We start from the raw sequence: 66295 nt of genomic DNA on the forward strand, positions 1-66295 counted from the left end.
CTACTTCCACCAGCTGGGCCATATCCCTGCCCTTTCCTGCCACCCCGCCAGCCCCAAGGCCACATCCATCAGCAGGACTCTGACACCCCCGCTGGGTACCAACACCCCCCCCCCCAGAGTATCAACTTCCCGCCCAGTCCCTACCCGGGTACCGTCAGCTTTAAAAAAATGCATACTCTGAGAGGGGTGAGTTAAGCTTTATTGGGGCAAATTGAGGACGAAAGCCCACAGGGCAGCCTTGTAGAGAAGTCTGAGCCACCGCTCCCAGGAGGCAGGGGAGGGCGGTGCAGATGCGATTTTGGTGAAGGGGGAGGTGCGGGCAGCCAAGCACACGTTTCTACAGAAGGTCGCTGCTGGTCATGCGGAGCAGATGTGGCCAGGGAGGATTTTAGTGCTCTTCCAGATATGAGGAGAAGCAAGGGGCGGCCTCACAGCGTCTTCTCCTGACGGTATCTCAGGATCTGGAGACCTGTTCGGCCAGTTTTCCCAGAGCACAGCGCGCCTCATCCTGATCTCCCCTCCTGCAGGGGGTGTTGAAGGTCGGCAGCTGCAGTGGCTCAGGATTCAGTCCACGTAGAAGCAGGTGGCAGGTACCACTCTCCAGCTCACAGGACCAGCTTCCTACTCGAGTACCAGTCTCCCACCCAGGTATGAAATTCCCACGCAAATACCAAACCTTACCTGGGTACCAACCTCCTACCCCAACCTCCTACCAGCTTCCTACCTAGGTACCAATCTCTGACCTGGTACCAACCTCCCACCCAGCCTCTTACCTGGCTATCAGCTTCCTACCCAGGTACCAATTTCCCATCCAAGTACCAGCTTCCACACAGTGCCAGTCTCCTACCTGGTATCAACCTCCCACCAGGTATCAGCATTCCAACAACGTACCAAGCCCCACTGAGTGCCAGCCCACCACCCAGGTACCGTTCTCCCATCCAAGTATCAGCCTCCTACCTGAGTGTCAATCTCCCACCCAAATACCAACCTCCCGCCCAGTACCAGGCTCCTACTCAAGCATTAATCTCTCACCCGAGCGCCAACCTCCACCTGGCTACTAACCCCTCACCTCGTACCAGCCTCCTTCCTGAGTATCAGTCTGGGCACCAGCCTCCATCCCAGGTACCAACTTGCCACTTGGGTGCCAACATCTGACTGAGACCAACCTTTCACTAGGGTAGCAAACTCTCACCCAGGTATTAGTCTCCCACCTGGGTACCAACCCCCCCACCAGGATACCAACTTCTCCCTTGGGTACCAACCTCTTTCTGGGTATCAACCCCCTACCAGGGTACCAACCACCACCTGGGTATCAACCTCCCACCCAATATTATCCTCCTATCTTGGTATCAGCCTCTCACATGGGTACCAATTTCCCGCCCAAGTACTGACCTCCCGCCAGGGTGCCAACCTTCCACCCAAGTACCAGCTTACCACCCAGGATCCGTCTCCTATCTGAGTATCCATCTGGGTACCAATCTCCATCCCGGGTACCAACTTCCCACCTGGGCCCCAACCTCCGACCAGGCGCCAGCCTTTCACTCAGGTACCCATGAGGTACCAACCCCAAGACCCACAGGCCTTGGCGGCCAGTGACAGCATCTCAACTCCAACTGGCTCCAGCAGGATCCCAGAACTGCAACACCAGAGGCGCCATTGCAGCTCTTGGCCCTGATGCTCATTTGTCCTTCTTGGAAGGCCAGCCTCCTCCAGGCCATGGTGTCTGCTGCCTCCAGGCTGACAATCCCCCAGGGCAGCGTGTGTAGGGAGCCGAGAGTGGCCCCGCAACCATATGCCCACCCCCTCCTCCCCTCAACCTGTGAATGTGACTTTACAGGAAAAAGCAGCCCCACAGCTGTGGGTAATGACGTCGGGTGAGGTCCTCCTGGATTATACAGGTGGCCCTAAATCCGGTGACCAGTGTCCTCAGAAGAGATGGGCAGAGGAGGACACACAGGGAGAGGAGGAGCCACGCGGACACGGAGGCAGAGACTGGGGTGATGCCGTCTGGAGCCCCCAGAAGCTAGGAGAGGCAGGAGGCGTCCTCCTCTAAGACTCTGGAGGGGGCGCAGCCCTACAGACCCCTGGATGGGACTGCCAGCCCGCAGGACTGGGGGGAATGGAAGCTGTTGTTCACGCAGCCGAGCGTGCGCCCACCCCTGGGCCCGCCCCGGGAGATGGGTGCAGACCTCACGGTGGAGAGAAGCTCCTTTCCAAATGGTCCTGGCGAAGGTCCTTGGCGGCAGAGGGGCTGCGACAGCCCTTGCCCGACACCCATGCCTTCACGACGCCCCCCACATAAGGGGGTGGAGTCTACCGTCCCTGGGAATCTGGGGGTGCTTTGACCAAGAACGTGTACCCTGGTGCCGCCTCCAGACTCAAGGCTGAGCTTTGCGAAGGCCCCAGGTTTTGTCTCCAGGAAAAGCCGCCACCACCAGGCAAGAAGCCCCACTGTCCTGAGGCCACCGCACTGAGAAGCCAAGCGAGGCCTGTGGCCAAGCCCAGCTGCCGGGGCGGGGTCTCCCAGCCCCTCACGCGGGAGCAGAACGGTCCAGCGGCCCTGCCCTGACTGGATCCTGAGTGAGGAGCAGTGGGCTCTAGGTTGTCGTTGCCTGAGACTGTCACGCAGCAGGGGGTCACCAACGCGCCCAGGGCCCCCTCCGTCCATCTCCCAGCCACCGTGTCCTGCTTCTCAGAATCTCCCTTGGGTTCTGTGGGGAGCAGCACGTGTCCGGCCTTAACCACGTGCACGCTGAGGGCTGGGGCTCCCGTCCGGGGGAGACGCAAGAGGGCCAGTCCTGCCTTTGGCTGTTGGGTGTAAGGGCTCTGCCTTGGGCACCAGGCAGCCAGTGGGAGAGGGCCGTGGGGCCGTGGGGCCATGGAGTGCCCGGCGCGGTTTGCTGGCCTGGGAGCACTTACCTGCTCAGCACTTGGGGGTTTGAGCTTGGGCGGGGCTTGGCAGAGTGGCCAGGCACAAGCAGCACCCACGGGGCTCCCTGAGAGGCCGGCTGGCACCTGGCTTCCGGCTTCCAGGCCCCCGAGCCCCAGCCCCGCCCAAGGCCCCAGATCACGGGGTCCATCCTCGCAGCATCCACCTTGAGCACGGCTGTGCCCTGGTCCACCTCACCGGCGCCCCCCCGTCTCCGCCCCACAAGCCCTCTGCGCACCCCTGATCCCCCAGGCCTCACCTGGGCATGTCCCGCGTCAGCGTCTCTGAGCAGCGCAGACGTCCCATCCTGTGGCCTCAGCACTGTTTCTGGACCACGGACAACGTCCCCCATGCCCCTGGATCCTCTCGCAGCACCAAGCGGGACCCCTGGTTTGTGGGGTTCCCCGTGTCCTGCGTGCCAGTTGGGAAGCCAGGGAGGCTGGGCCCTTGCCTCTCCCGGCCCCATTTCTGGCCTTTTCCTCAAATGCTTCTGGAACTCGGGACTCACAGTTCTGAGACCCCAAGGTGCAGCCACTTCCCTGCGCTCTGGAGCCTCCATCGCCCCGCTCCTCAAGGGGCACCTTGGCTGCCCCATTTCAGGCTCCCTCAGCCTTGCATCCGGACTCCGGCCTGCGCACCCCACAAATGAACACGGTCCACCCCAGCAGAGCCCCCCAAAGGCCATCTGTTCTCTGGGCCTCTTCCCCCCTCGCAGGCTGGACCGCCCCTGCCCCCCGCTGGTCCACGGGCATCCTCTTGACCCCGTCGGCCACCCACGGGACCTCGAATCTCAGCAAGTGCCCACAAGCACCGTGGCCGGACCACGGGGGCCGGAGGCCTCAGCACAGCAGCCTCACACAGGAGAGGCGCCCCCTCCTCCCCTTCTCCCGGACCCCAGGGCGATGGGAGGGCGTGGGCAGCAGGGAGCGCGACCCAGCCCCGCGTGGGGCTGACTCTTCTGCAGAGGCAGGGATCGGGGTGCGTGGGGTGCACAGGGTGTGGGAGGGGAGGCAGGGGGAGGGGCGCGTGAGCGCCAGGGCTCTTCTTGCCGAGGAAGGGGCTTGACCTGGTGGGGTCCTGAGCCCCTGGCCGCAGGTCTGGGTCACAGCGGAGATGCTGGCTGAGGGAAGAAGTGAGTGGATGGGCTGATGCAGCAAGAAAAAGAGAATGGCGCCTCATTTTCTCAAGGTACAGAGGGGTTTTCTGGTCCAGATTCCAGGGGGTTGGGGGGCCTTCCTGCTCTAGCCAGGGCGATTGTTCCTGGCCCCTTGCAGAATCATCTGGAAGTTAATCCCTTAGAAAACAAATATTTCAGACATCTCAACACGGCCCTCCAAGTGGGAGCCTAAGCAGACGGCCGGAGGTCTGGACACACTCCCACACCCCCAGATGCATGAGCGCTCCACGGCCTCACAGCAGCGTCCACGGGGGACGCGGGCTGCGGCCAGGAAAGTGTCAGAGCCGCCAGCCACCTGCCTGGGCCCCCGCCCCTGGGCCCCGTCCATTTTCCTTGGCAGCTCCCGCCACGGACAGGACATTCCTGGAGACTAGGCCGCACGTTGGGGGCCGGGGGCTGGAGAGGTCAGGCAGGCCTGAGGCTGCTTCAAGGCCCGGCCGGGCCTCCCTTCCGCCTCCCCTTCCCCAGCCTCTGCCCCTCGGGCTGACCTGGGAGAAGGGGAGCTTGGCCTGCCTGCTCTGGGCTTCACCCCGCTGAGGTCCTCTGTGCCCAAGGCCCGCGACGCCCAGGGTGCCGTCAGGCAGTCTTCGGGCCATCACAGGGGCCTCCTGCAGGCCACTCTCTCCTGCTCAGGGCCTGGGGGCCGCCTGCCCTTGGCACCTGAACGTCCCTGTGTGAGGTCTTTCTCCCACCTGGAAGGCCAGCTCTCTGAGGACAGATCAGGCCAGGAAGCCCTCGGCCGACAGGAGTGGGCAGTGGGCACGGGGCAGTCACAAGCCCTGGGGGGTCCACCAGCCGCAAAGACCAGCAGCAGAGGGATGAGGACAGAGGGCGCACAGCCCAGGGCCCGGGAGGACCTGTCTCGGGGACGCGCCTTCCAGCCCCACGTGGGGCGGATGCCGCCACGGGAAGAAGCGGGCCCGGGACACGGACATGTGGGCAGAGAGGCTGTGTCTTTTCCAGGCCGGCCCTGGAAACCTCTGCCGAAGGACCCTCCCTTGTTGCTGCCTCACCCCCCAGGCCAACAGCGGGTCGGAGAGGAGGCCCTGCGTTCCCAGGACCGTGGAGCCCCAAGGTGGCAGGAGCCTGGGCCCTGCAGGCAGCCTCCCCCGAGAAGAGCCTCCCCGGGATGAACGGGCTGCCCTCGCTGAGCGGCCACCTCGCTGAGCAGGGACCTGCTGCTCCCACCCTCTCGGGGGGATGCAGGGATGGTGGTGGGTGGCACGGCCGCGGGAGAGGCAGCTGTGGGGCCGGGCGTGGAGGTCGCTGGTCCCCGTGGCCCTGTTGGGCTGGGCGGCCGCGCCAGGACCACCGGGCCAGGACCCTCCCGCCCAGGGCACCCGCAGGAGGGCGGCCGGGAGCGGGGCGAGGAGGAAGGTGTGAAGCAAGAGTCGGAGGAGGAAGGGCTGCGGTGCGTGGAGGCCCCAGTCCCCGTCGCAGGGACCGTCCAGGGCTGTCCTTTGTCTCACCCCCACACCACATATTTCCAGAAAGAAATCATTCCTGATTCCAAAGGCTCCACGGAGGCGGATTTTTCCATCTGGGCTTCGCTGATGAGCTCTTTTGGTGGAGACTCCTGGTTAACTCGCTCCAAGCTCCTGCGGGGACAATGGGGGGCGGGGGCAGGAGGCCAGGGAGGCTGGGAGCCGAGCTGGGGAGAGGCTCGGGCTGGGCACGGACGGGGTCCCCACCTCTGCCTCCGGCGTCCCAAGGCGTTGGGGTCCGGAGTCCCCTTGGCGGCACTGCAGCCCCTCGGGCTCCTCCCCAGGGTCCCGCGTGCACATCCGGCTCTGCGGAGCCGGTTCCCACACTGTGCTTCCAGGCCCTCGGCCCCCACTCCATCCATCACCGGCTGTCATCCCGCCCAGGCCCGGGGCCTCACTCCCGGCCGCGCCCCTGGACCTCGCTCTTGGGGCGATGGCCCCACTCGAGCCTCACCCACTGCTCCCCTCTCCTCGGGGCTGCACACCTGGGCTGCGGGACAGAGGGCCCGGCCCCTCCTCGGGGTCTGCTCCCGGATCGCTCGACCTTCTCCGGGCTCCCCTCCTCCCAACCCTGTGCACGCGCGACCCTCCCCACCCGCCCCCCACGGCCCTGTGGCAGCCTCTCCCGTCTTTTTCGGTGACACTTCTTGGAATGGTGACTGTCATGGCTGAACAGTGTCCCCCAAATTTCTAGGTTGGAGCCCTGACCCCCAGCACCCCAGATGGGGCTGTATTTGGAGAGGAAAATCAGAAGGAATCGATTAAAGTGAGGTCACCGGGGTGGGGCCCTGACCCCACAGGACTGGGGACCTAGAGGCAGAGGAGGTCAGGACACAGACACACACAGAGGGACGGCCCTGCAAGGACACAGGGGGCAGATGGCCGTCCACATGCCCAGGAGAGAGGCCTCGGGAGGGACCCGCCCTGCCCGCCCCTGGGGCTCGGACGCCAGCCTCCAGGACTGGGGGACAGGGACTGCTGTTGGAGCCGCCTCGGCTGCGGGACCTTGTTCGGACAGCCCGGCGGACCTGGACAGCGCCATCCCCGCCGTCTCCTGGCCAGCCGCCTCTGCTTTCCCAGGGCACCGGCCCCTTCCCAGCAAGTGGAAAGGCCCCCTGGCAGGGGTCCCCGGTCGTAGGCGTCCCTTCCCTCGTGGGGGGAGGTACCCTGGTGAGCCCTGCCTGCGGGTGACCAAGCACGCCCTTGGCCTCCCAGCCCTGGCTGGCCCCCTAGGCACCACCTACAAGCTGCCCTCCAGGCTTTCCCCGCCCTGGGTGCAGGACAGCTCGGGGACTGCCCGGTCCTGGTGGGCCACCTGGCCCTGGTCCTGCTGCCTGGACCACCCACCTGGCCCCCGTCCAGCCTGGCACCCCTGTGGGACCCCTTCCCATAGGGTTTAGGTTGGTGGTTGGCCAACACGCAGCCTAAGTTTTACCCTTGCCTGCTCCTGCCCCTGCCCCTCCCAGGGCATCCTTCTCCCGGCCAGGCCCCAGGCCCAGGGGGGTGGGCATCTGGGCAGGGCCAGGTCCTTGGTGCCCAGGGGAATAAGGGTCTTAAAAAAATGAGAAGGAAAAATAACCAAACACTCTCTCCCCGTTTCACTCTGCGGCCCCCTCCCTCCCCTCTCATCATAAAACAAGGAATTTATTTTTCTCTGCGCCTGGGGTTGCAAACAGCCACTCCAGCCGGCAGCCCTGCTGTGCTGGGCTGGGTTTATTTGGGGTGGGGGCCAGGGAGGGGGGACTGTTTGTTTTCTTTTGCTTTTGCAAGGAAAGGGCGGGCAGGGGTTGGAGAGGCCCGGGGGACCCTCGCCGTCCCCCCACCCACAGGGAGGCCTTTACTCCCACCCCCCCACTTCCCTTTTCACTTTGGGGGGCTGAGGTTAAACAGAGGGCGCCCGGGGCCCTGTGACCTTTACCCTCTGACATCTTTGAACTCCACGAAGCTTTCATGTTTTAACCTGAAACCGCCTGCTTCGTGCCGCGGTCACCTCTCCCGAGCGGGCAGCCGGCGGGCTCTGCGAAGATGACCCCCCAGGAGCAGGGCCCTCTAACCTTTGCCCTATCTGGACACGGCAGGGCCCCGGAAATTGGCCTCACAAATCATGCCAGCCAGGGACTGTCTTGCCCAGTCGGCCTGGAGAGCTCAACCACCCACCCTGCCTCCCTCTGTGCCCCCAGCCCCCTGCCCACTCTCCCTCCTGCCCACGCCCAGCCCCAAGTGCCCCTCTGCACACCAGGCCTGTCCAGTCTTCCTCTGCCCGTGGACCTTCTCAAGGGGACAAGCAGCCGAGGCAGCCTCTGCCCTCCAGCCAATGGCCAGCTTGCCAGGGGCCCTGTTCTGCCCCCCAGACTCCCTCCAGGTTCAGGAGCCCATGGGGGCCAGGTGGCGCCCACAGGGGAGCAGACTGGAGCCAAGTTACTGATGTGACCAGTCTGAACCCCGTGGCATGAGAGGGGACACCCGGGCCTTCTTGCCTCTGGCTCCAGGGAGCAAGGCTGGCCACCAGGCCACCAGGCCTGGCTTGGGCTGGATCCGGGTCTTGCCTGCTCCTGGGGCTCCTCTGTGGCAGTTCCTGGGTGCCATTCTGGGCTCGGGTGCAGGATTCTGGGCATGGCACCAAGCTCCCCTCCGCCCTGTGCTGCCACTCCCCAAAGTCAGAGCCCCTGCGTCAGCCTGGCCACCCCGAGGTGTCCGAGGCCCAGGCACGGAGGCCCCATATCCACTTCCAGAGGGAGGGCTTGGGGGCCTTGGCAGACACTGTGGGGCAGCCCTTCTGAGTCCCCCAGCCTGCCCATCCGACCCAAGCCCAGAAGCAGAGCTGTATTCCCCGCTAACCAGGGGGTGGGCAGTATGGGTATCCCGGGCAGTATGTGGTGTCCCGACTCCTATGGAAAAAGCTCCTCTCCCTTGGCTGGCAGTGGGGGCCAGGACCGGGCACGGCTGGGTCCAGGGAAGCGAGGGGTTGGGTGGGAACCCAGTCCCAGTTTTCTCTGGCCCTATCCCACCCTCCCAGGTGACCCCCCCACCCCCACTTCTGCGCTCCCCAAGGCCTCAGCCCCCACCCTGCCTGCTGCTTCCTGGCCCTTTTGGTCCCTCTGGTCAGGGTATCTGTGGGGGTCTCCCAGGCTGCCCTCCACACGCCCCCCCATCATGTGCGCTGCCCTGGGGAGGGGGCTGGATGGAAGCCCCCCCACTGCCCAGTGGCCCTGGGTGGCCACCAGGCTTGGTGGGTGGGCAGAGGCTGGGGGCAGGGCCTTTCAGGCCCAGGGACGCCAGCGCGGCCCCCTAGCCCCGCCCCACCCACAGTCCAGCCACTGCCAGGTTTCTAAGGGGCATTGTTATTAATATTATTATTGCAGCCGCTGCAAAAACACTGCGCTAAGCCCCTCGAGTGATTTATTTAGCGTGCGGCCTTATTGATTAGGCCAACTTTCCACGGTGGTGGGGGAGGCGCCTTGGCTCCCGGGATCTCTGGTCTGGGGGGCCCGCCCGACAGGCGCCTCCGGGCAGACGCCGAGGTCCCGGCCCCTCTTGCCCCACCAGAGGCGCCCTTGTGGGGAAAGGGGCAGCCCAAGCCCCAGGGAGACCCTGGTCTGAGGACAGAGGCCAGCCCTGCTGTGGAGAGGGCCCAGTCTGAGGGAGGAGGCCACCCCTGCTCCAGGGAGACCCGGGGCCAAGAGGCTGCTCAGCCCTGGGGAGCCGGTGTACCTGGGAAGACATACCTGGAGCCGAGGAGGCGGCCGGGCTTGGGCAGGCCTGGGCCCTTCACCCTGCTCTACGCTCTCTGGGCCTGGGGGCGCCTGTGAGGACCCCGAGGGCAGCCCCAGAGCCCTAGAGACATAGTGTTCACCACTTATGGGGGCGTCGGCCCCATCCTCTCTGCACCAGCCCTGCTTCCCCCACTGCACCTGCTGCGGGTGGCGAGGCCCATGGCTCACCTGGGAGCCCGCCCGCTGTCCCGCGGGAGCAGACCCTCCCGCCCTCCTCCACTGAAGGTGCGCTGGATCCGGCGATCACAGACCCCAGGAGGCTGCCGGCCTGCCCTCAGGTCCCCAGGCGTCCCTACCAGGCCACCAACCACCCCTGGGATGTCAAGGCCTCAGCCAGCTGCCAGGATGGAGCCCCCGTCTCCCCTGCCCCCGAGAGGTTGCCGGATATCCCCCAGCCTCTAGCCCCCGGGGACCACCGGCAGCCTCCTGAGTCCAGAGAAGTCAGGCTGGGCGGTGTGCGTCGGGGCTCAGGGCTGGGATCCGGCAGAGAAGTAGCTGCGGAAGGTAGGTGCTGGGCCTGGACAGCCGTGGACCACAGGGCCCAGCCCCTCGCAGGGAAGGCCTGGGGGGTTTGTCCAGCCCCGGCCTCCAGCCAGGCCGGCCTGCAGGAGTCGGGAGGCTGAGGCCCTTTTAAGATGCGGAGGGAAGTCAGGTGGTGCCTCCTGCCCTGGGTGGAGGCTGCCAGGGGTCTGGCCCCAGCCCTGATCTCTGAGTCAGCCCCTCCAGAGGCAGCAGGGCTGGGAGAAGTGGTGGGGGGCAGGCCTCTGGGCCCCGCTTCGATCTAGGGTACAGGATGGGGCAAAGGAGAGCTGCAGGGAGAGGGACCCGGGCTGGGCCTGCACCCCTCTTTCAGATGTGGGTCCTAGGATTCTCCTGTGGGCGGGGGGTGGCAGACGGGGGGTCTCCAGCAAGGGGAGATACCGGGAGGTGAGACACAGTGCCCTGGGGGGAGGCTCGGGGCAGCGGCTCCCCTCGGGATAAAGCCCAGACTTGGTCCCAGACAGCCCAGCACAACGTGCTCTCCCAGGGCCTGTCCCCCTCTACCAGGTCGAGCCAAGGGGCCGGGGGCCCTGTCCTGCAGCTGGACTGCCTCCCGCCCCGGCCCCCGGGAGCGGGCCCGAGGTGAGCGGCCAGTTGCCCGCGGGCGCCCGCCTTGCCCGTGGGTGGAGGAGGCCGCTGCAGCTCCATCGCGGCTGGAGCCTTCTCCCCCTGCCCTTTTTATGACTAATAAAAGGGGTCGTAAACCCTGTATGTGTACAAAGTTACCCTATAAATGGCTCCCGGTAATAATGACATTTGCAGCAGTGTGGCCGGGAGGGGAGATTATGCCGGCGCTGGCTCGGCCCACCCAGGAACGGGGCGGGCGCGGCCCTCTCCGGGGCTGGCGTGCTGGACCGAAGGCCCTCCAGGCTGGTGCTGCAGGGAGCTTGGGGCCCGGAGGGTCAAGGGTCAGGGCCGGGGGCTCCTGCACCCAGCCGCCGGGGACGTGAGGCGGGCTGTGGGCTTGCGGTCCCTCCCTCCACGTGGCCTGCCCCCAACCCCGAGATTCGGTGTCTTCTTCTGCCCCTAGGGCATCGGGCTGTGGGCAGGGGTCAGACAGGCAGGTGCCTTGCTCCAGCCAGGTGCCACCCCCATCATCCCCCCGTCCGGGGCAGGTTGCTGTGGCCCTGACCCCTAGAAGTTGACAAGCCAGGGCAGCGGAGGGCTGCCGGGCTCGGGCTGGGTCAAGAGCCGTGCTGTCTCCTGGGCAAAGCCCCGCAGGGAAGGTCTGGGGATTAAGCCTCGTCGTCCCCTGGCTCCAACCTGCTCCATCTCGCCAAGGGTGCCCTGAGACGTGAGGGATGTCACCTTTAAAGACGACTCTCCTGCTAAGATCCCTCCGCTGACCGTGTGCCAATGGAACGTGGTGGCACTGAATCCTCGGGGGCCCGGGCGTGGCCGTGACCGAGTGACAGGTAGAAGGGACCCCCTGGGCGGGGGCCTAGAGTGTTCCGGCCCCAGCTGCCCCCTGAGGGCAGACCGCTCGGGCCCGTGTGTCAGATGTCCTGTCCTCATTTAACCCACAGCAAATATTTTCCCCGTCATAAAATTCTTGGGAGAATTGCCAGCCTCTGGTTTTTGGGACATCTCTTCCTGCAGGATGGCGTGGCCCTGGGCCCCTGGGTAGAAGCAGGAACTCTGGCTTCCCGGGGCAGCGGCCTGGGAGGCCTGAAGCCTGCCGAGCGGTGGCGTTTGCCCATCACTGGGGTATAACTAGCCCCTGACGCCTGTTTCCATAAACCCAGGCTGTGTCCCTCGGCCCCCTCCTCTGCTCCCCTCCCCACGTCCGGAGGGCCCCCGGGGTTCGTCCCCAGCCTCCTCCCCCTCACCTAGTACGCTGTCTTGAGTGGGCCTGCTCCAAGCACCCCACGCCCCTCGGAGACAGAGAGGACTTCGGCCGAGTGAGTCCCCGCAAAGAAGGGCCATCGCCATGGGACTGCGACCTCGGCTGCTCAGGAAGCCCACGGGGCAGACGCCCGTGTCTGGAGACAAGAGGTGGCCGGCTGCAGAGGCCACGGGCAGCTGGTGGCCTGGGGCTCCCGAGACGGAGCAGCAGGGTGGGCCCTGTACCCTCTTCCATCACAGGAGACCGCATGTCCCACCAGCAACCAGGGCAGTCCCTCTGTCTGTCTGTCGAGGCAGCCCTGACCCCTGCCGTCCTTTCTTCCGGCCATTGCTAGGTGTCTGAGCCTGGCCTCGCGGGCTCCAGGGGGACGGGCCAGGCTTGGGAGAGGGTGCGCAGCCCACGGTCCCGCAGAACTTTCCGCGGCGGGAGGGTCCTGCTCTGCGTGGGCAGCCCCCCACCCCACGTGGCGCGTTTCCTTTCCATTCACGGCAACGCAGACTGGCAGTCCTCCTGGATGCTGCAGACCTGGCCCGAGAGGCACCCCGTCAGGGCCGCTGTTGTGCCCATCGCTGAGTCGCCAGAGAAATGCCGGTGCCCAGGTCCATCTGAATTTCAGGTAAAGGACGAATGTTCCTTGGCACCAGGACGTGCCGTGCCGTATTCGGGACACGGCTGGGGACATTCGTATGTGCTAAGCAACTATTTGTGCTTTATCTGAAGTTCAGATTTCACCGGATGTTCCGCGTTTTTATTGGCTTATCTGGCCGCGCTGCCAGTTACAAGTGGGTCCTTCAGCTGCAGGACAGCCCGAGTCCAGACCGGTCACACGACGGCTGTCCCCTGTCCCAGGGGCACGGAAGGCAGCAGACGGGCCAGCTTGGGCCGCCTCTGGCCATGCCCAGGCTCCCCAAGGGTTCTGGGGCTCTGCCGTCCCCACGAGCCCTGTCTTCGTCCTGTTTCCCACCCGCCCTTGGACACTGATCCTGCGGGTCCACAGGTGGACAGCTGGCTCAAGACAGGGGGGCGCCCCTCGCCTCTCCCCCGAGCAGCCTCGGGGCTGGCCTGCTCAGGGGTCCAGGGCCCTGTCCAGCGGGAACCTCCTTCCCGGGGCCGGCTGGCAGGCAGAGGGCCCGCTCCCCACCCCACGGCCTCCCAAGGCGCGGGGGCTGGGCTGCGGGCCCTGGGGAGTGGGGGCTGGGCTCTGACTGCCCCCCTCTCTCCTCCCTGAGGCGCCCCCACCCCTTCCTCCAGCTTGTCCCAGGATCCCGCAGAGTGTGTGGAGCAGGGCTGGGAGGGGGCTGGGGGGCCGCCAGCTCCAAAGACCCTTCTGTCCTGACTCTGCTTCCTGGTCCTCACGTCTGGAATGGCGGCAGGATGGGTGGGGGCGCTGTGTGTGTGCCCATCTGTGCACGTGTGTGTGTGCGCGCGTACGCAGCACATGTGGATACCTGTGTGTGTGCAGGCGTGTCTGTGGTCCAGGGCCTGGCCTTGGTCCCCTGGCTGAGATGTGGCCCTTCTCCCCCCAACTCCTGGGAGGCAGGGAGGTCGCAGGACCAGGGCAGTGGCGGAAGGCGGCCTGCACCTGGTAGGCCTGGGCTGAGGCCGGGACACCGCCGGGGCTCCCGGCCTGGCCTGGAGACAAGGGGACGGTGTGAAGGCCCCCCGCGCCCGCTTCCCCATCCCGGCTTCTCAGCTCTCCCACGCCGATGGGCAGCCCAAGTGTCCAAGGAGCCAAGGGCCCCTGAGAGGCTGCCTACGTGCCACCCCACCCCCGGGCTCCTGCTGCTAGCCATGGGACCTCCCAGTGTGGGCCCTGGGGCACCCGCTGCCCTGGCCAGGGGTCAGAGGCCTGGCCGTTGGGAGCCGTGGGTCCCTGGGCTCGGCAGACGTGGGTTGTGTTGGTTACACTGCACAGAGGAAGGAGAGGGCGTTTCTTCTGTTTCTCCCAAAACCACCTCGTTGGCCCCAGACCAAGTGTATCTTTCCCTTTTTAAAGCAAGTTTTCTCTCTCTTTCTCTCTCTCTCTCTTTTTTTTTTTTTTTTTTTGTAAGGGAAATAATTCCAGACTCCATTTTTCCTCATGTGCCTTCCAGACAGGGCCCCCTCCCAGGGCTGGGGACCCCAGACTGGGCTGCTAGCTCCAAGCGGCAGACGGGCCTCCATCTACCCACCTGGGGCCACCACCACTCCCTGCAAGGCAGCCTGGGGCAGCGAGCCAAGGCTGCACCCTAGCACCTGCTCCCAGGGACAGGATCGGGGGTTCGGGGGCAGCAGCCCACCGGCGGGGCATGTGGAGTCCCCTGGGAGGGGCTGGGGAACTGGCTCTGAGGAGGGCCTTGCGGCTGACCCGTCCGTGACAGGCTGAGCAGAGACCCCCCTGGAGGCAGGAGGGGCCCCAGTGCTCAGCTCAGCCCTGCTCACCTGCAGCCTGCACCGCCCCTCTCCAGGCCGGGGTCTCTGTCCTCCTCTGCCTGCTCCTCCCGGGGGCCTCGCACCCCCACTGCCATCCTGGTTCCCAAGCCCTCCCTCCGACATCTGGCCCCCACCCCCGCTGCTCAAACTTCTGACTGGGTGGCAAAGCAGGGAGAGTAAAGTCACATATGCCACCCCTGCAGAAAGAAAGAAATAAAAGCCCTCCCACAGGCGACCAGGCCGGTGCCACCAGAGCATCCAGGACATGTGTCTTGGGCCTTGGCGGTGGGCACACACAGGCCGGGAGGGCTGGCCAGGGTGGGGAGGACACGGGGACAGGCGTGGAGCTGGGTCCTGGTGGGCAGGGGGCTTCCAGGGGCAGAGGCCCAGGGCAGGGCCCAGGGAGGAGCGCGGGAGGGGGGCAGGTCGTGCCCCACCCGGTACACAACGCTCCCACCAGCCCCTGGGGGGGTGGCCGTCTTGGACCCTCTGACTGCAGAGCTTCAGGGCTTCTCCTGATGGGGGGTCTGGGCAAGGGCAGGGCCCCCCATCCACCTCAGCGGCCAAGGGCCCCTCAAGCCACTGTCTCTGCGGGGCCAGCCACAGGCCCCACCAAGGGTTCCAGGAAGCGCCTTTCCAAAGAGCCAGGGCACAGAACAGGCTCCCTGCTCATCCCCACCCAGGGAAAAAGCCAACACGGGAAAGGAAGGAGATGAAAGTGAGCAACCCCGGCGAGGAGAGCACACGACGCCAGGGCCTCCGGGGAGAGGCCGCTCACACAGCACCGGGCCCGCCGCCCGCGGTCGCCTTCTTTCCATTGTCACAGCTGCTCCTGCAGCCCCCTGCCTGGGCTCGCTCCCCGGCCACGGCCTCGATCCCGCCCCCCGCCCCGCCAGGCCTGCCCCGGGGGCCCCCCACTGTCTGCATCTGCCTGGGATAACAGGCAGAACCCCATCCGCCCCGACTGCCCGCCTGGGGAGACCCTGGCCTCGGCCCAGCCTGCACACAGCACCCCCCAGCAGGGACACAGGTAGGGCAAGGGGGCAGGAGGGCCACTTCAGGCCATGGTGACGTCCAGCCTTCGGCCCAGTTCTCTTCCCAAAGAGGCAGGGAATGTGAGCACAGGCTCAGCAGAGACCCCCAAGGGGCAAGAGCTGCAGAGGTGACAGTGGTCAAAATGGAAGGCAGTGCCCGCTCGTGTGTCCCTTCTCCCTCGCCGTGTCCCTCTGCCCCCAGCTCTCAGGCCCAGGAGGGGAAGGGACTTGTGGACACGGACAGGGGCTGTCACCGCGGTGCGGTGCACAGAATAGCCTGGGTCCCAGTGGGGCGATGGGGCCTGCACCCCCTTGCACACAAGCCAAGGAGCCCAGGCTCCCCGCTCCTGAGCTGGGACCACCCGCTCCTATCAGGCGGCTGGGGCCAGGGGAGGCTGGCGGGAGAGCGGGGGGCTCTGGCCAGCCTGGGCCTTGCAGGCTCACACCCCCTTCCCCACCCCAAGTCCTGGCCTCAGCAGGGACGTCCTCACGGCTCCTTCTTGCCAGCTGTCCCCTCCCGTCTCCACCACCTGCCAGTGGCAGCCCGCCTGGCCTCGGCCCGGCCCCGGCCCAGAGCCAGGCACCATCGCCTGTGCCCCTCCCCGCTCAGGCTGCATGCAGGGGGCTCAGAGGGGCCGTTGGCCTTTTTTGGGCTTGTCCACCCCAGGCCACCCAAGCCCCCCGCGGGCAGGCCAATCAGCACGTTGGGCCGCGCAGGCACGCAGGCTGTAGGCAGCAGCTATTTCAGGCGGGTGTAGGTTTCAGGCCTCTTGTCAAAGAGGAAGGGACAGGGACACCTGCCCCACAGGCGCCAGCCGGGCGCACGGGGACCCCAAAAATGGCAGTGAGGGCTGGGCCGACAGGTCACCTCAGGCCAGCTCCTTCCCCAGGCCTCAGCCCCGGCAGTTTCAAGGCCCCGTCGTCACCCGTGTTCTGAGAGGCCTGGGGACTTGGCCGCGCTCGAGGGCGCACAAGCGGAGGTGGTGGGCAGAGCGCCCACACACAGCTGCATGCTCGCGCCTTCTTCCCGCCCGGGTGGACCTCTGCCTCCACAGCCCCCGTGTGGCCCCCAGGCCTTTCAGGTGGCCCACCTGGCTCTCCGTGCCCAGCAGGAAGGCCTAGATTGGGGGCTGGGCTTACCAGGTCTTGGAGGACAATCAGATCTGCCCGCACTGGCACACTAGCGGGGTGGGGGGCTGGCACAGGTTCAGACCAAGCTTTGGGGCATCTTAGGCAAGGGCTGGCCTCACTCGGCCTGCCCAGGGCTGTGGGGAGGGGGCTGGCTCCACCCTGTAGGTGCGGCAGGCAACCGGCCCCCAGCCCCCTGCGAGGGCGGGAAGGCTGCAGGACAACGAACCTGCCCGTCCTTGCCCTCCCCATGTGTCTCCGCTCCCATCTGCCCTCTGCCCCCGGAAAGCCAGAGCCACCCTATTAGGGCTGCCTGAAGGCCACCGGGAGCTTGGCCCTCAGCGTGCGGCCAGGCAGCCACATGCCCCCTCCTGTGCAGAGCAGGTGCCGTGGCCGAGGGCAGGAGCGAGCACGTTGCCTGGGAGCAGTGGGCAGAAGCCATGAATGGAAGGGCAGGGCAAGCAAAGTGGACAGTGCCTGCCCGGCCAGCGTCCTGGGAGCGCCCAGGATCTGGGGCTCAACCTGAGGCCCAGGTCCTCCGCGAAGCCTCCCTGGATGGTGCTTCCTGGGCTGAACACGCCTGCAAACATGCCCGCAACCACGCCTGCAGGCGGCCCGATTCCCTCCCAGGGGATGTGCCAAGTAGGCACAGAGTTTGCAGAGATGGTCAAACCACTCCTGCCCCAGGCCAGCGGGTTGGCACAGCCACCAGCCAGGCAGCCAGGAGCCTGGGTGCTCCAGAGGCTGCTTCCCCAGGCCCCGACTGAGTGCCCTGAAAAGAGCCGGGGCTGCCTCCCACATCCAGCTGGAGCTCCCCCCAAGCCCCTGAGCTGCCCCAGGTCACAACCCCCACCCGACCCTTGGCCATGCCCACCCACCACTCCCCAACTTGGGGCGATGGGGCCAGGGGCCAGCGGTCCTCTCCGAGCCAGTGGGCCGCCAGCTCAGCCTGTGGTGGTGGTGGGAGGGGGTTGGGGCTGTGGGGGCGGTGCAGAGCGGAGCCCAAGCGTCGGCTCAACCTGTGGCGTTCGGCGTTTTCTCTCTGCCTACATGGCTTGGAGCTGGGGCCAGAGGCTTCCCCACCAACCAGAGGCTCTCAGGAGACTGAGCTGGGGGCCTCAAGTGCCCTGTGCCCTCAGAGCCAGCATCAGGCAGGAGTGCCAGCTTCTGGGCCTCCGGTTTGGGACCAGCTCTGCCTGCAGGGAGTTTGTGGTCTCCCTGGTGGACACCCCTGGACCCTGGTGTCCAGCTGATGTCACAGCACTGGCAGAAGGAAGGTGCGCCCTGCTGGGGGTGCTGGGCCTGGTTCGGGGTCCAGTGCGCCCTCCAGGCTGGCGGCTCTGGCTGAGCGGTCGCCATCTCTCTCGACAAGCCAGGAGAGTAGCCCAGGGCTCTCGGGCTGGAAAGGCTCAGGCTAGTGACCTCTGAGCCTGGAGGTTTGGTGCCAGCCCAGCACAGGCAGGCTGGGGCCTCAGACGCAGCGTCCATACCCCGGGAGTGGGGTGCTGCCTGCGTACCGGGGCCGCGGGTGCTCCGGGCCGCCCCTCCTCAGGGCGAGATAGAGATGGAGCTTTACCCTCTGCACTTTCCAAATCCCCCCGGGGCCCGTCACCCTGATGGCCCCTCTGCCCTCCCGTGGAGCCAGGCCCGGGGGGTGATGCTGGCCCGTCCGGGGGCCAGTGGTCTGGTCTGTGGAGAAGGCGCCTTGCGGAGCCCTGACTATTGTGAGAGCTGATGGCGGGCCCTGGGACCCTCAGCAGGAGCCAGGCATGCAGTGTGGCCCCACATCCCCCACTAGCCACCTGCCCCGAGCAGGTGAGACCAGGCTGGCTGGGGGCAGGCAGGGGTCCTTGTGGCTGGGACGGGCCCCTCCAGGCGTCCTTCCCAGGGGTCCCGGGGACACGGCACCTCCAGCCTCCGTGCATCTGTTCTCCCGCCTCCATCCATGAGGGTCCCAGGCCAGCCCGGAAAGGGGCCAGGAGAACAGGGTGGGCATGAGCCGGGGGTCTGTCCCCCGCACCCACCTGGAGCCTGGAGTCACGGGCGGCTCGACCTCCCTTCAGCCCCGGAGCCCAGGAATGCGTGGTGCCCAGACACGTCCCCGCCAGGAAGTGGCTGCCTTGCCAAAGCGTCTCCCCAGAGGGGGCTGAAACGGCCCACTGTGTCAGCAACGGTGCCCCCAACATGGGGCGCCCTGGCCAGTGTCCCCGAGGTGCTCCGAAACCGAAAGGCTATGAGACTAAGGCGGCATTGAAATGCCCCCAAGGCAGGTCACAGGGCTGGGGGCTGGGCCCTTCTGTGAAACAGCTCGTCCCTGGTGCCCGCGTGCTGTGGGCACAGGGGCATCGTCTGCCAGGATTTCTTAAAGTGGCCGCCTCAGCTCCTGGCCTTCCCTTCGCTCCGTGTGCAGGGACGGGAGCCCAGGACGGCTCTTGGGGGCCTTCGTTTGGACAGAGGGGCCAAGAAGCTGGGGCGGCCAGAAGGCGTTGCGGGTGGACGGTGGCCAGAGCCCGGCCCGGGGGCCGCAGGCGGACAGGCGGGTGGGCAGGGCCGAGGGGCCGCTGACCGCAGCGCCGCAGCCTTGGAGTGATAAATGGCTTCCCCAGGAGCCAGGCGGCTCTGCCAGGACCTCCTCGGCCTCTGACTTCGGTCTTGCTGCCCCTGAGGCCCAGCAGGGCCCGCGCACAGGGCGGCTTTGTAGAGGCCGTGATTTACGAGGTGCTGCTCCAGGAGGGCCTGTACGTGCAGGGCTGGCATCGGGGGCACCAGGGGTGTCCCGGAGGCCCCGCCAGCCTGGGGTGGGCAGCCCGGCATCCAGCACAAGGGCAGCAGCCTGGAGCCCTGGCAGCCATGCCCGGGTCTGAACTCAGAGGGCGACGTCCTTCTTGGCGCTCGTTCCCGGCCCCAGGGACCCCATGGCGGACAAGGGCCCCTGGGTGCTTGCTGGGGACAAGCAGGCAGCCCGGGCTGGTCAGGGGGTGGACGCTGCCATGTGGTACGTGGACCACATCAGGCTCAGCCCTCGAAGCCCAGGGGACAGGAGCATGGGGAGGGGAGGGGACCTTGGTGGCGGCTCTGCCCCCAGGGGCTTCCTGCCCACTCCCAGCCCCTCCCCGAGTGGACCCCGCACCTGGGAAGCTTTGGCGGGGGCTCTGCCCTGCTAGGCCCACCCCGCCCACCTCGAAAAGCCTCACACCCCCACCAGGCCCCAAGCTCTCTGGGCCGGGCTTCATCTCCAGCAGGTCTCAGAGTCAAGATTCTCCCCGACCGCCCTCTAGGAAGCTCTCCCGGCCCCTCCGGCCCCGGGTCACCCCCCGTGCTGGCCTCTGCCGCCCGGCAGAAGCCAAAGCCCCAGATGCCTTGATCCCCGTGCTGGAGGGCACTGCCCAGGGAGGACACACCTTGCCAGCGCCAGCCGCGGTGCAGTAAGGGTGGGGAGCAGAGGAAGAGCCGTGGCAGAATGGAGTTTGGGGCACCGCCAACGCCAGCTGGGCCAGGCCCTGAGCTGCAGGAGCCCCTGGGGCCCTGAGGCAGGGCGGGGTAGGGGGGCGGGCTGCCGATGGCGTGCTGGCCGGGGAGCCCCCTTTAGCCTGGGCTTGCTGGTCTACCCAGAACTGGCCTTTGGACCTCCCTGACGGCCCTGAGTCCCTCACACCCGGCCTTTGCAGGCTGGAGAGGAAAGAGGCCCCTCTCTCCCGGGTGACGGCCGGAGTTTGGGTAGGCTGGCCGCCTGCGTCCTTGGCTCCCTGGGACCCCGAGCTCCTGGCGGGAGAAGGCGGGCTGGGCCGGGCCTGGAGGCCCCTGGAGCACCCGGCCTGTACCTCTCTCTAATTGCTCTTTCTAAGAAATCCCTCAAAATCTTTTGCAGGGAGAAAAGGCCGCAGCAGTGGCCCCGGCCTCTTCCAGGTGGCCGGCCGTGGGAGCTGGTGGCCTTGGAGACCGTGGTGGCACCACCAGCTCTGGACCGGACCCAGAAATGCCTCTCCAGCCCAAGCCAGCCCTCAGCAGTGCCCCAAGCTCTGCTCTGCCACTGCTCCCTTGCTGCACCCCCCACCCCCCCGCCCCCCGCCCCCCTGCGGGAGGGCCCACAGGATGGAGCAGCCCAGGCCCGGGTTAGGGTGGGAGGAAAACGTGAGGCCGGGGAGGCAGAGCCCCCCCAACACAGCCACCTGTGCTGCGCACACACCCACCTGAGACCCGGCCGGCCTGCGAGGCTGGCAGAAACCACGCGTGGGTCTGATCCGAGCCGCCCCTGCCCCAGCCAGTCTGGGACCAGGTGGCCTGGAGGGCCAGGACAGGACTCCCCGCCAGGGCCAGGAAGGCAGGGCAGGAGGGCTGGGGCACGAGCCCCTGGGAGCCCAGAGAGCTGAGAGGCACCCCATCCAGGATCTGCTTTCTGTGCCCCCCTCCAGCTTGGGACCCCCGCAGGGCAAGGGGTGTATAGGGCTTAAGGAGGCAGGGGGCGTCTCCTCCCGCTGGCTGCCCAGAGCACCCCCAGCCCCGCCTGCCCCTCGTCCATCTCCAGCCTGTCCTTTCCTGTGCCCTCCCTGTCCCGGGCGGGCCGCACACTGGCTTCCACCTCCCCACCCAACTGGCGGCCCGGTCCTTCCTGCTGAGGCACCCCGAGGTCCCCGCTGCTGGGGACCAGCTGGCAGGTGGGTCCCACTGCTTTCTCAGCGTGGGCTTTGGAGGGGGGATCTGCACATACCATCCCTTCAGGCCCCGTGGGGAGCCTGGGGACCATCCGGGACCCCTGTGGGCAGGCCCAGAGGACTGCCAGGAAGAGACCCAGGGGACCAGGCAGCTCCCAGGCCTCTCAGCTTCAGGCCAGGGGAGCCCACCCGCAGGTGGCAGGTGAAGCCAGGCCCCCAACCCACAAAACTGCCCGCAGGGAAGTAGGAGGGACAGGAGGAGGGGAGGCCAGGCCCGGGCCGCCCTTGGCCATGCTGGCCCCGGGGGAGGGAGGAGGGGTCCCCGCACCCCGTTCCCTCCTGACCGGCGCCCCCGCCCTCCCATCCACGAGGGCCCAGCCCGGGGTGTCGGGGCCACGATAGGCAGCAGCGTTCTCGTGGGCAGGTGTTTCCGACCCCGCCGGCCTCAGGGGGCCCCTTCCCCTCCCCCCTAGTCCCGTTTCCTGTGTTTATCCCGCTTCGCCGAGGAGGAGGCTGCGCGGAGGCCCCAGGAGGGATGGTCCCGCGGGGTCGGGGGTGGCCTGGAGGGGCTGGGGCAGGACCACATCCTCAGAGCCTCCGGGGGTCTCGGGGAGGACCTGGGGGGGCGAGGCCACCCACACATCAAGAGGGTGCAGGAGCTGAGGAGGGGACAGGGCAGGACAGCAGGGAGGCCCCTCCCCCGGAGGCCCTGAGGCTTGGATGGCTTGGGGGGGGGAGGCCAGGTGCTGGGGGAGGGGGCCGGGTCCTGGGCCTGAGCAAAGGCCGTGGGGCAGGACCTGGATGGAGAAGGTGGAGGTGGGGAGAGCAGCTGGCTTGGGACAGTGCACTGAGGGGGCCCAGCCTGGGCGGGGGGCCCGGCTCAGGCGGGAGCAGCTGTGGCCATGGTCTCAGGCCGACTCTGCCCTGGTGCCTACACAGTAGGGACCCTGGCTGGAGTCACACCGGAACCCCAAGGTCTGCTCAGGCCCTGTGGCCCCAGGGCTGCCGAATCCCTGCAGGAGAGACGTAGGGCGGGGCCTGGGGGCTCTCGTGGCTTCTAGCCGGGGATCCAGTCCAGGGCCCATCTTGGGGCAGCTGTGGGGAGGCTCCCCTCCAAGTGCCACCCCCACTGTTGAGGCCCCACGGCTCCCCATTAGAACACACTCAGAGACGCCTTGGGGTCCGCACCCCAGGCCACGCAGGGCTGCTGAGGTCTCGTCCTCGGTGCGGGAAGGGAGCGTGTCTGACAGCGGAGGAGCCTCTAGTCAGAGGGCATCTGGACCTTTCACCTGCTGGGGACGTCCAGGGTCCCCAGGGCAGGGGCGGGACTGTGAGAACCCTGCGGAGCTGGGGAACGAGGGCTCTCTGGCTCCAGCCCAGGTGGGGTCCCTCCTTATCCGGGTTCAAGCTCAGGGCTGCAGGGTCAGCGCCAACACACAGCCTCTGGGAAGGCCTCCCCACCAGGGCAGAGGCCAAAGGGCCGGGAGCCTGCTCCAGATAAGGCCTCCTTGTCCAGTTTAAGCCCAAATTAGCTGTGACCTTGACCTGGAAAAACAGGTCTGGTGGGGAAGCGGGCCCGGGGTGCTGGGGTTCCGGAGGGCAGGCAGGAGCTCCTTGGAGCCTGGAGCCGGCCTGGGCGGCCAGACAAGGCCTGAGGCTGTGGCCACACCAGGCCGGTCCAACTCTTGCGACGGTGTCACCAGATGTGGCCCTGGAGGGGCAGGTCGTGGGAGGGATCTCCCCTGGTCCTGACACCAGGAGCAGGGCATGGGTCCCGTGTCCCCAAGGGGGCCTGGGGACACCTGGTGCTGGCTGTGAGGGGCACTCGGGCCGCCCTAGGGGGCAGGCGTGAGGCAGGCTGCCCCGAGGGGGACAGGCGGGCATAGGGTGGGATGGGCCTAGCGGGCCCTTCCCGAGGGTGAGCTCCCACGTGGAGCAGACTCCCGGGCGTGCCTAGGAGCTGGCAGGGTGTCCCGCGTGGAGGCTTTGTCAGGGGGGAGGCGTCTGAGCCGGGACAGCCCGGGCCCCTGAGGTTCGCCAGACGCAGGCAAGATGCAGGCACCACCCAGACCCGGCAGTGGCTCCTGAATGTCTGGGGACAGGCCGTGGACGTGGGGAGCCAGATGCCTGACCCCAGGCCCCGAGGCCCTCGACGGCCTACAGCCTCTGCTTGTCGGAAGCCTGGCTCTGCTGACTTGGCCCCGGGCCACTGGCTAGGCGGCGTGGCAGCCTGGGTGGACGTGGCCAGGAGGTGGCCTCACCTCTCCGCCCGGCCAGGGCCGTCAGGGCACGTCGGAGCCCCCTCCTCGACAGGGCGCCACCGCGGGCGGCTGTGCCCGAGGGCATCCGCCCAGCCCGCGTCTCCCTCACGCCTCAAGGGGCAGGAGAGGGCGGGGTTTTTGCAAGGACCACACAGGGCAGACCTCAGCCACCAGCCTGGCAGATGGGACCCTTGGGCTGCTGGGGAGGGGACACGCGTCCACAGCCAGCACTGCCCTTAGCCAGAGGCCACCAGCTGGGTGCACAGGGGCTCTAGCCGGCATGCTGGCTGCAGAGTCGGAGGTGGGCAGCAGGGCGGTGGGCTTGAGGAGAGGCGGGAAGACAGACCCCCGTGGTTCCCGTCGCCCCACACGCTGCCCCTGCGCTTCCTGAGCCGATCCTCCCTCCGTTGGCGCCACCTCTCCCAGGGCCCCTGCCTCCCTCAGACTCTGGGGAGACCCCTGAGAGGGGGTGCTCCTGGGGCCCTGAGGTTACCCCGCACTCTGCCTAGGGCTGGGTGAACTGCCCGGCCTCGTGGAGAAGGTGACCCCGGCCCAGCGGCCTGTGCAGAGAGGAGGGGACCGCAGGGGGCCGTCACTCGCTTGAGGTCAGTGGGGCAGGGATTCCCACGCACTGGCCTGAGGGGAGCCTGGGGTCCCCAGGGCCACACCGCACACTGTGGGGCTCCCGGCCCTGCGCTCTGCCGACAAGGGGGCAGGGACGGCACCTGCCGGGACGGGGCTCGGCTTTGGCTGCCTGCGCTCTCAGCACATCACAGAGCTGAGGGTGCGTGGCGAGCAGGTCCCCGCCCCTCCGTGGTGGCACCTGGCAGTGGTGGTCTCCCCTGCGCTGCCTGCTGGTCTGGGGCAGCCGTGGGGCTGAGGCCTGGGTCGTGGGGAGACAGGAAGCCCAGGGCGGACTGCCACTCTGCGGGCCAGGCCCTGAGGACCAGAGCCCTCAGGCGCAGCGACAGCCCTGGAGTGGAGCTGGCCTCTGCTCACTGCCTGGCGCCCAGGGCAGAGTGGGGATGGCTGGGCTCCCAGGCCCCCTCCAGCTGGAAGCCTCTGGAAGCCCAGCACTCCTCAGCCCCATGTTATTGCACAGCCCTCAGCCCTTCTGCCACTCAGAACCCCTGGCCCCTGTCCTGTCGGGGTCACTCAAGAGGCAGGGTGCTGATGCGGGGGGTCCCAGCATCCTTGCTGTTCCCCCCACCCCCCAGCCCGGCCCTGTGTCCGGCTGGAACTGCTCACAGCGGGACAGAAACAGCGCAGCCTAACCCTGGGACCCTGGGCTCGGGCCGTGTGGTGGCTGCAAGAGATAAATGGAGCCCTGGACGGGCAGGCGGGTGGGGGGAGAGGAGCCACTTGCCACCCCAGCTGGGCTCCCCGCATGCACTTCCTCCCCCTGCCTTGGCCCCTCCAGACCTGAGCCAGCGCAGAGTCTTGCTACAGCCAGGCCTGGGGGTGAAGGGACAGAGGGCCTCCCTTTTGGGAGGGTACATGGCCTCCAGCCTCTCAGAGTCACATGTCGGGGGGCCTCTGGGACCTGCCATCACCCCCTCTGGGCAGTCTCCCCCTCCTTCCCCAAGGTCCTGGCCTTGCGCCTCACCTGGGGGCTCGCGGCCATTCCGGCCACCTTCCCCTTCCCCCAAAGCACAGTCGGGGCTAGAAGGGGGCTCGGTGGGAGGCAGAGTAACCTCTCCTCGGGCAAGTGAGACCCCAAAAGGACAAGGGGCTGGGACCACTCCACTGTGCTCCCCCCCGCCTCGTCCTCACGCCGCATGTCCTGTCCCCTGCCCTGGGGCGGGGGACGACTGGCCCCTGTCCTCCTGCCCCTAGCTGTCCTCTGAGGCCATCCCCAGCCTGGGCTCTCGGGGAGTTGCCAGCAGCTCTCGGGGCCTGGGGATTGGTCACCCCTCTTCCTCTGGTTCACTACGAGCTGGTCCTTAGACCTCTGGGCCGCAGCCCGTGACCCCAGGCCAGAGGGCTGAGCTCCTGGGGCCCAGGCCCTCCAGGCAGAGTCCTGCTCCCATCAGGGCTGGGATGGCAGCCGGCAGGGGGCCGGGAGAGCTGGGGAGGCTGCGGGCAGGTGGGTGGGTGGCCCAGGGCTCCTGGCCACGCTCCCTCTTATCAGGGTCCGCAGTGCAGACTCAGGCCCTGCCCCAGGCCTGAGGGCGTAGGGCCCAGCCGCTGGCGAGACTCTTCCTGCGGCCCCGGCTCAGGGTTCATGTACTGAGCGCTGTGACGGCCCCCACCTCCCAGGCTCTGCTTTCGCTGAGACCACGAGCAGAGCAAGTCCCCTGAAAACCTTCAGCCAGTATAAGACAAGCACAGGGCTCTGGGGCCGCTGAGGCCCAGCCTGCAGCTGAGTGAGGGTCCTGCCAAGGCCAGATCTGGGGCCCCTTTGGGGCCGGAGCGGCCAGTCTGCTTGGCCCGGGAGCAGGGGTCTCTGTCCGCAGGGAGGGGGCCTGGTCTCAGGGGAGGAGAGGAGGCAGGTCTCACCTGAAAGGATCTGCCTTCTCCTCAGGCCTCTGGGATGCCTGGGCAGAGAAACCAGAAGGAAAGGCCCAACTTGCTGGCTGGTGGGGATGGGGCCGGGGGTCGCTCCCGGCACACCCCCCCCAAACCCCACCTTAGTGGCCAAAGTGGGTGTCATGATGGCCACTGACCTCACGGGGGCGCAGGAGACAACAAAATTTCAGCCACTCTTGGGGGAAGGACACTTGTGGCCTGAGTCTTAGGGGCTGAGTTTCGGGGGGGACCCCCAGCTCTCCCCCCAGTATGAGACACCCTGCCCACTCCTCCCAGCTGCTCCCCAAACCCAGTGCTTCTGGACGGGCATCTCCCCGCTGCCCCTGCAGCCGCTGGCCTCTGACCATGTCCCCTCCCCGCCCTCCCCTCTGCAGGGCCAGGCCTCCAGGGAGCAGAGCCGAGGCCCCACCCTAGACTGAGCTGGGGACCGAGACCCCAAGTCGCCACCCGGTCTCTGCGTTAGAGAGGGGGTTCCGGGGGGCACCCTGGGGCGGCACTGGGGGGCGGGAAGGAGAGCCCTGGGCCGTTCTGGGAAAGGTCTGGGAGGGAGGGAGGGGGTGTGGCTGAACCCCGGAGCCTGGGAGAGGCAGAGAGGGTGAGGCTGGGAGGGGAGGGCCCCAAAGCCGGTTGGAGGCCCCGGGTGGGGACCCATGGAAGGTTGCTGAGCAAGGGCAGTGCGGCCAGAGGCTGGATGGGGAAGCTGAGGGGGTCAGCTCTCTGGGGGTGAGTCCCGAGGCACGCTCCCCAGGTGCTGGGGGGCTCGCGTCTCCCGGCCTGTCGGGGGCGTGGGGGCAGCTCAGCCCGTCCCTGGGCTTGTCAGATGGCTGACCTCTGGGATCCTTCCTGAAGGACAACTCCAGCTCCCTAAGCAGGTGTCCTTCCGCTGCTGGCCGGGATCGGACCTGGGGGCGGCCTCCCCTGGGGGCCGCCCAGCCTTCCTGGGTGGGGAGCAGGGGTGGGTAGGCCCCATCCCTCCATCCCCCTTCCCGCCTCGATGCCGGGATTCGTGTCCAGCCAGGGGCAGGGGGAGACGTGCTGGGCTCAGCTGCTGGCGCCCCAAACATTCTGGGGCAGGACTTGTGCAGAAAAGCCCCGTCCTCATTCGAGAGCGGGGGAGCCAGTGCCTCTCCTGCAGGCAGAGCCACAGAAGCTTGTCAGGCAAGGGCCAGGACAAGGCCAGAGGCAGGGACGGGGAGGCCAGCCGGGGGAGCTTCAGGGACCTGGCCGGCCAGAGCTGGCCTGAGGGTCTGCGGCCCCCTGCCCACCTCAACCTCCAGCTGAGTGGAATCTACCTCCACACGCACACTGGCCTGGCCCCCGCTCAGTAAGCCGAGCTCCGCCAGCATGGGAGGCAGGAAACAGGCCGGGAGGGCTCCAGGGGCTTAGCTGGGCCAGGCCCTGGCTCAGATCTCAGGACCCTGGCCGTTCCCGAGGCCAGGGAGTGCTCCTTCTCCGCCGGACCCGGTTCCCCCACCGGACCAGCTCTGGCGCTGGCTGTGGTCTGGGTGCTGTGTGGAGCTGGGGAGCCCCTCAGGGGAGCGCCCCTGCGGTGGGAGGGGCGCATGGAGGTGGCGGGAGAAGGGCCTGCCCCCACCCCTGCATGCCCTGCGCCTGTCACTGTCACTCTACTTGAGAGCAGGTGGCTCAGGGCGGGTCCCAGGCTGCACAGGCAGCAGAGATGCTCTCGGGGTCCCAGCCCGTTTCCTGCAGGAAGGGGGGCCCGGTGGTCCCAGGGCAGGGCCCAGACCTGGGGAGGCGGGCACGTGGGGGTGGGCGGGGACCTGATGGGTGGGGGCGAGCAGGCTAGGCAGGCTGTCCTCTGGCCGTGAGGCTGGACGAGGGGCCTTTTCGTGGAAAAGAATTGAAAGCAGCCTTATCGCATTTGTTTTTCCCCAACCTTTGCTTCCTGGCTCTTGTGCAATATGCCCCCTCCCCTGGCCTTCACCTCTGCCTGGGGTGACAGCTCACAGGTGCCCCGGGCACCGCCCGCCTCTGGCAGCTCGAGGGGTGCTCTGGGACCCTGGGGGCTGTGGGGGAGGGAGGCTGCGGGCCACCTGCCCCGTCAATCAGCAGCTTCCCCGCCACAGGCCGGAGGCAGGGCCTGGCGGGGTTTCTTTGCAGGCTCAGCTGTGGGCGGGCGGGTGCGTGTTGGCGGGCCGGGCAGGGAGGCGTGCCCTGAGCTCGGAGCCAGGTGGAGGCGCGCAGGTCTGGGTGTGTTTGGGGCGGTTTCAGGAGGGGCTGCTAAGGGTCTTCTCCACTCTGCCTCCTCCTCGACAGGACCTGGCTTGTGAACAGGCCCAGAGGCTTTGGGAGCCAGATATGGAGAGGGCGGGGTCGGGGACGGGGTGCGGTGGGGAGGGCGCTTCGGGAGAGGTGAGGCCCCGGAGGGGAAGAGGCCCCGGGCGGGTGGAGGCCAGGCGGGAAGGCTGACGGGAGGGGGCCGAATGTGCCGCAGTGGCTGCCACCAGGAGGGTCTGTGTGTGCACATCCCCTGCTGTGGGCTGGCTGGTAGGTCACGCCATCGCCTGGACCCTGGGCGAGCAGAGCCCTGGGTTGGCCACGGCTTTAAGGTTGTAGATGCTGAGATGGGAGAGCGAGGAGCCGGGTGGGGGCTGGGAGCCTGGGCCTGGGGCGGGGGCTTCCTCCTTGCTCCCCGTGGCCCTAAGCCCTCCCAGCCTGAGTCTCATGTCGTCACCAGGGCACAGAGGTCACCCGCCCTCACGTCCCCACACCTCTGGAGGTTAGACCCCACTCACCTCGGCCTCCCACCCGTCTTCCTCCCGAGTCCAGGTGGCTCTCGCACGCCCACCTCCTCTGTTGGGTGTACGTCACCCAGCAAACTGCCCTCGAGGCGCCCCAGGGCCGGGCTCCGGATGCGGGGTCACCGCCTCTGCGGACCCTATGCGCCACCCGGCGGGCCTACTCCTTTCTCCACCCCTCAGGGTCCACGCTCCGCACTCCAACCCCCACGATTAATGCCCCGCACTCCCCCTCCCTGCCCAGGGCCCGTCCTCCGCCTCCGTTGCCCGTACTCCAGGGTTAATAGTCTATACTCCATTGCCCCGCTGCGCGCTGTGACGAGTGCTCCGTAATCCACGGTAAACACTCCATCCGCACGTGCCACGCTGCAGGATTATTACTCCACTCCTCCTATCGCAGCATTCATGCTCCACATTCATGCTCCTGGGTGAATACTCGGCACTCCATGCTCCATCCTTTAGTGTCCATTCTCCGCCCTCCGGCCGATACTCCATCCTCCCCTTCGGATACCCCGTCCCCGTTGTCCGCACGCCGCTCTCCGTATTTCACCCGGCCCCCCATTCTCCGTGACGAATACTCCATTCCTTAGAGCCATGCTCCACAATTAGTACTCCCGTCTCCATACTCCAGGGTTAACACTGGATACTCCGTGCCTCATTCTCTGGCTCCTTACTCCGTGATTAGCACCCCATGCAAGGACGCGCTGAGGAGGTTCTGCCCACAAACCAGAAAGAGGACCCTGACCAGGCACCCAAGAGGCCGGCACGCGGGTCTCGGACGTCCAGCCTCAGGTTCTGGGAGTACAGGTCTCCCTGTGCCCAGCTGCCAGCTGGGCGAGGTTCTGCGGCAGCAGCCCCAGACTGCGCCTCACCCCTCATCTCCCGTCGGCGCAGCCTGAGCCCCAGAGAGCGCCCTGCTGAGGCTGGGGCTGCCCACCCTGGCCGGTCGCGGCCGCCCTTGGCTGGACGTGTAGACGGACTCACACACGCCCACCTGCGTCCTGCGTGCGTCCCCCCCAGGGCCGTGCGGGGCGGCCACAGCCCTGCCTCCTCCCACTGAGCAGGGCTGCTTCCCACCACCGCTGGTCCCAGCGCAGGAGGAGCCCGAGGGCCCAGGTGGCAGCGGGAGTTCAGGGACCCTCCAGGCTCCAGGCCAGAGTGCCTCCTTCGAGCGTCCGGACACCAGAGACAGGAGTAGGGGGCAGGGGACACCAGCCCCGGACGGGTCTGGAGTGATGGGGAGTGGGCTGTAGGCCCCTGCTTCCACCCCTCCGCTCTGGGAACTCACATTTTCCCGCTGGGGGCGCATAAAGGTCTCATATATTCACCAAGGATCCCCTTCAGCTGGGCCCGGCAGGGCACCGTGCCCCTCAGGGGACACCACGGGGGGCCACAGTGGCCTCTCCTGCTCCAGGCTCTGCTCCCGCCTGGGGCCCCCTGGGCCGCCCGCCCATGGCCAGGGCAAACTCCCAGTGCGGCTGCCCGTCTGGGCAAAGAGGCCACCAGGCCCCGCGTGGTCTTAGCAGGGAGGCGGATGCCATTAACTAACCATTTCTTCCGCAGGAGTCCGAATCTGCTCTGACCACGGGCCCTAAAAATCGCTCCGTGCGTCCAGAGGATCCCCGAACAGCGGGGCTGCCTCCTGCTCCTCCTGCCGGGCCGGCACTCGGCAGGCACGTGCCCTCGTCGTCCCCAGTCTGTCAACCGTCCCGTCGTTACGATCCCCAGAGTCCCACGCGCGGGCAGCTCTTTCCACACCCCGCACGGCCCCGGAGCTGCCTGGGCACCCAGATCGCCCCTGACGCCTTTGCTCCTAATTCTGCTGAAATACACATAACGTCTCCTTGAACGTTTGTCCATTTTCACGGGGACAATTCTGTGGCCGTAGGTACACTCCCCTTGGGGTGCAGCCATCGCACCATCCGCTTCCAGGAGGTCCCGTCGTCCCAGATGGACACTGTCCCCACTGATCCCTAATTCCCTGTCCCCCCCAGCCCTGCCCTTCCTGTCTCTGTGGCCCTGGCGCCTCCAGGGAGCCCCTGTGCGTGGGATCACAAAACGTGTGTCCCTTTGCGTCCGGTGTGTGTCTCTGAGCATCCGGAGCTGGGGGTGCTTCCACGCTGCGCCTGTGTCAGGACGTCCTTCCCTTTTGCGGCTGCGCGATGCTCCCCGTGGGGCTGCCCCACACTGCGCGTGTTCGCTCATCCATCCACTAAGGCTGAGTTACTTTTGGCGGTTGTGAATACTGCTGTGTGAACACGGGCGTGCAAATACCTGCTGGAGGCCATGCTCTTAGGCCTCTCGGGGGGCACACCCAGAGCGGATATGCTCAATAAGGTAATTCTGTGTTTAGCTTTTTGGGGAACCATCAGGCTGGTCTCCAGAGTGACGGAGCATGCGTCGCATTCACAGGAATGGTGCTCGAGGCTTTGAGGTCTCCACCACTCGCTTCCTATTTTCTGTGCGTCGCAGCCGTCGGAACGGCTGGGTGGTGCCTCCGTGTGGCTTCAATGTGCTTTTTCTTTTCCTGGCTATGAGGTTGAGCGTTTTTTATGTACTTGCTGGCCATTCGCAGGGTTTTTGGGGTTTCTTTTCTTTTTTGCCTTTGGGGACGGCGCCCAGAGCGTATAGAAGTTCCCTGGCTGGGGACTGAATCAGAGCTGCAGCTGCCAGCCTAGCCCACAGCCGCAGCAACGCAGGATCCAGGCCACATCAGCCACCTACCCCACAGCTCACGGCAACGCTGTTTTTAAATTGAGGCTGGGGGACGTATAACGCTGTCAGCTCCAGGGGTAAAACATAATGATTCTATGTCTGTATGTGTTGCAAAGTGATCACGACAGCAGGTCGGGTTAACTTTCATTTCCACACGTCGCTACGCATTTGTTTCTCCAACAGGGACTCTTAGCAACTCGCGAATACACATCACGGTGTGTTCTCAACCCGAGTCCCCACACGCGCTACCGGAGGTCCCCGGGACTTTACCATTTTATGGCTGCACGTTTGTGTGTTTTGCCCCCTCTCCTCATTTTTCCCACCCTCGACCCCACCTCTGGCAACCACCAGTCTCTTCTTGTGTCTGTGAGTTCTGTGTGTTTTGGCTTTTGTTGTTTGTTTGGTTGTTTTTTTTTTTTTTTTTTTTTCGCCTTTTCTAGGGCCGCTTCCACGGCATATGGAGGTTCCCAGGCAAGGGGTCCAGTCAGAGCTGCAGCTGCCAGCCTATGCCAGAGCCACAGCAACACAGGATCCAAGCTGCGTCTGCGACCTGCACCACAGCTCAGGGCAACACCAGATCCTTAACCCACTGACCGAGGCCAGGGATCAAACCTGCAACCTCATGCTTCCTAGTCGGTTCGGTAATCACTGCGCCACAACGGGAACTCCTTTGCTTTTGTTTTTAGGATTTCACATACACGTGATAACGTGCCGTATTTATCTTTCTCATCTGAATTATTTCACTTAGCCTAAGCCCTTCAGGGTCCATCCATGGTGCTGGGAGTGGCAGGATTTGCTTCTTTTTTTTTTTTTTTGTGGCTGAAAATCAGTCCAGGATTATCTTCTTTTTCTGTTCATCTGTGGAGGACACAGGCTGCGTCCGTGTGACGCTCTGCCGGGAATACGGGGGCCGATCGCTTTCTGAGCCAGTGTTCTCATTTTCTTGGGAGAAGTACCCGGAGTGGAACGGCTGGGTCGTCCTGCAGTTCTGTGCTGCATTTTTTGAAGACGCTCAGAGCGCTTTCCACAGTGGCTGCACCGACTGACATTCCCACCGAAGTGCACGGATTTCCCCATCCTTTTTCCACGTTTTCCCCGCACTTGCTATTTTTGCCCTGTGGATGTCGGCCTCTCCGTCAGGTGTGAGGGGAGTCTCCGTGCGGCCCAGGCGAGGAGCAACCGTGAGCGTCGTTTCACGTTCCTGTTGGGCCACCTGCGTGGCTTCTCCGGAAAAAGGGCTGTTCAGGCTTCTTGCCCATTTCTCAGTCTGATTGTTTGGGGGGTTTGCTGTTGAGTTGTGTGAGTTCCGCACGTATGGGGGGCATCAACCCTTTATCAGCTATGCGATTGGCAAGTCCGTTCTCCCATGTTCCGCCGGCCGCCTTGGCACGTGTGGGCGGTCTCCTTGGCTCTTCCTTGGTGCAGAAGGCTTCGGTCTGATGTGGTCCCATTTGTTTATCTTCTTTTCTTTCCTCACCGTTGGTTTTGATGTCAGATGCAAAAATCCATTGCCAGGGTCTGTGCCGAGGAGCTGCCGCCCCTGTGTTCTTCCAGATGTCGTGTGGTTTCAGGCCGTGCCTTCGAGCCTGTAATCCATTTGGAGGGTCTTCGGTGCCTGGTGTGAGACCGGGGTCGATGTCACTCCTCGGCATGTGGGGGGCTCTTTGCTTCTCTTTTTAATGAAGTATAGGTGATTTGCAGCGTTGTGCCAATTTCTGCCGTACAGCAAAGTGACCCGGTCGTGTGTACGTATATGCACACATTCTTTCTTATGTTACCTTCCATCACGGCTCTCCCGAGAGACTGGACACAGCTCCCGGTGCTGTGCAGCAGGCACCTCATTGCGTATCCATATTCTCAGTGAAATAGTTTGCACCTACTAACCCCAAACTCCCCCTCCATCCCACTCCCTCCCGCATCCCCCTCGGCAACCCCAAATCTGCTGCGTCTGTAGGTCTGTCTCTCTCTTGAGGTCGGTTCACGGGGGCCGTGTTTTACATTCTGCATCTAAGGGATGTCACGTGGCGTGTCTTTCCCTTTCTGACGTGGGTCACTGAGTGTGAGACCTGCTAGTTGCATCCGTTTTGCTGCATGTTCGGTTTTGCGACAGCATCATTCAAAGGGCAGGTGTTTTAAATGCCGATAAAGGCCACCAGTTCTTCTGTAGATTGTAATTTTGCTGTCATGGGTAAGAAATCTTTGCCCAAGACCCCAAAGGTTTTCCTTACGTTTTCTTCTGGAAATTTTATAGCTTTAGAGTTTACGTTTATGTCTATGAGCCCCTCGAGTTAAATTTTGCATACGGCGCGAGGGAGGGCTTGTGGTTCATTTGAAGAAGGCACCCAGCAGGTCCAGCACCCATTTGTTGAAAAGCCGTGCACCGAAGTCAGAAAGAAATGGTGCGTAATATAATCTATACCTCACTAAAAAATTAAAGAGTTCTGAACCTTCAAAAATTAAAATTAAAGGAGTTCCCACTGTGGCTCAGTGGTAACAAACCCAACTAGTATCCATGAGCACGTGGGTTCAGTCCCTGGCCTTGCTCAGTGGGTTAAGGATCCAATATTGCCGGGAGCTGTGGTGTAGGCTGCAGACATGGCTCAGATCCTGTGTCGCTGTGGCTGTGGGGTAGGCTTGTAGCTGCAGCTCCGATTCGACTCCTGGCTGGGGAGCCTCCACATGCCCCAGGAGTGGCCCTGAAAAGGAAAAAATAAATAAACAACGAGATGGTACGTGTGGGTGTGGACTTATTCCTGGGCCCGCTCGTTTGCACCAGTCTCTGTCCACCCCTCTCCTGGTGCCACTGTCCGAGGAATCTCCTGTCGCCGTATGCCAATCCATCGGCTGCTTCTCCCTTTCCAGAGACGTCTGCTTTTTCTAGACCCTTTGCTTCGCTGTAGGAACCTCAAGACCCAGCTGGGCTGTCTCTGCAGCGAGGGCGGCTGCCAGTGGGTCTGGGCTGCACTGAACCTAGAGAGGCGTTTCAGAGGAATTGGCGTCGTGACGTCACTGAATCCTCGGACCCGGGAAAACGGCGGAGCCCTCCATCTATTCGAACCTCTCATGCCTCTCAGCGCCACTTTGCCATTTTCCGTGAGAAGGCCTTTCATCTGGGGTCAGATTTACCCTTGAGCCTTCGGTATTTTTTGGGTGCCGTTGTGAACGGTTTGTACTTCAGCTTCTGCCTGTGGGTCACCTGTATTTATCCGTTTCAAGCTTATGACACCCGTAGGCCTAAGTTGTTAGCGACACTCGCTTCTTCTCGTCTCTTGGTGTCTGGAGAGGCTGTTGCCGCCTCTCTGGTTTCTGATGTTTGGGGCACGTTTCTCTCTCTGCCTCTGTCTCTGTCTGTCTCTCTTCCTCTGTCTCTGTCTGCCTGTCTCTCCACCCCTGTCTGCCTGTCTCTCCGCCTCTGTCTCTGTCTGTCTGTCTCTCCACCCCTGTCTGTCTCTCTCTCTGCCTCTGTCTCTGTCTGTCTCTCTCTCTGCCTCTGTCTCTGTCTGCCTGTCTCTCCACCTCTGTCTCTGTCTGTCTCTCCGCCTGTCTCGTCTGTCTGTCTCTCCGCCTCTGTCTCTGTCTGTCTGTCTGTCTCTCTGCCTCTGTCTCTGTCTATCTGTCTCTCCACCTCTGTCTCTCTGCCTCTCTGCCTCGTCTCTCTCTCCCTCCTCTTTTGTCTAAGGTCCTGCACGGTCCGGGCTGGGCCACACTGTGATTTAATGCTTTTGCTCTAGGCTGGAAGCCAGGGAAGGACACAGGCCCTAACCGAGAGGGTGGCCACTCCCGTAGGCTCAGAGCGTTCTGCAGAGGCCGGAATTCAAGGTCCTGGGGTCACCCACCCAGTCATCAGGTTCGAGGTTTTCCCAGCAGAGCCGTGACTTTGGTCTCGCAGCCTGAGGGTCACACGGGGGCTCCTGTCTGTGGGCCTGCGATAGAGGCTTGTCTGCAGCCGCAGGGACCTGCCCTCGCACAGGTTCTCAGCCCCGCGCTTGTCGCCCTCGTGGCCCTGCTCGCGCCGTCCGGTAGCTCAGTCACAACCGCGAGTGCCATGATCCTCATGCCATCGCCACCGCCCCCCACCCCGACGTTTCAAACACCAGAACCACCCCTCGGGCGGCAGAGAGAGGACCGGAAGGAGAGACAGCCTGGTCCCAAGGCCTCGCCCGGTCCTGTGTCTCCGAGCGACATTTCTTTCTGTTTCCCTCCTCCGCGGTCCAAGTTTCACCCATCAGAGGCGCATTGTTTTCATCATCTGAAAAAAAAATCTCTGTCTCTTAATAAAACACAAGAAAAAGTAGCCTTCGAAAGAAAGCACATGAATGATATGTGCTGGCGACAGTGCTGGCGGCCTCTGAGCCGTGGTGGGAGGTGGGAGCCAGCGGAGCCCCTGACCGATCACGTGACCCACGTCTCTCCTGCACAGCTGGCTGCACCTGCACGCGGTGACACAGGGACCCAGCCTCCTGCCAGCAGGTCACCCCACCCCGTCCGTCTCCTGTGGAAGGGGCAGCGTTGCCTTCTGAGGGTGGGCTGCTCTGAGGGGCGTCCTTCGGCCGTGAGCGGGTCACAGGCAGGACTGGAGACGGGTCGGGAGGACCGGCCTGGTGGAGACCCGGGGCTTCGAGGGCGGCCACGTCCAGCAGCGAGGACAGGAGAGTCGACGTCCACATGCGGAAGGCAGGACGTGTTTGGGGCCTGGGGAGCCAGGGAGAGGGCGGCGGTGAGAAATGGAGCAGGAAGACGCCGGCACCAGCTTGGCCCCCAGGTCCGTGGAGACCCGAGACAGGGCGCTTGGAAGAGAGTTCCAGAAAGAAGAGGACGGGGACGGGGCAGCTGGGCAGGGGCACAGTGTGGGCACGGTGTGGGCACAGGTGGACAGGGGGCAGCAATTTCTGGCTCAACTCCACACAGAAGGACTGGCGAAGACCCGGCCACCAGCCTGCCCGCCCCCCGCCCCCTGGCCCTGCCTCGGGGAGGATGAGATGGCATTTCAACCACAGCCTGAAATGCTCTGTGGCTTTGTGTTGCCCTGGATGTGAGTGTCCTCAGCCTGGGTGAGCTGGCAGGGCCCCGTGTGGGCAGGAACGTGGGGGCCCCACCGAGGTGGAGGAGGCCTGGAGCAGGGGCGGCTGAGTGGACCCCGGCTGGAGAGGCTGGCGTCCCTGGAGAAGAAGAGGTTGGGGCTGAAGGAGGTGCTGGCCGCGGGCTGAGCGCAGCCAGCGGGGTGCGCCTGGCCTGGAGGGTGACGCCCAGCTCCGCGCTGTGCCAGAGCTGATGGTGTGAACTGGTGGAGATGGGCAGCCGAGCGGGGCTGCAGGCAGAATTCACCTCCTAGGTGGTGCCTTGAGCCCCCGAGAAAAGCCATCAGCTGGCACTGGAACAGAAGGCCCTGGGCTCAGAGTAGGCCTGTGACCCCCACCAGGCCCCCACTGTTTGATGCAGGGGTCTTGGGTGTGGAGTTTCAGGGAAGAGTCTACAAGGAGGGAAGACGGCCTGGGACGAAGCCCTGTGTCACCCCCACTGTTGGAAAGATGGAGGGGCGCAGGGGGGACCCTGAGGGGCCACTCTTTTGGGTGCAGCCAAATGACCTGCAACATCTCACCAGGTCCAAGGGCGCAGGGAGCATGGGTTCGGAGCAGAGCCGTCTGCACCAGCTGCAAGCTCTGAGGGGCACCTGGGGAGGGAGCCCAGGGCCCAGTGGATGCTGCGTGGGCTGGAAGGACCCCCCCCCCCCCAGTTCTAGAAGCATCCTGGGGGCAGAGCCAGAAGAGGACTGTCGTGGACTGTGGCAGGGGGTTTGCTGGGGCTGCCAGGAGGCGGCAGGTGGTGCCAGGTCAGAGAGGGGCCTGGACAGAGCCTTGGAGAGGGCGAGGAGTGAGGCCTTGAGTTGAACCGTGTATCCTGGGCGCAGGCAAGATGGCAGGTGGGAAGGGGCTTCCAACCTGAGGAGACGAGCGCGAGGACCCGGCGGGAGGGAGGAGGGCGTGAAGGGCAACGCTGGGTCTGGCCAGGCTGAGCGGGTGGGCTGCCTGGCTCCAGGGTCCAGGACACTTGGGGCGAATGCGCAGGCATCTGTAGCTCGGGGGTGGGGTGGGGGCTGGCCCGAGAGGAGGTGGCTAGAGGGTGGATCCCTTCAGGAGGCAGGCACACCGAGGTGCCCAGAGGTGCCCAAGGGACTGGGCCAGGGAGGCTGTGCCAGCCTGTGCCCAGCCTCACACCCACACACCTGCACCTCGCCCGGGCCGCCCCGGCCGTCCTGTACCGCCTCTTACTCTCTCACATCTCCTGCGGGAGCCCGGGCAGGGGGTCAGCAGGGGTCACTGTGTCCACCGACAGGTGGGGAGACGGGCTGGGGGAGGGGGCTTTCTCAGGGCTCGGGGGAATCTGATTTGTCTGCGGAGCTGGACGTTCAGAGCCCACCCCTGCCGGAGACCAGCCGGACCCCAGAGAGGCTCGTGTGCCAGTGGTGGGAGCTGCTCAGTGGGCAGAGGGCCTCCTGACCACGGAGCCCGCAGGCCGCAGCCTCGTCCCCCAGGCCCTAAACACTTCCAGGTCCCACGGCTCGTGGCCTCACCTGTCCCTTTGATGGCCTCATTCCTCGGAGCCTCTCCCCTCCTGTGCACGTCTGCCCTGGGGGTGGGGGCAGAGTCGGTGGCCGGGCCCCCGGAGGTCACCGCGTCCCTCCCCTACCTGCAGGCAGGGCCAAGCCAGGGGGCTGGGGCCCAGGCTTTGCTGCCCCGCTCCCCCCATCCCCCAGTGCTTCCTCTGCTGGGTGGGGCTGAGCCATTTGGGGGGGTCAGATGGGGGATGGGGAGACAGAGGCTGGGGGCCATAGGGCAGGTCGAGGAGGTCCCGACAAGAGCCTGGAGCTGGTAAGGACCCCTCCCTCTGTTTCTCGGGTGTGGCTGGGGGCCGGGCTGCCGGGAGCTCCACCCTAAAGCCACGCTGGGCACAGTCCGGGCACCGTGAGTGTGGGCGGGTCCGCGGGTCTGCTCTTGGAACACCAGGATCTCTAAGAGGTACCAGCCGAGGCCAAGTTCACGTGAGCAAGTGAGCAAATGACTGAATGAGAGCGTGAGCGAATGAGTGAGGGGTGAGTCCGTCCACCACGCAGCCTAGGCTCAGCCAACCGCTGTCCCCGCGTCTCCACTGGTGACCAGAACGGAAAGAGTGGGGAAAGAGTGGTTGTCTCCCACAACCCAGTCCCCAACCCCCCTGGACGCCCCACCCCTCCAGGGGTGCCGGGCCTGGCCTGTGGGCCCCAGTCTGGAGGCTCTGGCACCTTCCTCATCCGTTCTCCCAGCACCCCAGGTTCGTGCTGAGCCCTCCTGGCCCACAGGCCTCGGGGACAAAGAGGGCCACCTGGAGGCTCAGGGAGCCTCACCTGCCTCGTGGTCCTGGCGGAGGCGGGTCTGGACATGTGATAGACCGGCCTGGGCTCAGCAGCTCCTGCTGGAAGATGTCAGGGACAGCCTGGGCCACTCTCCCACCAGGAGAACTTATTCCTCGGTGGGGTCCCCCCGGGGAAGGGATGGGATCCAGCGGGGACCCCAGAGCGTCCAGCACACGGACCTGTCCCTCCAGCCCCTGCCCCACACGGATGCTCACAGCTCAGCCTCGAACACGCACCTGTTGGACTTTGCCTCCTGAGGCTGTCTTCTCAGCCGACGCGGGCCTCCGCTGCATGGTCTGGAAGCCCAGTGGGACTCGGTGGTGACAGGGAACAGGGGCTCTTGGAGTGGGGTGCCGGGGGAGCCCCGAGGGAGCTGCTTGGGCCTTTGATGGCTGAGTGGGCTGAAGTCAGGCAGGCTCCCCCAGGGCTCCCTGACCCCCCCCACCTCAAAAAATCCAGAGCATCCTTTGCTTTGGGTCTGGTGAGGCTCTCTGAGGTCAGACCCTGCGTGGCTGGGCCAGTGGGGCTGGAGCAGGAAGAAAGCAGGACAGCCCCCGCCCCTGGCCCAGACTCCCCAAACCCAGCAGGAGACACCTGAAACGGGATGGAACCATCCTGAAAAGAGCCACCTCCTCCTCCTTATGCATCAGCTGCCGGGGTCTGGGGGCCCGCCCCAGGCCCCAGATGTCCGGGCTGCTCCCGTCTCACATCCAGGGGTTTCTGGGCCCAGGACTCTGTCCCCCCAAGCATGCAGAGGGTCCAGGCTGGGGTCTTCATGCCTGCCCGTGTGCATGGTGGGGAAGGAAGGGGACAGTCTGGAGACCCCCCGCCCTCCCCATGCGTGGCGCCGGGGGACAAAGCCGGCTGGGGTCTCAGGTTTGGGTTCAGAGCAAACGTTGATCTGACCTGGTTCTGAGATGCTCGGCCCGATGCTGCGTTGTCCGCTCGCATTTTCCTGTTTTCTCTGGGAGGCGCTGCGTGCGCTGTGGCTTCCGGCCAGCCCCACGGAGGGACGCAGGGTGGCTGGCGGGGTCTGGGGGCCCCTGCCCGCACCAGAACGTCTGGCTCAGGTTTTTGTCCTCGTGACCCATCACTAAGGGCCACCCTCTGACCCGGAGCCCTGTCTCCGAGGTGGGAATTGGGGGCTGTCCCTGGCGTCATAGGACCTGGTTGGGGGCATCCAGGGCTGTGTCATGCCCCTCCCCAGAAGACTCTGGGGGCTGCGGGAGGGTTTCCCCAGCTTCGGGCCAGCCTGGGGAGGGCGGAAGGCGCTGGAGGCCTTGCCTGTCCCAGGGAGCATGGCTTCGCTGCAGACTGGGGCCCCGCACACCCAGCCACCACTGGCCGTCTGGAAGCACTGTGCCCCTGAGGCCTTGACACAGGCCAGCGGTGTGGTGGAGCTCCTCCGTGGTGGGCACAAGGACCTGGCTGCGCTGTGGGGCCCTCCAGATGTCCCTGTCACAGAGAGACCCCCCCCTGGAGGTGGCCAAGGTCCATAGCAGAGCGTGTGGCCGTATGGTCCCTCGGGGTGGTCTGTGGCCTGGGACGTGCATGTGGCTGGGGCTCAGAGGGTGCTGACCAGTGGAGAGGAGGGCTGACAGGGGCAGCCTTAGGACAGTGGAGGGCCAGGGGTCCCTCTGCCCATGCCGGGGAGAGGCCAGGTGGGGTGTGCGACAAATGGGGCCGAAGAGTGAGGTCACCAGACGGTCGCTGGTGGCCAGCAAGTTCAGAGACAGGAAGCAGAGGGTGGGGCAGGGGCTGGGGGACGGGGAGGGCAGTGAGTATTTAGTGGGGACAGAGGGGCAGTGTGGTGAGAGGAACAATCTCCCAGGCAGACGGCATCTGTGGGCCCTCAGGACTGTGAGCTGACTCAGTGCCACTTGAAACAGGTAAAATGGTAAACTCCCTATTGTGTAGAGCTTACCGCAACCCCAAGAGATGAAATCCACTGTCTTCACCTATTTTTATTTCATTTATTTATTTTCCCTGCTGCACCTGTGCCATGTGGGAGTTGCCGGGCTGGGGGTCAAATCGGAGTCGCAGTGGCTGACCTATGCCACAGCCACAGCCACAGCCACAGCCACGCCAGATCCAAGCTGCGTCTGCGACCTACACAGCAGCCTGCGGCAACCCCGGATCCAAAACCCACTGCGCGAGTCCAGGGATTGAACTCGCATCCCCACAGACCCTATGTTGGGGTCTTAACCAGCTGAGCCACATGGAAACTCCTTAAGCTATTTTTAGATGTTCCTAGGGTTTTTGGCCTTGCCTGCACGTGGGGACGCTGCTGGGCCAGGGATCAAACCCGTGCCACAGCTGTGACCCAAGCAGAGCAGTGACAGCACCGGATCCTTAAGCACGAGGCCAGCAGGGAGCCCCTGTGTTTAGATTTTGGTGAGGATACTGCGTGGGATTCAGGATATTCACTTTGGGGCTGTTGGAATTGCCCGTCGCTGTTTAAGCAAAGAGAAATCCCTTCACTCTGTGTAACTGTGGGGAAATCCTTTAGTCTCTTGAAACCATTGCGTGTGTTTAAGAGTGGTAACTCTGCCACCATAAATGCCCAGACCAGCGCCTTCCTGAGATCCGCTTTTGTTGCAAATATCTGGTTTGAATGCTTTGATCGCCCGCACCAGACCAGGGTGGGCGGACGCCGCCGGGGACCCGACGTGACCATCGTGCTTCTGTATCCGCCCTTTCTCCGGCACGCGCCCCCTGGTTGCCTCTGGCTGCTTTTAGTGGAGGAACTGAAGCCTCGCCACCCAGACCCCGAGACCGCAGGACCCACAATGCTTCAAACACCTGCCCTCTGACTTTTACAGGTCAAGTTCGCCAACGCCGAATTTGCACCGATTGGCTACAGAGAGCACGGTGGCGCCAAGCCTCCACTTGGAGTTTTATAAGGTCTCCCTCCAGCTCGCAATGAAAATGAGCTGTGATAAGGCAAAGACAAAATTAGTATGAAATCCAGATGCTTCATCTACAATACAATGACCGCGGGATTTGGGTCTGAGCGACTGAAATCAAGGTGGGCTTCCGGAGGGAGGCTGTTAGAGGAAAGGCATTCACGGAGGCTCAGGTCCGAGAGGCTTCCACACCCCTAAGAGGGCTGAGACGGCAAGTAGGGACCAAGCCCCGCAGTCGGGAGAGCTGGGCAGGAAGGAAGTCTGAGGTCACCCCCACCTGGGGAGGAACTGCCTAGAGAAGCGGGGGCGGGAAGCAGGGGATGCCCAGTCCCAAGACAGGGACAGGGCGGAAAGGGCTCTCTGCAGGCCCTCAATGCTGCCACAGTGTCCTCGTAAGAGGGAGGCAGAGAGAATCGACACCGGGGCGACCACGGGACCACGGAGGTGGAGACCGGGCTGCCCGCGCGTGCCAGTTGCTCCCAAAGCCGGCCCCTCCCCCAGAGCCTTTGGGAAGAGGCGCCAACCTGCAGTTCTGTTACTCGGGGACAGGGACAGGGACAGCCCCCTGGAGCCGCCTCTTAGGGGCAGCATCCCCAGAACCTTCCTTAACAGACCATCTGGAAAGAGATGGGTCTGGGCTGCAGCTCCTGGAACTGTTTTGCCCACCCGGCGAGCACCAGTGGGTGCCAGCCTGGGCCGCCCAGCCTCAGGGCCGGGGAGGGCTGAGGGCACTGGGGCCCGGCTCTGGGACTCCCCTGCCTCCTGCCCGTGCAGGACAGCCACCTCCCAGCATCTGCTTCCTGCCACCCACATCCCCAGGACCGTCAGCCCAGGCATGCCCCTGGCGTCGGCCACTCACACCACAGGCCAGGAACCCAAGGGGGCAACACAGAAGGGCAGTTGCCATCTGCAGATGGAATGGACAAACTGGGGTCCGTGATGATGGCAGGCTCTGGGCGCCCGGGCTGGCAGGGGAGCCAGGACTGTGCGGCCATCACAGGAAGGGCATGACGGGGTGAAAGCAAGAGTGGAAGCCGCTGCCACCCGCCTGGGCGCACACACCGGCCACCCCGCAGCCCCACCCCCATTTGTTTGCTGGATCCTCCACACCTGTGGAGCCGCTGCCTCGCTGATGCCCTCTGCCCAGCTGATGGTCAGGTGCCCAGACTTGGGGCTCAGTCCAAACAGGGGCCCACAGGTGCTGCACCTGGGCAAGGGAGCCTGTGCGCAGGGCCTCAGGTGTCCCAGGCTCGCTGGGACCGAAGCGCACTGGGTCCTGGACTCCGGGCTTCCCCAGGGGCTGCTCGGGGCCACCTGGAAATGAAGCCCCACCTGGCTCATAGGGTCCACGTGAGGGCCCTGAGGCCACCAAGCCACCAAACAACTCAGTTAAGGGAGGGGAGCTTGGGGCTGCTAAGCTCCAAGCGGGAAGCGGCCGCACTCAGCACTGCCTCTCTGCCAGCCAGCCGCCCAGCTTGCTGACGTCCCAACCAGGCCAGGGACCCTGTCCCACAGATGCTGGGCCCTTCCAGTCTCTGCTCCCTGGAGGCGCTGGGCACTGTGTGGGCACACAGCCCGCACCCGCCTGTAAGGAAGGGGAAGGCTCCATCCTCAAAAAAGCCGTGGGCAGGTGGCCATGAGGGTCCTCCGGGCAGGTCCTCCTGGACCCCTTGCTCCCTCGGCTCGCCCAGGAGCCGCCAGGTCTGCCCTGGATTAACTCGCCCCCGCATGTCATTTCCAAACTGCCTTCGACCTCGGCAGCCCACGCGGCCTGGTGAAGCTGCCAGCTCCCCTCCCTGGGCCTGCTCCTCTCACCGCCTCCGTGGGCGCATCCATCTGGTCACGTGGCCTCTGACGTTTGGACCCCGCTGTCCCCCCCGCGCTGACACAGAGACACTCAGCCAGCCTGTGTGCGCGCGTGGGTGCCTGTGTGCGCGCGTGGGTGCCTGTGTGCGCGCGTGGGTGCCTGTGTGCGCGCGTGGGTGCCTGTGTGCGTGCGTACATGTGCACACCAGGGGCCTGGCTCTCTAGGCCCAGAGGGCCAGGCTGGGGCCCTTGGGGCTTCTCTGCCAGGACCCTGCCAGGACCCTGCCAGGACCCTGCCAGGACCACAGGCGGGTGGCTGTTGGATGTGGCAGCGGGGCGGGCCAGCTGGGGGTAGCCAGCGCCTTCCAGGAGCCTCAGCCCTCGCTCCTCTCCTCTGACCTGGCTTCCCGTCTTCCCACTCCAGGAAGCCCCCCACCCTCCAGCCCCCGCAAGGCCCTCAGGCCATCTCCCCCCCGCCCCGGGCCCAGAGCTGCCGCTGGCCCTGCAGCCTGAAGCCCCTCCTCTGACCTCCTCCTTAGCCTGCGCGCGCCCCCAGCCGGTCCCCAAAGACCTTGGCCAGTGAGAGCACTGAGTCTGGAGTGGCCCTCAGGGGTCCAGGCTCACCCTGCCTCAGGCTCCCAGGGACCTGCTCGTAGACAGACATCGCTCAGGGGAGCTCCTTTTGACTTTTGTCTTTTCTTTTCTTTCTTCTCTTTTCTTCCTTTTTTTTTTTTTTTTAGGGCTGCTCCCGCAGCATATGGAGGCTCCCAGGCTAGGGGTCGAATCGGAGCTGCAGCCACCGGCCTAGGCCAGAGCCACAGCCACGCGGGATCTGAGCCCCATCTGTGACCCGCACCACAGCTCACGGCAACGCCGGATCCTTAACCAACGCGGCGAGGCCGGGGGTGGAACCCGCAACCTCATGGATACCCATTGGGCTCATTACCCCTGAGCCAAGACAGGCGCTCTCTCAGGGGCCTCTTTTGAGAAGAGCAATTGTACCTGTGTGGGGTGTGCTGGGTCACTAAACTGACTGGCGGCCCCGGCAGCGAAGTACCTAAAACCAGGAACTTGTCATGTGTCGATTCTGTCTCAACTTAAAAGAATCTGTAGCAGCTGCCCTTGACCTGCTTTGGGCCCTGGATGCCAGGTCTTGGTGGCACAGCCTGGGTGGGGGCCCTCCGGGGCTGGGGGTCTGGGGAGCGGGCTGCCAGGCTGTAATTACCTGGTTCGCCCCAGCCTGACATGGGGCGTGCCCGCCTTGGCCCCAAACCCCAGGGCAGGGTGTGGCCCCGCCAGGAAGAGAGGGCCTGCCTGTCGTCAGCTCCAGAGCCAGTGCCCAGCGGGCCCCTGGGGCAGGCTGTGCCCCCACAGCCCCTCCAGGGCAGCCTGGCCAGCCCCAAGTCAGGGGGACTCCAGCCAGGGCACCTGCTCAGCCCCACTTTTCAGGGTCCGTGGGTACATCCAGGCTGGAGGGGCGAAGGTCTGGGGGCGCTAGGGGGTGGGCAGCAGTGCTGCAGGGCACCCTTGGGGATGGGGGCTGAGCCTGGAGCAGACCTGACTCCAAACCCCAGTCAGACGCTCACCAGGCCCCACCGGGGGAGCCCCTGCTGCTGGGGTAGGATGGGGGTTAGGGCCAGGAGGGACGAAGCTGCCAGGGGTGTAAGCTGGGCACACTCAGGCCTGGGCCTGCGCTCCTCAGATCCCGGGGCCCCCCGGTCATTCCCGCCTGCTGCAAACGGAAGGAGAAGGCCTTCCAGTAAGACTCCTCCCCAGGCCCTGGCCCTCTCCTGCTGTGACACCAGCATCCTGCCTGGTTCTCAGGGCTCAGGGTGAGGGGACAACCACTGCACGGCCAGGACATCCGTCGGCGAGGTGCCAGGACAGGTGACACTGAGCCCAGGGCTCTGCTGGTCCCTCCTGACTCCCAGGCCTCCTGCCGTGGGGCTGGGGCCTGGCTTCTCTGCCTCCTCTGCGGCCGCCTCCACCTGGGGGTCTTGTCACCATCCCAAGCCCACGACCCCCCGTCTCCAGACTCCAACACCCACTTCCCACTCAGCCGCACTCCAGGGCACCACCCCGGCACCTCCGGGGCCAAACCCCGTCTCCTCTCCCTGCACACTCTCCTGCGGCAGCCCCGGCCCAGTTTCCAGCCAGCCCCTCGCTCAGGCCAGAATCCAGAGCCGAAGGGCTCCTGCGCACGGACCTGTCACTCTGCCTTCAAGGTGTCCAGCCTCAGACACCTCCCTCCTCCCCAGACAGCGCCCCGCCCCCACAGTCCATCCCAGGGCGCAGGCAAACGGACCCAGAGCCCGCGGTAAATGGACCCGGTGCCCTGGGTCTCCTGGGCTGTGGGAGGAGCGTTGAGGCCTGGGCCACGCGTGGTCCTGGAGAGCGGCCGGCCGGGCCAGCTGCAGCCTCCCTGCTTTGCTCCCTGGAGGTGGGCAGGCAGCCTCCCGGGCAGCTTGGACAGCCCCCTGCACACACACTCTCTTCTTCTTGAGCCCCAGACCTGCCCAGGGCACCCACCCCCCTCCAGGCTGGCGCTCTCTCCTCCTGCCCGCCTCGGCCTTCTCTGGCCCTCGCGTGCACCTTGGCTCAGCCTCGCTCCACCCCGCTGCACCTTCTGAGGTCCTCCCCTCCACCCCCCCGAAACCCAGCCCAGCCCTCAGCGCCTGTGGGGAGCTCCCGGGACGGGCCCGGCTCTGCCCTGCCCTTGGACGTATCCTCTGGGCAGATGCCCAGCCTGGGCAAATGCGGAGACCAGTCACCGATGCAGAGAGAGAACTTGGGTGAGTCTGGGGAGGGGGCGGGCGCTGCGGTGCAGTCAGGACCCTTCTCCCAGAACTGTGAGTCTCCCCAGGGAGAAGCTGGATGGGACCCTGCTGGGAGCTGCCCCCACCCTGCCCAGTGGCAGCTTGGGGCCCCACCAGGTGGGGGCCACCAGCCTCCCCACGTGAGCCCACCTGTGGATTGGACTTTGCCAGCTTCCAGGCTGGCACCCTCTGGAGCGGGAGAGGGGGGTGGGGAGTGTTGGGTCACAGTCAGTCCCACCCGCCCCCTCGGAAGGCCCCGTTCTCAGCATCTCCCTGGTCCCCTTCCCTAGCGCTGGTCAACAAGGGGCCTCGTGGGAGGGGCCTCGCGACGTGGCTGCTGCATCAGGTCCTGGAGATCAAAGGGCAGCGAGGCAGGCCATGCCACCCAGGAGGAGAAACCCGTCCCTGCGGAGGGCGGCAGGTGGCATGGAGCTGACATTTGAGCTGGGTATGGAAGGTGTGCCGGGAACATGCGGGGAGAGAAGCTGTGGCTCCCGGCAGGGGGCAAAGGCCCAGGATGGCGAGGATCTGGGACAGGTGGCCACCGGGAGCGGGAGGTGCCGAGTGCCCAGAGCACCAGGCCAGGGGGCCTGGACCAGAACCAAGGGTGCTGGGGAGCCACGGAGCGCTCTGGAGGTAGAGTCGTGGCCCTCGCAGCCGGAAGGCAGAGCTTGCCTGGCCACGGCTCAGCCGCTGGCCAGCGCTCACTGTGGTCCCACCCATAGGGCGGGACGTGGCACCTCGTCTTAGGAGCTCCCAGCTGACCACAGCGCTGAGTGTGGCCCTCTTAAAGTGACAGAGCCCCGCGTGCCGGCCCACGGCAGGACACGGGAGATGGGAGTGGGCCCTAGGGCAGGCGTGTGACGCTGAGGGGAGGGGGCACTGCCTGGGCAGAGGGCAGAGACAGGAGTGTGCAGGGCGTGTGCCCAGAGAGGACCTGCCAGACTTGGCCGGGCCCTGGACATCGGAACAGGGGGAGCAGCCCGATGCCGCTGGCCGCAGGCCCGTGGAGGCCTCGTGGCTCCTGGCCCAGACGGCTCCCAGACACGCATCCCGGGGGGCGTCCTGCGGTCCCTCTGAGCCTGGCCTTCGAGCTGCCAGCCCGGACCTGATCTGGGGGGCCCTGAGGGGAGAGGCCAGCCCCGCCCAGGAGGCCTCTGGGCAACCACCTTCTCACCAGGCACTGCTCATCCAGCCAGAGGGAAGCCAGGAGCCATCGCCAGCTAAAAACTCGCCGGGAAACAAAATAGGGGGTCTGAAAGGGAAGTGGAAAAGCTGAAACCCGGGAGGCCCCCAGGCCGCCTGCACAGGCTTCCCTGAGCCTCCGGGAACCGCAGGACTAACTGGCGGCGGTGGGGCCAGTCAAGGGCAATGCCCTGGATGCAGAAGGCAGGGATCGGACCGGCCCCAGTCACAGCCACCGACCCTGCACATGAGGGGCCCACAGGCCCGGCAGCACAGGGTGGGTGTCGCTCGAGGCCCACTGCATCCCTGGGGTCCCTGCAATGGGCAGATGTCCCCAAAGGGGGCGTGTTCCTTAACCGTGACAGATCAGCTCACCCTGGAACTGTGGGACCAACCAGAGCACGGCCCCGAGCAGAGAGTTCTGAGGGCTTGGACCCTTCTCCCCGCCCACCCCCCTCAATCTCCCTGTTCCCTCAGCACCCCAAGCATCCTGCGGGAGCCCCTCAGCCTGCGCCCGGGCCGTCGTGGACCTCCGCCGGCCTCATCCACCTTCCTGCGAGGTCCTGTCTTCCCACTGTCCCCAGGCCCACGCTGCAGCCCCCAGACGCTGCCTCTGCCCCCTCTGATCCGGGGACCAGGGCCCAGCCCTCCAGCTCCCACGCATACCTGCTAGGAGCTTGCAACCTGCGAGAGCTTTGTGGACCCCCTGCCGGGTGACCCCTGAAGCTGGCAGCTCTCCTTGGCTCTGCAGCGGCTCTCTACACTACCCCCTCTCCAGCGGCCTCGGGCCCAGACATCACCCACCCGCAAGGGAAGCAGCAAGCATCCACCAGCTGGGCCCTTTTCCCCCAGCCTGTGACCGGCCCCGCGCCCCCTCACACCTCTGCGGTCCAAGACCCCTCTCTGGCTGGGCCCTGGTGCTGCCCTTGCCGTGCACATCTGGGGTCCATACCCCACCAACAGGCCCCACTTTTCTGTCTCCCAGTGTCCCCCTCAGCTGCCCTGATGGGCCCACACCTGGCTTCTCTGCTGCCCCCCTTGACCGCAAAAAGACTGGGGTCCAGGACCCCCTGCCCCATGACTGCCCTGGAAGACCTCAAGCCTCTCCTCTCAATCCTGACCCTTTAGGGCTCTTGCCACGGAGAAGGCGGCGGGGGTTGGGGGAGGGTGTGGGTCCCAGAGCAGCTTGCATACTTCTCCTGACGGGGAGCTCATCCCTCCACAGCGTGATTCTTCCATTCTTAGAAAATTCTTCCTCCCCTCACTCCCAACTAAGGAGCGTCTCCCAGGCCGCATGGGTCTGGTTACTTGGGGAAGCAGCAGTACCGATTTTGAAATCCTTTTGAAAAATGTTTTTCCTTTTGTTTTGTTTTATTTAGAAATTTCCCAAATTTTTACCAAGTTAAAGACACAACCACAAGACTGTGTCGCCTGGGTGTAGGACCGGCATAAACCCCTCCCCACGGCTCAGCCTCCCCCAAACCGCTGCCCCCCAACTCAGCAGCAAAATATGCCAAACACGTATAAGAAAACAGCAGTCTAAGCAGAGCCGTGCAAGGGACACAGAAACACATGTGCACACGTGCACACGTTAAAAAGCATGTGTACATGAAACTCACATGCAAACATGCACGAGTGCACATTCTCACGTGCACATGTAAACACACACATGCACATGCATTCACTACACACAGGTATAAACAGACACATGCGCACACACGCACATGCCGCCACTGCACACACATGCATTCACTGCACACGTACAAACATACACATGCAAATACACATGCACAAGCATTCACTACACACACGTATAGACACATGAGTGCACACACACATGCACACACACACAGGCACAATGCACACAGCACACTCACGTGCATGCACGTAGAACATATGCATAAGTACACAGACATACCAGCGTGCCTGCACACGCTGCTGTGGGGTAACCTTTTCCCACGTCCAGGCTGCAAAGTAGAAGCAGCTCCGTGTGAGGGTCGGTTAGCTGGGTCCGGCGCCCGCAGTCCCTGCCGGCACTCTTTTGCCAGCTCTCTGCCTCAGTTTCCCCATCACCCCACCCTGCACCTCCCAAGGTAACTGGAGAACCCAGTGGGACATGGTGGCAGGCTTTGCAACCTGGCAGTTACAGCCACGTGATCTGGGGCCCCTGCTCTGTGCCCCACGGAGGGGCAGACACCCTTGGACTTAGTAATCCTGCCCCGGACAAAGACTTGCTCATTGGACACAGAGAACCCCTTTTCAGAGGCCACCGTGACTCAAGAGGCCTGGACAGGGTGTCGAGTGCTCCCCACTCCCCACCACAGCCTTCCCCATCCTGCCATGAAGCCCTGTGAGCTTGAGAAGCTGTCTGGTCAGATGCCCTCCGGGGCTGGCAGGTCCCGCCAGCCTCACCCCAGACCTTTCCCAGAGAGGCCCCATTCCTTGGCCGTGGAGACACAGCTTTAAGAAACCGAGCTGGGATTCAAACTCAGGCTTTCCAGCACCCAAAGCCCCTCGGACCCTCAGCCTCTGCCCCGTGCGCCTGAGAACCGGATCTGACCGTTCCTGTCCCGAGGGCAGCCCAGGAGCCCTGCTGCCCCCAGGACAGCGTTCAGCCCAAAGGGAGCAGGACAGGGGCCAGGGTCGGGGTGGCTGGGGGCTGGCGGGGGGTCTCGGAGCCAGAGCTGACACCTCCAGGGTAAGGAGCCACTCTGCTCGGCGAGAGAGGGCTGGGCTGGGGAATTTGCTGGCGTAGGGACAGGAAGGCGAGATCTTGGCCTTCGGAAATGTTTACTACATCAGGAAATTAATTCACTACGCACGGGATCCAGTGACGAAGAGAAAAACACACACACTCGCACTTGGGACAAATTGAGTCCAGGCCCGGTCAGCCTCCGCCTGGCTGCGGGAGGCGGGGAGCCCGGGGCCTGCCGCGGTCACAGGCCCTGAGCTGGAGGGTCAGACGGGGGCGGGGGCGGGGGCGGCCAAGGGCAGGGCACACCCTCCCTGCCCCACCCGGACCCTTCCAGAACTGCCCAGGCCGTCACCATTACACAACTCCAGACTCCGTTTCTTCATGAAGGCCCCACCGAGGGCTGGGGGGTCACTGACCTGACCCCCCGGGAATGTGCCTTAATAGAGCCGAGGGATGGGACTTGATGTGGCTCCTGCCCTGGCGGGCCAGCCTGCTGGAGACCCAGCCCTACCAGGCCAGTGAGGGGTCCCTGGGGTCCCCAGCACCCCACCAGCACTTGGCCGGGGCCAGGCCAGGGCAGAGGCAGGCTGTGCTCATGCCAGGGTCTGGGCAGGCTCTGGGCCGGCTCTGGGCCATGAGCTGGGAGGGGTGCTGACGGAGACAGGCTGTGCAGGCGGCAGGGGGCACCTGAGCCAGGGACAGCACAGTCCGAGGGGAGAATTGCATTGTCTCTCTTGCCCCCAGAGGCTGCCACACACCAGAGCTCAGAGAGCACAGCTCCCCGCCTCCCCCACCGTGGTGGCCAGGCCGGCCCCTGGAGGGCCCAGCATTCACGGTTCGCCTGTAGCATGGGACAATCCCGCTCCACCTGGCAGGACGGCTCGGAGCAATCAGGCCAAAAGTCCCCGGCCCGTGTCTTTTCCGCTGTCACCCTGACACATGGCGCCTCCGTGTGCCCGCACCCCTGCACCTGCCTGCACGCTGTTCCAGCCTTCACCAATGCCCTTTCCTGGTGACAGCTCCCACTCAGGCCACCAGTGCTCCTAGGACCACGGTGGCCCTGAAAAGACAGATGGGGAGGGGCCTGCTGTGCAGGTGGGGCCATTGAGGCCCAGGGTGCCAGCTGATTCCTCAGCCTCCTGCCAGCCTGGCCTGGCCCTCCACCCCTTGGATACCCACCACGCTCGCCAAGCCCCCCTCCAGGTCCAAGGCACCCTCCTTGCAAAGAGCTGAGCTGAACACTGCCCTTCCCCGCCGCCAGCTCCCAGGGCTTCTGGAGGGACTTGTGGGCAGCCTGCCAGCCAGGTCTGCACCCCAGAGCCTGGCTTCTACTTTCTTCCCCCCGCAATGCTGCCAGGCCGGCCCCCTCTCACCCTGTCAGGGCGCCCAAGACCTGCCCTTCTGTACAGCGGTGTGTCACACCTGGTCACAGGCCCTTCTCTGCTAAGCCATGAGCCCCCAGGGCAGAGACGGTTCACGCCCCCGATGGGGTGGGCCAGCTCTGTGGTCACTGAGAGGTCAGGGGCCACTGAGGAGCCTGAGGCCTGCTGGGGACCCTCTCCATACTCCACGGCACCCGTGGTTTGCCTGTGGCTGTGGGAGCCGTGGGTGGAGGGTGCATGCGGCTGGGAGGAGCCGCAGGTGGACAGGGAAGGCCACCAGCTGCCAACAGTCCCCCCACCAGCTCACCGCAGTCATGCCCAGCTGGCCATGGAGGAAAGAGCCAGGTGGCCATGGCCTCAGGGCCGGGCAGGGAAAGGCAGGTGTCTGGTCCAGGCCCCATGAGGTCCAGGGATGCTTGGGGGACTCGGGACCCCCGGGGGACCAGGAATGGAGCAGAGGCACCAGCTTTCGCCAGCTGCAACCTCCACCCGCCCTGAGCGCTCCATCTCCCAGCCAGAGGCCGGATGGCACTTGGGGTTTTACGCCCTCCATGGAGTGGCCTCCCTCGGCTGGTGCAGTGGCCAGCCTGCCCCATCTCGGGCCCCCGCTCACCTCAGCATTCAAGACAAGCCTGGCCAGAGCCAGGCGCCCCCGCGGGAGCCCGGCTTCCCCGCAGCATCCTCCGGCGCGGCTCTCCAGGCTGCTGCCTTCCTGCCTCCACCAGGGTGTCCCGGGCTGGCTGGCTCCAGGCACGTGGGGCTGGTTTGCATCTGAGGCTGTGGACCAATCAGCCCGTCAGGGCGACTCCTCGACTGCAGGAGGGCTGCCCGGGCCAGGCCGGCGAGACGGGCCGGGTGGGGCCGGGCTGGCTGACCCGGCGGCACCCACCACAGCCTGCGGCTGCACCCAGCTGTAACCCAGCCAAGCAGAGCCCAGCCGCGAGCCAGCACAAGCGGCAGGGCGCGGCCCGAGGGGCGGAGCTGCCCCCTCTGGCGCCAGGCCGCAGCGCGGCAGCACCCGGTGGACCGTTGGCACGTGCCCCTGCCAGACACCCGTTTCTTCTCCTCAACCCCGTTGTTTCCTGTTCTTCCTGGATCCGCGACCCACTCCGTCCAGCCCTGCTGACAGCCTGCGGCTCCCGCTCGGCCCCGGCAACACAGAAAGTAACCCCCACATCTGGGGGCTTCCAAACCCTGCACCCTGGCCTTGGCCCTGCCTGCCACCTCCACATGCGTGCAGGTGCCCAGATGGTGCCCGGGGCTGGCCTGGGGAGACCCAGGGGACACCCGGGTCCTTGGAGAGTCATTTACAAGTGGAAGAGGAGGCACGAGTTTGGACATTTGCAGGGCCAGGCTGCACGTCCCCGCGGGGCCACAGGCAATCTCCCTTGGGCCCTCGCGGGCCGGCCAAGGGGGTGTCCTCAGATAGCACCCCGAGACCTCCCACAGCCCAGGCTGGCTGCTCTCCACCTGCCCCGCCCGGCCGCCTTCCTGCAGCCGCGCCAGCTCCCCGCCGGCCCTGCCCGTGCTAAGCTCCGTGTCAGGACTCATGACTCGTTCCTCTGCCCCGCCAGGGTCCCCAGACCTCAGGATGCTCCGCCCCCGCCCCCCCCCCCCCCCCCGCCGCGGAGCCAGCTCCGACCCTCACGCAGACAGCCCTGCCCTCCCAGTCGGTTCACCCGCAGTCACCACGGGCCCCGGACCTGCACTCGCCCCCCACCCCGTGACCCCCAACTCCACCAGCAGCACAACAGACCCCATCCTGGGGCCACCCACCCAGCGTCCCCCTGTTTGGGATCCCCAGCCCCATCCCCCGGCTGGTCCCCCACCACACAGAGCCCCCGTTTCCCAGGGGACAGCACAGCCTGCCCCCAGGTCTTACATAAAGTCACCTTCTCAGAGCTCCTGTCGCGGCTCAGGGGAATGAATCTGACCAGCATCCATGAGGACACAGGTTTGATCCCAGGCCCCGCTCAGCAGGTTAAGGATCTGGCGTTGCCGTGAGCTGTGGTGGAGGTCGCAAGACGTGGCTCAGATCTGGTGTGGCTGTGACTGAGGTGGCGGCCAGCAGCTGCAGCTCTGATTGGACCCCTAGCCTGGGAACCTCCATATGCCGCGGGTGCAGCCCTGAAAGGACAAAAATAAATAAATAAATAAAAGAAGTAAACGCACCTTCTCTAGCCATAACCACCTGCCTAGGGGCGGAGGGCCAGGAAGCGGCACCCCCCGCCCCAGGCTGCCCGTGCGCCCCGGGCAGGCGGCTCAGCCTGCTTTTTGTCTGTGATGTGAGCCGCCCCAGCCCCACATGGAGGGGCTGGGCTGCGCAGTAACTGCTTTAACTGACGGGAGCTTCGACCAGCAATTCACCAGCGGGCATGCAGCCGGGAAGGGAAGTTATTCGTGTGTAGCTATTAGGCGCCGGAGTGAGGGTGTGCCTCGCCCTGGGCCCACCCCTGGGGGGAGGCATCACAGGGGTTTTGAACACCTGCCCATGAACACGGGGCAAAAGCCAGCCAAGGGGGCAGGTGCCTGAGGCTGGGAACCAACCCGTGTCTCTGAAATCCGGGGAATGCCCACTGCAGGCATGTCCAAGGGGTCAAGACCGGGGCTCTGCCTGAGAGGGACTGGCGAAGGCCAGCAGCAGAGGCGCACCCCTCTGTGCAAACCCCCAAACCAAGGGAACAGAACTCCAGAGGGGCCACCCAGAAGGGTCTCTCCTCAACGTGAGGTCAGCCTGACTCCTGCGGGGCCAGTAGACAGGACCTCCTCGCCGGCCCTCAGCGGGCAGGACCGCCGCCCCTCGGCAGGACAGAAGCACAGAGCATCCAGCAAACTGGAAATGAGCACTCAACCTTGTACAGACCACCAGGCAGGGGGGGCTGTCACCCTCCGCTGGGGAGGGGCACAGTGAGGGGCCAGGAGGGGCAGGCAGTCTGGGCATCTGGGCATCTGGGCATGGCATCAGGGGTAAAGCAGAAGGCCTGTCCCCCCCCCCACTCCACCGTGGGCACCTGGCCCTCATAGGAGCAGCTGTCCAGCCAAGCAGCAGAGCTGGGGAGGGTCCAGGTCATCTTGTGGTCGCCTCCTCAGGCCTCCTCCCCACCCCTGGGTATCCAGGGCCCCACAAGCTGGCGGGGTACCCTGCAAAGCTCCCCATCCTCCCAGGCTGGGGGCAGCCTCTGTGCCCCAGCCGCACTCTGCTCCATTTCCCCAGACCCTTGTGCACTCCTGCCTCGTCAGCTTCCGGACCGAGCATCTCTGGGGAAGGCACCAAGTGAACCTCATTTCAGGACAGCGGGTCCCAGGGACAGGCATCGGAGCCTCCTGCCCAGATGGCACTGGAGGGGAGGTGGACCCCGGGGCACGTGCGTGCTCACATCCAGGCATCTGGGCCAGCTGGCCAAGGCCCCCTCCCTCCCCCGTCCCTCTCCAAGCTGATGAGCTTCCCCTGAGCCCCAAGTGCCCACCCCCACAACCTGGGCACTCATTTGCTGAGCCCACGACCTGCCATCACCCTGTCCTTGCTGGGTCGGCGCCCAGCCCACCATCCTAAGAGCTGAGCCCACGCCCCACAGGCCAGCACACCATTACCTGGGACCCCAGCCTGCACCCTCCTGCCTGGAGGTGTCAGATCCTCTAGAATACCTGGCCCTCCAGGGACGTGTCCTGTAGCTGCGGCTTTCAGGGCAAAGTGTAATTAAACATCCCCAGGCTTCCCTTCCAGTTGGCACAGGGCACCCACATGAGGAGCAGCCTCTGGGTGCCAAAGGGCCCACTGGTGCCAGGCGCTGGGCTGAGTGCACCCCCGCATGCTTCCCGCCCACTCACCTGCTGGCCCCACCCTTGACCACAGCACCTGTGGGAACACTAGGCCTGGCAGCCACACGCTGCTCTCACTGGAGGCCAGTGCCAGGCAGCCTGCTTGGCTACGCTAGCAGATGCCCGCTCGCCTCTGCCCCTGCCCCTAGCCCATGCAGGAGCCCAGGGTGGGGCACAGGAAGGACGATTGGGGCCCCAGGTCAGGCACATCCAGGCCACAGCCGTGGCCACACGAAGGCGGCCCTGAGGGGGCGTGGGGGGCAGACCCTGCCCCCCCGCCCCCGCCCCAGCTCCAGGCATTAATTCCCAGGGACCTGTTGCACTGGGTGGCCGCCAGCCTGCCCCCTTGCCTCCCAAGCCTCTAAAATGCCCCTCTTTTCCGTAAACTAGGACTTACCAAGCTCAGCGAGCCCTCATCCATTCATCTGCCTGTTTGTTGGGCCCCCGCTGTGTGCTGGGCTCTGGGCCCCGTGTGTCCATGAGGAGGGACTGCTTGGTCCCAGCACAGAGTCAAGAGTCCTGAGGGTAGAGCCCACCCACGCAGGCCTCTGAAAACATGCTTTGCTCTAACCGGAGGCCGAGGGCAGCGTTCCCCAAGCCCAGATGGCCTCAGCCGCACACAGCTCAGACACATTATAGAGAGAAAGTCCGGGGCAGGTGCCAGCACTGGGCCTTGTCACCTCGGACGCTGATGTCATCTGCTGGGGGTGGCAGGGGGTCACTTCCTAAGGCCAGACAGGAAGCCTACCCAGCACAGGAAAGGTGACGCCACCAGGCCCATCATTGAGCCAGTTTGGTCCCCGGAACAAGAGCCAGCTCCCACCTGCTCCCTCCTGGTCTGCGGGCCAGCCCCGGACAGCCGCGGTCACCTTCAGTCTTTTGGCCTGGAAGACCTTGGGCTCAACTCACCTCTCCCTTCCTCTCCAAACACCAACACAGCCGTGCCAGGCCTGGGCATACACTGTGTGCCAGCTGCAGTCACATCAAACCCCCTGCACGCCCAAAGTGTCAGAGCCTCCCTCTCACCTCTGTACCCTCTGCCTGGAATGCCCTTCCTGCCTTCAGGTGGCAAACTCCTAGTCATCCTTGAAAATTCTACTTAAACGGGATGTGTGCTCAGTACAATGGTCATACAATTTAGCTGACCAGACCAAGATTCTTAAGAGTTACGAGGGGCCTCCTGGGCACCCTGCTGGGACCACAGACATAAATTGGACTTGGGCCACCTGCTTACCATCCACAGCTCTGTTCCTCCCTCTGATCTACCCGGATAGTCCCAGGGGCCGTGCACTGGCTGCTGGAGCCTGGGGCTACAAGATTCCTTTCCTGGAATGGGCTCCCAGGAAATGGGGCCCCTGGCACAGCCACCTCCATGGATAGCCTTGGCATTGCCATCACAGCTTCTGCTTGGGACACTTTGAAACGGCTGAATCAGAAAGATTCCTGCTCCCCACTGATCCCCACATCAGTCTCAGCAACTTGGCGTACCGAAGAGCAGGCCAAGACCAGAGGAATGAGGTGTTTTCAAGGTCTTACAGAGCCAGGATGGAGCCTTCCCTGCTGCGGTCCTGGCCCCCCTGGTGCATCATGGAAAACAGAAGATCTTGACAGCACAGTCCTGGGTCCAAGCCCTGGTCTCAGCCGTGACTCATGACAGTTCAAAAGCCACAAGCCACAGATGCAGGGGACAAAGTGAGGCAGCATTTTGCTTTTTGGCAGAGGAATTCATTCAAGAAGTTTTCTTGGCAATGAGCTTCCAGTTATCAAACCAACATGCAACAAAATTACGATGGAAAAACTGGTAGATAGATGGACAGATGGAAGGAAAGAAAGAAGGGTTGATGGCTAGTGGATGGGTGGGTGGATGGGTGGGTGGATGGGTGGGTGGGCGGGTGGATGGGTAGGTGGGCAGGTGGATGGATGGGTGGTTGGTTGGTGGATGGATGGATGATGGGTGGATGGATGGGTAGGTGGACGGGTGGATGGATGGGTGGGTGGGTGGGCGGGTGGGTGGTTGGATGGGTGGGTGGATGGGTGGATGGGTGGGTGGGTGGGTGGATAGATGAATGGATAGATGGATAGAGGGATGGATCGATCGATGGAGGGTGGGTGAGGGTATGGGTAGAGTGGTGGGTATGGAATGAATGGGTAGGTGGAGAGAGGGATAGATTGGTGGATGGGGTGAGTATAGACGGGGACAGGTGTTGCCATATGATTGGAGAGACGTGGGTGAGCGGATGGGGGGTTGGTGGGTGCGTGGAAGGGTAGATGGACAGCTGGATGGAGAATCCAATGGATCCTTGATTAGCACTTTCTTTGCCCAAAGGACTGAACTCTGAGTCACGGAGAGTGGCTGGAAAGGTACCCTCCACCCTGTGAGGCTGTGGCTTCCAGGGCCATACATGCAGTGTGGCTTCTGAATCCCCAAATAAGGTGGACAAAGTCCACTCTGGCCGCCCAGGGAGCAGGAAGCCCGGGTGGGGTGGGGGCCCTGCTCCCGGGGCTGAAGTCAGTTCCTTCTTTTCTGAACAATAGGCCTGACCTGCTCCTCGCCCTCTGCTGGGCTGCTCCACCCAGGCTGCCTCCACCTCCGACAGGGTGCTGAGGCCCAGAGCTGGATGCCAGGGAGCTGGGGGGCGGGGGGCAGGAGCACAGACACGACCAGGGCCCGAAGGGCTTGCAAAGCGCCGGCGATGGAAAGGTGCTGTCCCTCTGGGCCAGGGCTCTTGGCCTGGCACTGGCTGCCCTGGCTGACCCAGGCTCCCAGAAGAGACAGGCCTTTCTGGGGGGTGGGTGTTCAGGAGGGGTGCAGGCCATGGCCCCTCCCCATGTTGTCCAGAACACTGCTTGGTTTCTTATTTGTCTTTCTTCTTCAAGTCACTCCTCTGAAGGCCCAACAGCCTGCTTCTCTTGCCCTCATCCTTGTCCTATGGTGGTCACCTCTCCTGTCCCCCCACCCCTTTACCCATCATGGCCAGTCTGGGCTGTGCCTCCCTCCCACAGACCACCAGCTGGAAGAAGAGGAGGCTGGCCAGTTGAGAAGAGTTCAGGCCAGCCCCTTCCAGATGTCAGGAGACAGTGGCAGGCAGGGAAGGGGGCGCTGAGTCAGCCTCTTGTCCATCAAATCCAACAGTGGCTCCTGGGGTCAAATTACCCAGCCAGGAAACTCTTGGGCCTGAGTCAGGAACAGCATGGCTTCCCCACCTCTGCTGTCCAGGACATTGTGTCTTGGGGGGCTGTGCCCACAATGCCCAGAAATGAGGGCCCTGCCCCAGGGAATCCAGGACCCAGGGTTCCATCCCAAGCCAGCAGAGGCCAGGTCACCAGGTGGGGTCTGTGTATGGACCCAGTCCAGAGGAGGGGGGTCACAGTGGAGGTATGCTTTTAACCTACCTCTGCCACCCAGACACACATGGCTCAGCTGACACAACTGACCCACAGGCACAGGTGGCACTTTTGGTATCAGTGAGTGAGTGAATGGATGAGTGAATGAGTGGATAGACGGCAGATGATGGATGGATGATGGCTGGCAGGCTAGCTGGGTGATGGATGATGGATGATGGAGGATGGAGGATGGATGGATGGAGGATGGAGGATGGAGGACGGATGGATGGATGATGGGTGGATGGATGGATGGAGGATGGATGGATGGAGGATGGATGGAGGATGGATGGACGGATGGATGGATGATGGGTGGATGGATGGATGGATGGATGGATGATGGATGGATGGATGGATGGATGGAGGATGGATGGATGGAGGATGGATGGATGGAGGATGGATGATGGATGGATGGATGGAGGATGGATGATGGATGGATGGATGGATGGATGGAGGATGGATGGATGGAGGATGGATGGATGGAGGATGGATGGATGGAGGATGGATGATGGATGGATGGATGGATGGATGGACGGATGGATGGATGATGGGTGGATGGATGGATGGATGGATGGATGATGGATGGAGGATGGATGGATGGAGGATGGATGGATGGAGGATGGATGATGGATGGATGGATGGATGGATGGACGGATGGATGGATGATGGGTGGATGGATGGATGGATGGATGGATGATGGATGGATGGATGGATGATGGATGGATGGATGGACGGATGGATGGATGATGGGTGGATGGAGGATGGATGGATGATGGATGATAGATGGATGGATGGATGGAGGATGGATGGATGGATGGACGGATGGATGGAGGATGGATGGATGGATGGACGGATGGATGGATGATGGGTGGATGGATGGATGGAGGATGGATGGATGGATGGACGGATGGATGGATGATGGGTGGATGGATGGATGGAGGATGGATGGATGGATGGAGGATGGATGATGGATGGATGGATGGAGGATGGATGATGGATGGATGGATGGATGGATGGACGGATGGATGGATGATGGGTGGATGGATGGATGGATGGATGGAGGATGGATGGATGATGGATGGATGGATGGATGGAGGATGGATGGATGGATAATGGATGGATGGATGGATGGAGGATGGATGATGGATGGATGGATGGATGGAGGATGGATGGATGGATGGAGGATGGATGGATGGAGGATGGATGGAGGATGGATGGATGGAGGATGGATGGATGGATAATGGGTGGATGGATGGATGAATGGATGGATGATGGATGGATGGATGGATGGATGGATGGAGGATGGATGGAGGATGGATGGATGGATGGATGGATGGAGGATGGATGGATGGATAATGGGTGGATGGATGGATGAATGGATGGATGATGGATGGATGGATGGAGGATGAATGGATGGAGGATGGATGATAGATGGATGGATGGATGGAGGATGGATGGATGGATGGATGGAGGATGGATGGATGGATGGATGGATGGATGGATGATGGATGGAGGATGGATGGATGGATGGAGGATGGATAGATGGATGGATGGAGGATGGATGGATGGATGGATGGAGGATGGATGGATGGATGGATGGATGGATGGATGATGGATGGATGGATGGATAATGGATGGAGGATGGATGGAGGATGGATGGATGGATGGAGGATGGATAGATGGATGGATGGAGGATGGATGGATGGATGGATGGAGGATGGATGGATGGATGGATGGATGGATGATGGATGGAGGATGGATGGAGGATGGATGGATGGATGGATGGAGGATGGATGGATGGATGGAGGATGGATGGATGGATGGATGGATGGATGGATGATGGATGGAGGATGGATGGATGGATGGAGGATGGATAGATGGATGGATGGAGGATGGATGGATGGATGGATGGAGGATGGATGGATGGATGGATGGATGGATGGATGATGGATGGATGGATGGATAATGGATGGAGGATGGATGGATGGATGGAGGATGGATAGATGGATGGATGGAGGATGGATGGAGGATGGATGGATGGATGATGGGTAGATGATGGATAAATGGATAGATAGATGGTGGATAAGCATGTGAATGATTGGCCAGTGGGGCAAACAGGCAGAGGCACAGGGGAGCAGCCCCTCTCCATCTCCCCTCAACCCAGCACTCATGTTCACACATACGTACACACACGTGTGTGGGTGCTTGTGTGTGTGTGTGTGTGTGTGTGTACCTGCAGTGGGGGTCCCCCTAGTCAAGGCCTCCAGATCCCTCCAAGGTCTTAAATCAAGGCACTTCCTCAAGGCTGCAGTGACCAGGTGGACCCAGGGCCAGAGTCCCCGAGCCAATCCAATGGTTGTCAGGCTTCCTCCTGCTCCCAGCAGGGAGCCATGCTGCCCGCACACAGGGCCTCCCGCACCTGCTAATCTCCTCTGATCCTGGCAACCTCGAAGGAGGTGAGGGCAGACGCAGGGGCCCCAGGGAGCCCAGAGGGCCCTCGGGAAGGGGCCCCAGGCAGGCTTGGCCCCAGGGGCAACTCCACCCTACACCAGGACCCAGAGAGCCGGGGCCTGCGAGTCAGACCCCACACAGGAGGGTCTCGGAGCCTGCTCGGGTCCCCCTGGCCGGCATGCGGCTGCAGGCCCAGCCTGTTGCTAGGATTAGCGCAGGATTAGCCCACCAAGTTTCCAGAACCTGGGGTGTCGGATTCACCGGTGCTATGGAAACCTGGCTGGGCTCTGTGGGCGGGGCTGGCCCCTGGTGGGTGCGGCCCCTCTTCGCGAAGGGAAGGGCCGGGGTGCAGGGGCCAGGCCCGCCCTGGGCCTGAGCCCCCACCCCAGCCCCGCGGGGTGCCCTCCTCCGCAGCCTCCATGCCCAGGGAAGTTTTAGGTTTCCAGAATCAGCTGTTTTCCAGATACTGGAATGAAAACGAATGACCCAATCCTTCTGTGCCTGCAGTGGAAAGGCAGAGAATTTTCTCCCCCCACCTCCCGCCCCCCACTCCTTAATGCAGAAAACATCTGAGCCGATTCATCCTGTGGGCCAAAGCCTACCTTGGAACCTCACTCTCCGGGCCCAGCTCAAGGGCTGCTCCTCAAAACCCCTCTTCCTGCACCCCTGCTCCCCGCCCGCCTCTGCTCTGGGCAGTGCGTAGGCCAGCCCGCCTGGCCAGGAGTCTGGGGCCTGGGGCCAGCCCTCGCTGGCAAGGCAGCCAGGACGCCGCGGGGCCATCGATGGGGGGAAGCTCCGAGAGATCCTGAAAACACCCAGAGGCCGCCCTGAAGGGGGTGCCCAAGGCCGGGGTGGGGGGCAGAAATAGCCGCCAGAGCCTGACCCCTCCTGGGGCCATGGTCCAGGCCCACCCAGCAGCACGTCTGCCTGCAGTCCCCTCTCACAGACGCCCCAGACGTCACGGGCAAATGCTGGCTCCAGCCCTGAGCCCCACCGGCGCCTTCAGAGCCCTCAGCGCCACGGCCCCTCCTCCACGCTGCCAGGTGCTCGGGACAGACCTGGCATCTCACAGGCACTGCCAGCCCCACAGCAGGGGCCTCAGCTCCGCCTTCAGCCCCCATTTGGGACCGGCCACCACCCTCTCCTGGTCAGCACCGTGCTGCTCCTGGCTTTGGCCCCAGCCCCTGGGTCTGTTGCCTCTGCGCTCAGAGACCCTTTGACACTTACACCTGACCCTCCCCTCCCCCCACCTCAGAGACAAAGCCACATCCTTCTCAGAGCTTGCCAGCCCTCACTGGGCCAGTGCCGCACGGCCTTTGGACAGTCCTCCAAGCCACCCCTCCCATCCGCACTGCATCACCACTCCCCCCTCACCACCACGCAGAGGCACCATGCCGCTGCCCTGCAGGACCTTGCACCACACGTGCCTGCCACTGCTCAGTCCTCCCAGAAGGCCACCTGCATATTTGCTTGTAGACAGACGGATGGACAGAAAGAGAGGAGATGAATGGATGAAGGGAGTGAAGGAGGGATGGGTTGATGGAGGGGTGGGGGAAGGGTGAGGGGTGGATGGGGGGGTGGATGCATCCTGCTCCCGCCTCCGGGCCCTGGCCTCCCACTTTTATGCTCTCCAGCTCCCTTCTTCTTTCTCTTTGCACACAACCCCCACAGCTTCTTAACCTTCAGAAGTTGCCCATGGGCGGGGCACCTAAATTGATCTCTTAACCCATCTTCCTTCACTGACATGCATAAACCCAGTCCTTCAAGAGATGCAGACTGGCGTTCCCACGGTGGCACAATGCGATTGGCCGCATCTTGGGAGCTCTGCGACGAAGGTTTGAGCCCTGATCCTGGGTTAAGGATCCAGTGTTGCCGCAGCTGCTGCTGGGATTGCAGCTGCCGCTCGGATCTGATCCCTGGCCCGAGAAATGCATGTGCCTTGGGGCGGCCAAAGAGAAAAGAAAAGGAACGCAGACTCCTTCCGTCCTGCTCTTTCCCAAACCCTCCAGGTGTCCTGCACTTGCACCTGTGCTCTGCTCCGAAGGTAAAGACCCAGGTGGACCCTCACGGGGACCGGCCTGCCGTCTCCACGGCCCTGGAACCCCTTCACCCTTCAAGCCCCCTGCAGAGCCTGGCACATGCCCTTCCCTCTGCCCTGACAGGACGTGGTTGTCTGGGCAACGCTGCCCTGCCTTGCCGGCTCAGGTAAACCGCCAGTGGCGGTGTGGCCTGCCGCAGGGCCAGGTCCTGGTCACCTCAGAGGCCAGGGCTCCATGACCCATCTGTCCCTCCCTTCCTTCCTCCCCAGGGAGCGGCTCAATCCCTCCGCCCTCCCCCACCTCCTGCCCCCGCAGCCCATCCCCCCCAGGTCCTCCCCCTCCGCCCCCGGGTCCCTCCCGGGCCCTCCCCGCCCCCCAAGCCCACCCCTCCTCTCTGTCATCCATGCCTCCCGCCCCCTCCACGGACGTCCCCTCGCGCCCTGCTTCTGTCCAGGGAATGGCTCACCTCTCCCCACTTGGGGCCCCTGCCCCAGTGCTGGGAGCAAAGTATGCCGGGAGCTCTGTTAGGGAGGCTGCGAGGGTTTTTTTTGGGGGCCCTGGACCTGAACCCCCTCCTCACTGTCTTGGAGGAGAGGTCCCCTCTGGGTGCTGCCCCTGCTGAGGGTCGTTGAGGCCTTGGCTCCCAGGGACCCCTGCCCCTGGAGGGTCAGAGCCTCGCCAGGCCCTGCAGACCAGGCCGCTGGGCGGAGGGGCGGCTCCCCTGGCCTTGGCCTCCAGCTCTCCCAGCACAGGGCCAGTCTGGGCTCCGCCGCCTCCCGGGAGCCCCTGGCCCGGCGCTGCCCGCCGGGCAGAGCGTTTGAAAGTGACGCCTGCTATGCCGGGAACGTCATAGGGCCTCGAGGCCAGAGCCGAGCGGGGTCATTTTTTTTATTAAAAAGCAAAGCCTAAACCAAGAAAACAAAGTGATTAAGTTTCTCCTCGAAGCAGCAGGTCCCGCGAGGACGGGGAGCGCCCAGCTCGCTGGCGCTCCGACCCGCCACCGCCGCGGGAAAACAACCGGATTACCAATGACCGACACAAACAGGAAGCAGCTGGTCTTCTCCCAATGGGAGGGCTGGGCTGGGGTCCCCGGGGCCTGGGCTGCGGAGGTGGGGGCCGGAGCCAGGAGCTCCGCTGGTGGGCTGCCCAGGTCCTCGAGGAAACCGTCGGAAGGAACCCCCTGCGCTCGGCCCTGCTGGGGGCGATGGGGTGTCCCGGGGGACAGGGCTCCCGCACACGGCCCCCCATCGCTGTGGGGGCTCATTATGCCACGTGGGCAGCATGACCTGGCCGAGAGCTCGTGAACGGAAGCGGGGGTCTGTGGTGGCAGCAGAGGGATGGGCAGGTCCCCCCCTGCCTGCGGCTGCCCTGCTGGATTCTGGGCGAGAAGGGGTGGACTCCCCTCCTGGCCCTGGGCTCCAAGCTGTGCTGAGATGAAAAGCGGGGACCGGCCTGGGCAGGAAGTGCGTTCAGCTGGGAGCACGTGGGCTCGGCCAGGCCAGCAGGGCGCTGCCCGAGGGGTTCGAAGAGAAGACGGGGTGAGGGTCCCGGGAGGAGAGCCAGGGTCAGGGGCTAACAGGCACCTGTCCACCTCGGGCGGTAGTGAGCTCCCTGTCACAGGAGCATGTAAAGAGAAGCTCGCAGAGGCAGCCCCAGGCAGAGTGGACAGAGCAGCCTGGACTCCGCACGGACCTGCTGGCAAAGCCTCATGGAGATACAGGCGGGGGGCCTTACTCGGCACACAGCACGCAGCCGGCTCGGGGATGAGGCGGGGCGAGCTGGTTCTGACCCCCCCCATGTGGGGAGAGGCGCTAAAATGGGTCAGGTGCACGTCTGTGTGTCGCTGTGTCACACTTCACCTCAGCAATTAAGACAAAGGAAAGGCTGTTGTGATGAGCGCTCCGGCCTCAAGGCTCAGGCCAGTCCTACGGAGGCCCGAGAGCCAGTGTCTAGTCCCGTGTCTCGTCCCTGGAGCAAGCTCCGGGGGCCGCCCGGAGGCCCTGAGCTGGGCAGCGGGCTCCTGGCTTTTCCTCGTGGGCCAAGGGGCGCAGTGGTATCCAGGGCCAGGCTGTGAGTGAGCACCCGGCTGCTGGGGAGGGTGCGGGGTCGGCATCCCAGCCCGACTCTGCCTCTCAGGTCAGAGCAGGGTGCGGCCACGCACCCCCTGTGGTGGGCACCCTGAGCCACCCTGGTGATGCTGGGATGAAGGCGGTCTCTCTCTGCCAGGTTTGGGAGACAAGTGTCTTTAAAACCACGGTTAAATCAGAGGTGAGTTTTACAGGCACAGTCTCAAACAGCTGACAGAGCCAGGCTTAGCCCAGCAAGACGCGAGAACACATCCCAGAAAAACCGCGGTTGGCACCAGGCAGCCCTGACACAGGGATGGAGGTGTCGCCCCATGGGGACAGATGGGACCTGGTGACAGAGTCAGGTGTTCATACAGAGAGGATTCAATCCACACGGGCAAAGAGCACTGCAAACTAAAGCCAATGGTTTAGGACCACCAGACCCTCCAGCAAGGGGCCCAAGAGGAACCACCTTCAAAATTGTCCTAAGGTCTCTGGCGAGCAATTTGAAGTGAGATTAGATTAGGACGCTCAGGTCCACACAAAACCTGCCCGCAGACGCTCACAGCGGCCTTAGGCAGAATCGCCAACACTTGGAAGCAGCCCAGCCGTCCTTCCGCAGGGAAGAGATGCATAAACAGCGGGTCCATCCAGATGGTGGACTCTTATTATCCAGCGACAGAGAAACGGGCCATCAAGCCGCAAAGAGACAGGGAGGAAACGTGATCCCTTATCACCAAGGGAAAGAAGAGCATCTGAAAAGGCCACACGTCCAACCGCACGACACTCTGGAAGAGGCAAAACTAGAGGTTGCTGGCGTCTGGGGGGAGCTGAGGGGTGGGTGGGCGGCCACAGGGGCCTTAGGGCAGCGAGACAGCTCTGCGTGACGCTGTGAGGCTGGACACGCATCCTTATACGTTTGTCTGAACGCATGGACTGCGCGACCCCAAGAGTGAACCCTAACGAGTTACCAGTAAGGCCTCAAGGACTGATTTTTGACCATGGGGCCGGCCCGGAGCAAGGTGTCGATGGGGAGGCTGCCGCGCGTGCGGTGGGGAGACGAGGCACGCGGGAATCCTCCAGACGCTCTGCAAAGGTTTCCCGGGAGCCTAGACGCGTG

The 66295-nt window shown here is 64.4% G+C and overlaps 1 long non-coding RNA gene across 5 annotated transcripts; it reads right to left on the bottom strand.

Moving 5' to 3' along the window:
• Positions 1-32084: 32084 nt before the first annotated feature.
• LOC110259219 (uncharacterized) lies at positions 32085-43815 on the bottom strand. 5 transcript variants are annotated; one of them, XR_014836559.1, is made up of 6 exons: positions 43482-43815; positions 38866-43441; positions 38621-38688; positions 38170-38385; positions 37811-37866; positions 32085-35931 (listed from the first exon to the last, which is right to left on the bottom strand). It is a non-coding gene; the product is annotated as an uncharacterized LOC110259219 (long non-coding RNA). The 5 variants fall into 5 exon arrangements; XR_014836557.1 differs by having other exon boundaries at positions 32085-37866; positions 38866-43749; XR_014836558.1 differs by lacking the exon at positions 38621-38688 and having other exon boundaries at positions 32085-37866; positions 38866-43749.
• Positions 43816-66295: the final 22480 nt, after the last annotated feature.

Source organism: Sus scrofa, chromosome 2, assembly GCF_054392235.1.
Source record: "Sus scrofa isolate SSC_HxYL_T2T_F1_AM1 chromosome 2, Sscrofa_HxYL_maternal_Yorkshire_Landrace_v2.0, whole genome shotgun sequence".
Taxonomy (NCBI): domain Eukaryota; kingdom Metazoa; phylum Chordata; class Mammalia; order Artiodactyla; family Suidae; genus Sus; species Sus scrofa.